Source organism: Adiantum capillus-veneris, chromosome 5, assembly GCF_014529385.1.
Source record: "Adiantum capillus-veneris isolate H3 chromosome 5, ASM1452938v2, whole genome shotgun sequence".
NCBI lineage: Eukaryota > Viridiplantae > Streptophyta > Polypodiopsida > Polypodiales > Pteridaceae > Adiantum > Adiantum capillus-veneris.
The window spans coordinates 123,922,219-123,994,307 of NC_140935.1; the positions used below are offsets into that span (position 1 = coordinate 123,922,219).

General features: G+C 40.6%; 1 long non-coding RNA gene across 1 annotated transcript; it reads left to right on the forward strand.

Annotated features, from left to right (window-relative positions):
- Window positions 1-20,283: 20,283 nt before the first annotated feature.
- On the forward strand, window positions 20,284-59,367 carry LOC147458038 (uncharacterized). The gene is made up of 2 exons (XR_015188015.1): window positions 20,284-20,727; window positions 59,048-59,367. It is a non-coding gene; the product is annotated as an uncharacterized LOC147458038 (long non-coding RNA).
- The last annotated feature ends 12,722 nt before the right edge of the window (window positions 59,368-72,089 follow it).

The following is a 72,089-nucleotide window of genomic DNA, read 5'->3' on the forward strand; positions in this document are numbered from 1 at the left end:
ACTTCGGGAGGGTCTTCAATGATTGGTTCAATTGGTGGCTCTCCTTTGTAGGGCTTAAGTAAGCTTACATGAAAGGCATTGTGTATAAGCCAATGGTTGGGCAACTTGAGTTGATAAGCCGTCTCATTGATAGGCTTCAAGATTTGGAAAGGACCATAGTATCTTTTTGCTAGTTTAGCATAATACTTTTGATGGCCCGTAGGATTTTTGCCCGTCGTTTGCCTTAATCGAGCCTTAGGAAACTTGAGTAAGACCCAATCATTTTCTTTGAACATTAAGGCTCTTCTGTGCTTATCAGCAACAGCTTTTTGCCTTTGTTGAGAGATGGCTATAGCCTCCCTAATCTTTTGAAAAGATTCTTGTAGGTCACGGCTATACTCATCGGCGGCGAAGATCTTCCCATGTACTTTTAGTAGCAAGGGACTTTTAGGTCTTCCCTCTATGATCTCGAAAGGTGCTTTCCCGGTAGAAGTATGTACAGTATTATTGTAGGCATACTCTACTAGCGGTAAATACTTTTCCCACTGTGAGCGTTGATCTACTTCGGTAACATAAGTTTTGAGTAGATCGAGTATCGTAAGATTGGCTATCTCACTTTGGCCATCCGTTTGTGGGTGATAGGCTGAAGAGAAATTCAATCTTGTTCCTAGATTTTCAAAGAGACCTTTCCAGAAATTACTGGTCATTCTAGGATCTCTATCTGACACGATGGATGTGGGTAATCCATGGTGCTTGAAAATCTGAGATATGAAGAGAGTTGCCATTTGGTGTGCCTTAATAGTCTTTTTGACAGGAATGAAATATGCTTGCTTGCTAAACCTGTCGACTATTGTCCATATTCCTGTATTCCCATGGATAGACTTGGGCAATCCAAAGATAAAATCCATGGATATAGTCTCCCATGGTGAATTTGGAATAGGCAATGGCTGGAGTAATCCAGGTTGCTTCCCTCTATCATACTTGGTCTTTTGGCATACTACACATTTTGAAACATACTCTTGTATGTCCACTTTCATGGTAGGCCAATAGAAATACGTCTCTACTCCTCGGAGAGTAGGTTGAATACCTCTATTCCGTGCATATGGAGGAGCATGGGATTCATACATAACCTTCTCACGAAGGGAATGAGTAACACATAGCCTATTGCCGTGGAGAAGATAACCATCCTGCAAGGTGAATGGTTCCTCTTTCTTCCCCAAAGCAAGGGCTGACAGTATGTCTCTAAAGTCAGGGTCAGTAGCATACTCATCTATCATAGAGGATAGATCATTGTGAGTAGCTATAGACACCGCATTAACTTTTGGTCGTCGTGAAAGTGCATCGGCAACTTGATTGTGCTTACCAGCTATGTGAGCAATATGGAAATTAAATTGCGAAAGAAAATTTGCCCACCTCATTTGTTTATCGAAAAGCTTGGTTTGCGTCATGAAATACTTGAGACTTTGGTGGTCGGTTCTTAGGATAAATGGAGTCCCCAATAGGTAGTGCTTCCATGTGTCTAGGGCATGTAGAATAGCTAAAAGCTCTTTCTCATAAATGCCCAAGACTCGTTCATCACCATTGAGCCTTCGGCTCTCATATGCTATGGCATGCCCTTCTTGAAGCAAAACCGCTCCAAGGCAATCACCACAAGCATCACATTGGACCTCAAATGGCTTTGAGAGATCCGGAAGCACGAGGACTGGTTGGGAAGTAAGCTTTTCTTTGAGTTTTTCAAAAGCATTTTGCTCCTTAGCATTCCATACAAACTTAACGTTCTTCTTGGTTAAGTCGTGTAGTGGTCCTGCTACTTGAGAGAATTTTGCTATGAAGCGTCTATAGTATGCACACATACCAATAAAGCTTCTTAGCTCATGTAGATTTCTTGGGTTAGGCCATGCTTTTATTACTTCTAACTTTGATGGATCCATTTGGATACCATCTTTAGAGATAATATGACCTAAGTATTGAATCTCTTGAAGGAAGAATTCGCTTTTCTTTTGGTTGAGATAAAGCTTGTTCTCCCTCAATGCTTGAAAAATCACTTGGAGATGCTGCTTATGTTCCTCCAAAGACTTGGAGTAGATGATGATATCATCAAAGAACACTCCAGTGAATTTTTGATATGGTCTAAAAATTTTCTGCATCAAACGATTGAACGTAGCTGGTGCATTAGTCAAGCCAAAAGGCATGACTAGATATTCATAAAGACCAAACGTTGTGCGAAACGCGGTCTTTAAGATATCTTCATCCACTATCCTTATTTGATGATAGCCACTCTTAAGGTCAATCATACTGAAGTAGGTAGAGCCTTGTAGCTTATCAAACAGATCTTCTACCCGGGGTACGGGAAATCTGTTTTTGATAGTGATATGGTTTAGTGCTCGATAGTCCACACACATATGGTATGTACCATCTTTCTTTTGCACTAAAAGGATTGGAGAACAAAAGGGAGAGGAACTAGGCCTCACCATCCCTTTGTCTACCAATTCCTGTACTTGCCTCATAATCTCCTCTTGTTGAGCTTGTGAGACTCAACAAGGAGGTTTGTTAGGCGATGAGCTTCCTGGAAGGAGCTCAATACGATGGTCATCATCCCCTCGTTTTGGAGGTAGGTCCATAGGGATATCATCGATGAACACATCTTGGAATCCTTTTAGAAAAGTAGACAAGTCTAACTCTTCTTGATTCCTATCATTTTCATTTGATGAAGCATTATTAGCTTTTAGAGACTCTTTGACATAAATAATGTATGCAGAAATTGAGCTCTTCATTGATTTATCAAAAGAAAGAGGATTTACAAGTGGAATAGTGCGACCACGCTCACTAGCATCTATATACATGTTCTTTCCCCTGTAAGTGAAGTAAATTCTCCTTTCAGGGAACTTCATGTTGGCAGCCATGCGATCAAACCATGGTGCCCCTAGGATAACATCCTGATGTTGGAGAGGAGAGATGAAGAAGTCTTCTTTGTCGACATAGCTTTGGACATGAAGCCTCAACTTCCCAATCAAGGGAGTAACGGAGGCTTGTTTTCCCTTGAAAGCGGCATCAGCGACTACTATATCTCCCATCTCAAAAGCTTGAATGCCCAACTTGGTGGCCAACTCTATTGATATGAAGTTAAGAGTAGATCCAGGGTCAAACAAGATGAAGGCATCATGCTCTCTTACCTTTCCCCAAGCATAGGAGAGTGATAATCCTTTGCAATGAGCATCCTCTTTTGGAGCTTCGATGGTGGAAGCTCTAGGAGTCTCATTGCGAGTATTCTTCTTGGGGCAAGAACGATAGCCATGTCCTTGCTCTCCACACTTGAAAAACTTATGGTCCTTGCGAAAAGCTTCAAGCTCTTCAGAAGAGAGTTTGTTTTTACCTTTGTAAACTCCCTTCTCCATGGACCGATTGTTGTTGTTGTTGTTGTTGTTGTTGTTGTTGGAAGTGCCTTGGGAATTATTTTGAGCATTGGATTTCCCCTTTGTATCATTTTTATCTTTGTTTTCCATGGGCTTGACATTACGTCTATCCCCTTGATGGAAATTGATGCGTGAAGCAACCATGGTGTGGTGGATTACTTCGGTAATAGTACCGGGCCGTTGAGAGTTGATGTATTCGGCCATCTCTTCAGGTAATCCTGCACAGAATTGCTGTCTTTGCTCGGCAAAGTCTATCTTTTGAAAGACGGTAGCTTTGAGATGTAAATCCCAAAACTTGTCTACATACTTGTTGATAGACTCATGAGAGAGAAGCTTCAAGCCGCGCCATTCGGTAAGAACTTTATCTTTAGTATCGCTTGGCAGATATTGCTTCATGATGGAAACTCGTAGAGTTTTCCATGTCTTTGGGGATTCTCCATTGCCACGAAGGCTAGCCCACCATTGACGAGCTGATTTTTGGAAGTGCATAGCTACATGACGTAGCTTGGAGGACTCTGTGAAGCCCTCGTCCCCAAAGGCCGCGTCAAATTGTTGGATGAACGCCAAGACTTTGTCGGTAGCACCAAAGGTGCCATCGTATGTGAGAAAAGAGATACTCTTTCCTCCCTCCTTGAACTTCTTTAGCTTTTGTGACCTTCGCCATGCTAGAAATGATTTGCGATGTCCTCCCCTCTTGTATTCTCTAGGAGAATAGCCATAACTTTCATCGGAAGAGGAGGAAGGTGAAGAAGAAGGAGAAGAGGGTGACCTCTTCCTAGCCCTTTTCTTCCTTTGTTTCCTCTCTTGCCTTTTAGAGTGATGAGGAGAAGGACTATGGGTTGCTCTTTTCCTTTTGGGAGGAGTAGGCGATCGTCTAGACCGCCTTCTTCGTGGAGCCACATCTTCAGAAGAACTTAGACTTTCATTGCTTTCTTTCTCTTTGGATTCCTCCTCTCGAATGGGAGAGAGTCTTCTTTTGGGGGTCTCTTCAAGAGGCCTCCTAAGCTCTCTCTCCTCTTGGAGAGGAACGGAAATTCCATAGGCACGAAGTTGTTGAGTAACTTCGGCTTGCAAGGTAGGGTTGCCCATAGCTTGTTGCAACCTAGTCACAAGGTAATTCACAAACATGGGAGCATCATCATTAGCACCTTCATGTGCAAAATCAAAGCTATCAATGTTCATTCTACTCTCTTGATTATTGTCAGCCATGTTAACAAAATTTTATGTATGTACTTAGTGTATGCTTTGGCAATTCAAAACCTTAGTTGCCACTCCTCTTAGCCTTTGAAAATTGGCTCTTAAGTATCTACACCCACGGCTCAAAGTGGTTAATTATAGAGAGTAGAGGAGTAGGTCTAACATAGCAGAGTTGCCAAGGGCTAGCTCCTTTCGGACTTCTTATGGCTCAATAATGGTAAAGCCGTAGGCAAGTCTAAAAAGACTCCATTATTAAGTCCAAAGCTCCCGAGGTGTGCACCATCCCCCACATAGTGGGCTTAACAAAACCGATATTAGATCCCAGTTCCACTTACCCTATTATAATTAACAACATCAACCATTGATAGGCTACTTAAGGACCTCTCTTCTTAAGCAAGAAAAGAGAAACCAAATGCTCTGATACCAATGTAATGGAATTAGCCTATTCAATCTTGAGAATAGCGGAAATTAATGAGAATACTTTCGAGAAATAACTTTGTGAGCATAGCAGGTAGACATAATTGAAAATAGCAACATAATCATAGCAATTAGTTAACTTGGCATGAACAATACTTTTGCAAGAGAGAGAGTTTAGAGAACATGACAACAGTTGAGGACCGGATTTATGTGGAGCCGGTCCCCCCTCCAATAGGCATTTGTATTATGATTTCTCCCATTAAGAGAGACTTGTTACAATACATTCTTTGTGTTCCTTATGTCCTAGGTGATGCAATGAAGATGGAAAGCTTCATGCATCACAATCATAGCATAACATGAACTTGAAGAAAGCTTTAATTGTCCCAAGCCTCAGTCCCAAGACCTCAAACACCTTCGAAGGTGGAGAGAGCTAGCAGGGAATGAGGGTAGGGAAGAGGAAGAAGAAACATTTCATAGGAGAAAGAACTAGTTCCTCACTTATCATACTCTTGTTGCTAGCATATATAATAGCATAGTAATGAAGAAGAAGGAGATGACAAGCTCAAGCATTGAAGCATGGCTCTTGGTTGGATTTGCACTCCATAGCCAAGAGTGTTGGTGTAGGCTCTCAACCTCTACTTGCTTGGAGAGGGAGCTCTTGCACTCTGCATAGCACACAATGAGAGTGATTGTGAGTGTGTGTGGGTGAGTATACCCCTCAAGCAAGCCCCTAGCTAGCTTGGGTCGACCCCCCCTTGTAGCTCATGCTTGAAGCTCATTGGACCCCTCCCGGCCTAGCCAATCACAAGCAGGAGTCATTACAAGCAACATGGGTAGCCTTGGGACAAGTGTCCCCCTTTCCCCTTTGAGAGAGAGGACTTGATAAATGCAAAATCAATTAGATAATTCAAGTAATTTATCATTGGACCCCTTTGAAGCTTAGCCAATAGGCTTCAAGCAACACATGAAGGTAACATGGGTAGGGGCCTGACATGTGTCCTTGCTGCCTCTTCAAGTTGGGGCTTCCCTTGTGTGTGTGAGTGGGTGTTCTCTCTCTAGCTCCTAGGAAAAGGGCTCGCCCCCCCTCTTGTAGGAATGCTTTTGACTTTAGGTGATCAAGCACCTTACTCACCAAGCATGACAAAGCACTTGAACTAGGGGGTGTTCCCACAAGCATCTCAGGCAAGCTTCTCAAGGCACCTCAAGTACCTTAATCATGCAGCAAGTCAAGCACCTCAAGCAGGGAGCCAGTCAAGCACCTCAAGCATCTTAATCAAGCACCTCAAGCATGACAAACACCTCAAGCACGACAAGCACCTCAAGCAGGACAAGCACCTCGAGCTTGGGACGGGTTCCCACCTCAAGCTCAGCCCTAGCTTACTTAAGGTCAAAAGGACTTTTACACACTTTTATTGGAGGTCTTTAATGAAGCTAACCCTAAGGTCTTATTCTCCATTGGTTAGCCTTGCTCTTTGATAGACCATCTCCCTTTTGGGCCCCTTTACCATTGGCCCCGTGTTGAGATAGATCTATAAGCACATATCTATATCTTAACACTTGTTCCCGTTTATTCTCCCACATTAAGTGATCAATTTAATATGAGAAAATCATTTGGGTTGGTTAGATATTAGATTTTATGACACAGCCCATGCACTGTATTCAAATCAAGTAACTATTTTTGTGCACACAACATATTTCCGAATTGCAGGTAACGACATCACCCTAGATCGGTATTATTTCTTTTGTATTAAGCCTTCAATTAATTCTGATTTTTATATTATGCAGGTGATATCCACAAGACAATTCACTTCTTCATTTCAGATGACAAGCAAGATGACACACATTTTGTTCAACACTGTTTTCTAAAACATGCGGAATGGCTAAAGCAATTTGGTCTAAACATAAGGCATCATTGGGTATGGTCTGATGGAGCAGCTTCACAATTCAAAGCAAGAAGACCATTCTATTTCCTTGCCAGGTATACCATGTTCTAACAAAAATTATCTGAAGGTGGTTTTAATATAGAGACCTATAATATTGGCATTAAAGTTGTGATAAAATGCTTGTCTAACATCAGTAATATTAAAATACGTGTTTTTTTTTTAATTTTATCGTGCCAAGAGTATATTAATCTTCTTCTATCCATTGAATAAATTGCAGATACAGTGTTTTTACGGGATGGAAAATGTCTTGGTACTTTTTTGGATCCGGCCATGGTAAGGGAGAACACGACGGTGCGGGAGCAGTGATAAAAAGGTCTTTAACTCTTTGGGCAGCCAAACTGCCCAAAGATAGACTGTGCCGCAGATGTTGTGGCATTATTGAGACGGACCTTGTCAGATGGTTCTACAGCCACCTATGCATCTCAGGCCCGTTATGTAAGCAAGATTTTTTGGGTGATTGAATTGGGAGATGTAGAAAGGGGAAAAAATTGGGATGTGAAGGCTGTAAAAAATACCCGCTCAATGCACTCTGTTTCTGCATATTCAGAGCATGATACAACTGCTTTGAGAACACGTTCACTGTCTTGTTTCTGTAGTGCATGTAAACAGGAAAAGTGGAGGAGATGTGTGAGCAAGTCACACGTCCATTTCTCGACATACCTTATTTTGGAGCCTACTGAAGAAGCGAAAGACGATGAGCACGAAATAAATGAGGATGCAGCGTATGAAGGACACTATGACACCCTCATTCAAGCTCTTATTGTTGGTGATAATTTTGTTGTTCCCACACCAAATGACAATGAAGAAAAAGTGGATTTCTATAAAGTGAAATGTACTGCAGCTATTCAGGAGTTTCATTTAGACGCTGAAGATGACTGGGGCAATATCATTGGGTGAGGAACCTATGCTATCAAAGGGTTTTACTATCCTATGATAAATGAGCAGACCCACGAGCTTTTGGACAAAAAGCCAGAGGTGATCATATATTCACATCTTGTTCGGGCAATCAAAATCCCCATGATACCCCATCCCAGCAACTCAAAACTATATACAATATCACTTGATGTCAGTGAGTCTATCTACAATAGTATGCCTTTTGAGCTGTAACCATCTTAAGAAATGCATAATGCATAATTTTGTGTAAATCTGCCTTTCACTGTAAAATGAATTGTCTCCCTCTCCCTCCCTCTCTCTCTCTCTCTCTCTCTCTCTCTCTCTCTCTCTCTCTCTCTCTCTCTCTCTCTCTCTCTCTCTCTCTCTCTCTCTCTGTCACTTCTCAGTATCATACCAGTCATTTTTCAGTATCATACCGGTATCATAGCAGTCAATTCCCAGTATCATACCGGTATGATACCGATATCATACCATTATTTTCTCAGTATCATACCAATATCATACATTCCCTCTCTCTCTCTCTCTCTCTCTCTCTCTCTCTCTCTCTCTCTCTCTCTCTCTCTCTCACTTCTCAGTATCATACCATTCACTTCTCAGTATCATACCGGTATCATACCAGTCACTCCTCAGTATGATACCGGTATTATACAAGTCCTCTCTCTCTCTCTCTCTCTCTCTCTCTCTCTCTCTCTCCACTGGACAGCAAATTAGCTAAATATCTTAATTTATGATTCAAATTCTAGGCAGAGCACCTATCTTTTGTCAATGACAAGCTTTATCAAAACTTAGCCTCAAATCAACATAAGAACAAGGGTAAATACTAGGTAAAAAATCACAACTTTAATGTAATTTCAGCAATGGCTCATTCAATAATACAAAGGTACCATCTTTTACAAAAGTGGAAAAGATTCTCTAGTATTAAACCAATTGACTAAGACATTATCAAAACCAAAAGCTAGAATTTAGCATTTCTCTGCACCAAGAGGACCAAATCCCTGCTATGGGGGCCAATCTAAGTTTTATGAAGGTGGATTACGCCAGCTAGCATTAAGTTACACTTATTGTAAACCAGAAAGGCCAAGCAATAAGCACATTAGGCTTTTGCTTTTCCTTCTTTAATATACACTAGTTTTGAAAAAAGTAGCAATCCAGTAAGGTTGAAAAAAAGGCCATACGACCAGTATATTGCCCATGGCTTGTAAGACACATTGATCAACTAGCCAGTCGCTTATGACAGCTGATTTTGAAATGCAAGCATTAACAATATTAAAAACCAATGATGAGGCAATTACCAAGAATAGGCGATAATGTTCATATAGTCAAAAAACAATTATAATAACCAAAAAAATCATTTAAACACAGCAATAGGTTATCCTAATTGACTACAAAGGTGAAATTCAGTGAAAAAAGAACCTGAGAAGCAGTAAATTTCTCTATGATATCCACACTTATGCCGAGAGAGTTGCACAATAGCAAGTAAGCACAACGACCCTCTCTCACACTCTTAGAATGAGTAATGCAAGGCTAAGTGAGGGAAACAAGGATCCCTCACCATTTTTATAGGTAGCACAATGTGAGAGGACTCCAGCGGGGCAACATCTTCAAGTGACCTTGATACTCGCACAACATTCAGCTGGTCAGCTACAGAATCCATGCCTAGGCTCAACATGCAAGTGCCAAGAGTATATAGAACTTGGTAGGATGGTCACAGGGCCTGCCATCCTATTGGCATAGGGGGGGAGTATATGTAGGCAGGGATGCATTTAGGAGGGTACATAGAGCCATGAAGGGATATGTCGATACTATGTAAATCACAATAGGGTACAAAGATTAAGATAAGTAATGAAAGTAAAGCAACGGACTCAAACTCGTTCGCAAATGAGGTTTACTTTCGTTACTTTATCATAGTCTTTGTAATAAATTTAGCGCAGAGAGAGTAATAGCAGAGAACGAGGGGCACTAATACCTTTTGGTGGTACTCCCTCTTAAATGAGCTGAGTTGGTGAGGGAGTTCCTACCATATGGACCCAAAGTAAGCTTTAATAGTTGTAAAGGTTGGTTCCCACCAAATAAAGTGGTAGTTTTGGGGGAAAGCCATAGGGTAGACCTAAACTAGGTTTTAGCAATTACCAAGCAAGGCAAGAGGAGAGGGAAATGGCAATCGGAGGGGGATGAGTTTCAAGGAGTGTCAATGATGTGCGTGTGCGTGTGCGTGTGCGTGTGTGTGTGTGTGTGTGTGTGTGTGTGTGTGTGTGTGTGTGTGTGTGTGTGTGTGTTTTGTTTTGATTTTTCTTTTGTGATTTTTTCTTCTTGTTGTTTTTGAAAAACCTTTTGAATTTTGTTTTTGTTTTTTTCATTTTCTATTTCTATAAAAAAAAACCTTTTTAAGGGGATTTTTCTTCTTGTATTTTTTTATACAAAAACAAAGAACAAAGAAAAAATAATAGAAAAATTGCACAAATTTGTAGCTAAAGCCAAAAAATCAAAAAAGTATACAAAAACTTGGAAAAATTAACCAAAAAAAAGGGGGAGGGAACAGAGATGTGGATGCTATGGAAATGGATTTGTTTTCTTGAAAATATGCAAACATTCCAAAATTTACAAATGGTTTCCTGAAACTCCAAAAAATACAAAAAAAAAGCCCAAATCGATCAAAAATTTATTGATTTATAGTGCATGCTCCAAATTGGCTGTCTGTATCAATATCTTTCTATTTTCATTATTTTTTATAGAAATAGCAATTTTAGATAATAAGCTAGCAAAAATAACCAATTTTTTTTCTAAAAATTATGCTGCCAATTTAGCTCAAAATGAAGCTCGCTCTTAGCAATGCAAATTAAACATTTCAATTAATCATTCACCAAAGTGCTAATCAAAATCAAACTATTTTGGAATGTTTTTATACCCAATTTGACCCAAGAATTAGTCTAATTAGTGGTCTAATTAGAAACAAATTTACACATCGATAAAAACACTACCAAATCAGCGTATTGATCATTCCATTCTGCAAATCAATTCATATACGCAAATCAATTTTCAAGTGTGTAGACATGCACGTTAAGCACAATCACTTAACAAGCTTCAACACACACAAACAATTCTAACAAAATTTTGAGCAAATGGAATGTTGAAACCCATGAACCATAAGCAAATCAATAATGGCATCAATAATTGCAAACATCTGATTGCTCTACATGAGTCCATTGGCACCCAAATTGCCGTACATTTTCACCCAAATGTATGCACATTGCCTACACATACGCACATACTAATGCACATTGCCTACACATAGGCATATACTAATGCACCTAAAATTGCACCGAATCTTGTGCACATTGCCAAATGTGTGTGCAATGCCTACACATACGCACATACTAATGCACCTAAAATTGCACCAATTCTTGTGCACTTAATCTTTAATCAGAATTTGCACATAAATCAAGAAATGAGTGGGCTAATGCACTCACAATTGCACCAAAAATCATGTTGATTTTTTATTCTGATCGACAGTTCCACTGGTGTATACATGTGTGTGTGTGTGTGTGTGTGTGTTCTTCTATATTAAACTAAATACATATAAACAAAAGACCATAATATTCAAAAGTCAAATGGCTTTAAATAACTGGACAAAGATTTGTACAAAAGCGACTCAGTCTTAAATTCATTTTTGTACAATATAAAAAGAATGAGTCATCATTCCAAAGATCTTATACAAAAAACTAATAAGCTATGGAGGTCCACCAGGCAAAGCCCCGGTTCTTCAATGCAAGATAGCAACTAAGCCAAAAAAATCCTAAGTAAAGATAGAATTTTCACTTGCATCCATAGAAACAAGACAATAGATTCGTTAGCCTTGAATATGTATTACGGGTATCAATGAACCAATCAATTGTTATCCATGTCCTACTTAAAAACTTTTTAACTTAAACCTACTATCCTTTCTAGAGTATCAAAAAGTACAAAGTATTTATGAAACAAGTAACCCGTCAAAGAGTGAGTATATAAACCCAAAGAAGTGTATTTCCACATGTTTTTTATAGTGCTCAAAAGGCCACCACCCCTTTTGATACAAGTGTCAAGTGTTACCCTTAATTTTGAAGTGTATTCATCATGATTAGCAGGCCACCACCCCTTCTCATCCAAGTGTCAGCAAGATCCCTTTTTTTTTTAATGTATTCAAAACATGATGTAACTTTTTGAATTACAACCAAATAAGTTATGCATCTTTCTTACAACAAAAAAGACTTTTTATTGTTATGTAGATTTGAAGGCCATCACCCCCTTTTGATTCAAGTGGTGTTAGCGGGTCACCACGATGGACGTCTGCAGCATAGCTATCTTCCACTAACATAATGTTGATACTCAAGGAAGTGACTCGGATGGGGACAGAGAGACTCTTTGCGATTTTCAATCTCAAGAAGTGAACCCAACAAGCAAACACGCCAACTCAACAAGCAAATCACCACTCAATGATCAGGGAAAATATGCATATGTCCTTTCTCACCGCTCTAGGTCATCACATCATTTTGGCACTCGAACAGACTCGAAAACATTAAGAGGAGGTCTATGACACCTAAGGGCACTATCCTACCAAGTCTGGCTGCAATCCGACAAGGTATCAAAATCATGATCCATCATGAAAAAGGTCCTGAAAACTGCAACAAAAATACTAGAAAGGTTTCTCTATGGTTTAAGAACACTCTTCTATGGTCAGATTATCAAAAAATAGTGATTTAAGCACTCAAATTTGATGATTAGGTTCACTAAACGCTTAGTTGCAAACCTCAACAAAATTGACATTGCTTACGCTTGATTGAAAGAACAAAGAGAGAGGAACATAATACAAGTTTCAAAATTGAAAACGGATTACCCATTCATTTGAAAAGTTGATTACAAGTTGGAGCAGCTTCGTAGCTTTAGTGTACATTTTCACAGCTCCTTTCTTCTCCCAAAGATAAGCCTCCTTTCCCATTGACCTTTATACCTAGGGCTTTCTAAATGGCTAGTGGCCAGTTCACATGGATCTTTACAAATATCATGACGGAATTACAACCCAAGGAGTCGACCTGCTACTCTGGAAACAAGATTTACACAGATTATCACTACACTAGCTCGGAAAAATAATAGAGTACAAATGTGGTGTCTGGCTACATGTCCGACCAGGTGGACGCCCGTTTGATCAATCCGCTAACATTCCCCCCTTCTTAGGTTGTATCGTCCCTTGACATGACCATGTACAACCTTGTCATTAGGGTTATCTTTAGCTTTGTCTTCAAGGTTGGTCTTTAGCATTGTATGATTTTTCGTTGATGACTCTCCCCCCTTACTTGAGTGATCCATATCCGCTGTGTTCTTGTTGAGGTGTGTCTTTTTCTTCAATTTTTGAGGCAATTTTACATCCTTTTGCTCATTCTTCTTTTTGTTGCCACTTTTGGCATTGAAAGGGAAGATTAAGGTGTTTTTTTTTGGCTTGTCTTGAGAATGGGCATTTGGGAGTCATCCAACGGAGCGGCTTTGACTAGGTTTGGCAGAGTGCTTTCAAGCGACTTGGACAGTGTCTTCGACGAGAGATTTGGGAGAGGTTTTGAAGCGATCTAGGAGCAACAAAAGAGGTAAGAAAAACCGACCAAAAGCTATGGATAACGGATCGCCAGCCATCCTTTTAGCGGCCTATGCATCGGCAAAGTTCTCAAGGGACCAGACAATTTGTTTGGCTTGAGTTTGTGAAGTCCAAAGCAAATGGAGGAGTTCGCTAGAGGACAATGGCAAAGGTCAATTGGACAAAGATGGTAGTAACAGTACTCAGTTAGCTACCTTGGTACCCGGGAGGTACGATCATAGTCATGATTGTGATTCGACGCTTTGTTTGGCTCGAGAGTTTGAAGCCAAAGGCAAAAGTAGGAACTCACAGATAGACAAAGTCAAAGGCAAGCTGGATAGAGATTACGGTAATAAAGATTTGACAGAGGAGATTGGCATGGCACTCGTGGCGGTGGCCATTGTGGCCTTGGCGTCAGATTTCTAGTCAAATGACAGGTGTCACTACTAGCTTCAACTAGAGAGAGGATCTTGCCTTGTATTATGGATATGTAAAGCCTAGAACAGTATGGTGTTATTGGGTCCTTTATAATGGTTGGATCTCATGGCACATATTGTGCATGAGATTATTTAATTTTATTTTTTCCAATCATTTTTTTTTTAAAAGTCTCCAATTTTCTAAATGTTATTTCTTGTAAATTTTGCGACCAAGGGATCATATGCTTTTTATAAGTAATTATGTCTTCATAAAGAAAAACCAAACCCATGAGATTTTTATAGAAAAAATGAACACATGCATAGTAATAAACATTTTTTGCTTTCTTAATTCTGAAAAATGGACTACAAAAGAGAACAAAGTATTCATGACTAAATATTTTAGGAAATTTTTTGAGAGGAGAAAAGGATGTAAATTGAGAAAGTAGAAAAGGATATAAATTGAGGTAGGTGGTGCATCGCAAGGAGAAACAAGACAAATTGGGCTGCTTGGAGGCAAGAGCAAGATGCTATGAAGTTAGCAATACAAGACAAGAGGTAGAGGCCTACATAAGAGACTTCACCTTTGGGCATACAATGCACAATCATTTTGAAAGTAGCTATAAGGTATCAACCAAGTCATGAGTCAGATGGAGCCCTCTGGCAAGATGTATCGGAGAAATCATCTTCCCCTAGACTGTGATCTATTACTTTTTAGATTGATTTATGTCATCAAAGAAATCTTTTTGGACACCCTTCTACATCCAAGAAAGCACAGAAGGATGTCCAAAAAACTGGATGTAGAAGGTTGTCCAGAAAGATAGAAATTTTTTTGGACACCCTTCTACATCTAAGAAAGCACAGAAGGATGTCCAAAAGGTTGGATGTAGAAGGGTGTCCAGAAAGATTTCTGTGATGACACAAAGTATGATGGATCATTAGAAGGGCCTTATAAAAGGACATAGTCCCTTTGATTTCAAATGCTCCGGATAAAAAGCCCTTTGTTGCTCCATAAATTTGTAAGCGACCTTAGATAAAAATAACTTATATTTTTAGATTCAAAGAAACAAAAGTCTAGATTTGTAAAAGCTAAAATTTAATGTAGATGGGTGTGGGTGACGTTGGTGGCAAGTAGTACACATGCAAAGTTATAGTTGATGGACTTTTGGCATTTGAACTTGAGAGAGAGAGAGATAGAGAGAGAACCGGATCCTTCTAGGAATTGAACTTGAGAGAGAGAGAGAGAGAGAGAGAGAGAGAGAGAACCGGACTTTTGGCATTTGAACTTGATGGAGAGAGAGAGAGATAGAGAGAGAACCGGATCCTTCTAGGAATTGAGAGAAATTTCTAAAGATTGAGTGTATCTTAACTTTTATAAGAAAATGTTAAAGTACAAAGCAGTTGTGTTCACAAGAAGTTTTGGACAAATTCTCACATTGTGACCTCAACATCATGAGCTTTTGTGAGGGAGGCACCGCATACCTAGCTAGGTATGCAGTGCCTCTCGAGCAGAAGCTCATAATGTTATTCATTGTATGAAAAACACTCGAAAAGACTCCATTTTCCTACATGAGAAATTTATAAATCTTCTTGTGGTTACTATGGCCAATTGAAAGCAACGTAGAAATCTATACTATATATGAAGCAGCTTAAAATTCTCAAGGAACGAGAGGGACTCCATGTGTCACTCTCTGCTTCATTTCAAAAAGCACCTTACAAAACATCTAATCTAAAATGCAAAAGTGAAGGGTAAGATTGTAAGAAATGAAAGCCCTTGATGTTAGAACTAACAAACCTTTTCAAATGTAAAGTCAAAAGACTTTCTATTCTACATAAAATAAATGCTAATTTGATTGCACATAACAAAAAAGGGATAACTTTAGTGGAGGTTTTGTTAGTTGATTCCAATTTACTTTTTGAAGATATAACAAAAAAGAAAGAGTTTTAGTGAATCTTTTATTATAGGAAATGTATTTTTTGAAGATATATTTGGCTTTATCTTTTCAAGGGGCTTTTTTCAACATCAATATTGAAATGTTTTAGAAAATTTTGGAAGTATGTATTTCTTTAAACAGCTTGATAAAAAGAAAAAAGCTCGCCTAATGTCGACTTGGGGTTGTCTCGCTTTGAGAACATGCATGACATACAAATGCAAGGGTCGTTATCTGCATTATTGATCGAGAGAAAGAGAGAGAGCGAGAGAGAGACCACCGCATTGCCTATGTATATGTGTGTGTGTGTGTGTGTGTGTGTGAGAGAGAGAGAGAGAGAGAGAGAGAGAGAGAGAGAGAGAAAGACCACCGCACTGCCTATGTGTGTGTGTGTAAGAGAGAGAGAGAGAGAGAGAGAGAGAGAGAGAGAGAGAGAGACCATCACATTGCCTGTGTGTACGTAAACATGCATATACATGAGGGAGAGAGAGAGAGAGAAAGATTTTACCGCTGAGCTCACGCATCCTTTAAATTTTTAAGATATTATTTTATGGCATTAGCGTATTTTTAAAAGGATAGCTGAAGTTTTTCACTCGTAGAAAATGGATTAACTGCCCGATAAAGATCAACCCTCACATTAGCACCCCAAATAGGTAGAGAGATTGCCGAGTTGATGGACCTTCTACCAATTCTTGGATATTTTGTTCTTTTTCTTTTGAAGAGTTAACTTGTGGGCCATTCTTAAAAATCTATAGAGAGAGAGAGAGAGAGAGAGAGAGAGAGGACAATTTTCTAGTGTCGTATTTAATGTCTTGAAATGCAGAGTCCAACAAATAATGCAGGAGGATAGAGGAAGAGAGAACAAAATGTTCGGGTGTAGGAGCAATCTAAAGAGACTTTAAAAGTTACAAAACAAGTCTTCAACAAAAGTGAATATCTATGGGAGAAGGAGGAGAGAGAGAGAGAGAGAGAGAGAGAGAGAGTGAAGATAAAGAAGAAGAAAATTTTTAATGCCATCAAAACAATCCCAAAAGATATATTTGACAAAATATATGAGAATAAAGTTATTTTTGTTTCATCTTCTCTCTCTCTCTCTCTCTCTCTCTCTCTCTCTCTCTCACACACACACACACACACACACACACACCTCTCGATAAAATGAGAGTTTAAAATGTTGTAGGAACATCCAATGAGATCTATCCGATGGTAGGTAGAGAGAGAGAGAGAGAGAGAGAGAGAGAGAGAGAGAGAGAGAGAGAGACCAATCATAGCCATCTATACTTTTCTTTTAAAAACATGAGAAAAATGACTTGTCTTCTCCTTTTTAAATGTCTACCTAGGATTATCACTTCAACTAGAGGGTTTTCGGGTGGGGGTGGAGGTGGGGGGGGACAGGGGACGAGGGGAGCATAGGAATTTTGAATCTTATATGTATTGTATTGGAACAATAGCAAGATGCCTCAAGACCTATGTGAAAAATCTTTCCTTCAAGGATATGTTTGTGTGTGTGCACGTGCGCTATGTGTACATATAGACATAATTGGAACAATATCAAGATGCCTCAAGACCTATGTGACAAATCTTGCTTTGAGCATATATATATATATATATATATATATATATATATATATATATATATTATACATACATCCACACACACACACACACACACATATATAGACGCACACACACAGACCCCCATATATACATGTGTGTTTGTGTGTGTGTGTATATATATACACACATAATACATACATATATTTATTTATTTATTTATATGTGTGTGTATGTATACATATATACATACATACATACATACATACATACATACATATATATATATATATATATATATATATATATATATATATATATATATATATATATATATGAGTCGTTTTTGTATCATACAATTTATCATATGCTTCAAATCTTTGAAATAATTTGAGACTTTTTTTATGATGTCATAATATTCTATAAGCTATTTAATGACATGAAAAGTTTCCTAAACTCTTGACTTCTTCACACATAACCCCCCCTCCTTGCATAGTGTTGACAAGAGAGATACTCGCAGCCTACTGTATCACTAAATAGCGGTGGACCCATGTGTGTCTCCCTTGACTAGGCAATCAGTTTAACATGAGAAAATCATTTAGGAGAATTAGATATTAGTTATTATGACAAGTATGGTGTTATTGGGTCATCTATAATGGTTGGGTCTATGGCACATACTATGCATGAGATTTTTTTATATATTTTTTTGCAAAAATATATATATAAAAAGTCTCCAATTTTCTAAATGTTATTTCTTGTAAAGTTTGGGACCGAGGGATCATATGCTTCTTACAAATAATTATGTCTTTATAAAGAAAAACAAAAATATAGTACCCTTGAGCTTTTTATAGAAAAAATGAGCACATGCATAGTAATAAACATTTTTTGCTTTCTCAATTCTGAAAAATGGACTACAATAGAGAATAAAGTATTCAAGACTAAATATTTTAGGAAATTTTTTGAGAGGAGAAAAGGATGTAAATTGAGAAAGTAGAAAAGGATATAAATTGAGGTAGGTGGTGCATCACAAGGAGCTGCTTGGAGGCAAGAGCAAGATGCTATGAAGTTAGCAATACAAGACAAGAGGTAGAGGCCTACATAAGAGACTTCACCTTTGGGCATACAATGAAAGCACAAAATCACACAATCAATTTGAAAGTAGCTATAAGGTATCAACCAAGTCATGAGTCAGATGGAGCTTTTTTGCAAGATGTATAGGAGAAATCATCTTCCCCTAGACTGCGATCTATTACTTTTTAGATTGATTTATGTCATCAAAGAAATCTTTTTGGACACCCTTCTACATCCAAGAAAGCACAGAAGGATGTCCAAAAAATTGGATATAGAAGGGTGTCCAGAAAGATAGGAATCTTTTTGGACACCCTTCTACATCCAAGAAAGCACAGAAGGATGTCCAAAAAGTTGGATGTAGAAGGGTGTCCAGAAAGATTTCTTTGATGACACAAAGTATGATGGATCATGAGAAGGGCCTTATAAAAGGACAGAGTCCCTTTGATTTCAAATGCTCCAGAGTAAAAGCCCTTTGTTGCTCCGAAAATTTGTAAGCGACCTTAGATAAAAATAACTTATATTTTTAAATTCAAAGAAACAAAAGTCTAGATTTGTAAAAGCTAAAATTTAATGTAGATTGGATGTCGGTGAAGTCGGTGGCAAGTAGTACATATGCAAAGTTATAGTTGATGGACTTTTGGCATTTGAACTTGAGAGAGAGAGAGAACCTGATCCTTGTAGCAATTGAGAGAACTTTCTAAAGATTGAGTGTCTCTTAGTTTTTACGAGCAAATGTTAAAGTACAGAGCAGTTGTGTTCACAAGAAGTTTTGGACAAATTCTCACAATAATTCCCACATTGTGAGCATACCTAACTAAGTACCGCATACCTAACTAGGTACGATTCGGGGCAAGGGAAAAGACTCCATTTTTCTACATGAGAAAAATTCTAAATCTATGGCCAATTGAAAGCAACGTAGAAATATTATTGATGAGGACTAGAAGTGCAAAGTAGGTCCCCAAAACGACTTTTTTTGGGTGAATTAAAAGGAATTTGAATAGATGCTCTTGAAGGTTTGAGGGAAAAGAGGGGTGGGGGGCACGTGGTGGAGAGAGAGAGAGAGAGAGAGGGAGAGAGAGAGAGAGAGAGAGAAGAAGAAGAGAATTTTGAGGTCGTGGGAAATATCCGACACGTGCGTGTGTGCTCGTTGTCAGAGGCAAGGGCGGTGACGCATAGAGAGAGAGAGAGAAGGAGATTTGCAAGTTGACAGTGGACATGGCTGGAAGGTGTCTCTCTTTGCATGTGTGTGTGTGTGGCGACGGACGTGAGTGAGGGTAGGCGTGTATGGTGGTGATAAAAGCATTGGGTGCTCAGCAGGCATAGCGAGCTCCAGTCCAAACAGGGACAGTGAATGTCGAGCCTGAGGCGGAGGCAGATACAGGAATAGTAGAGACGAATGAAAGGCTCTCGCTCTCTATCCCGTTGAGTGCGATCCGCACCATTGCCTCCATTCGTCTTAGCTCCCATTCTCTACGCTGCGAGACAGGTTGTTGGGGCACTGGCGAGGAGTGTCATCGACTTTGCACCTTATGCCCTCGTCAAGTGCGAGAGAGTGAGTACCACACACTACTTGAGTGCTTAGGTTTTGACCACATTAGGTCCTCTTTTCCCCATATATTCAGCCATGATCTCTCCCTACATACCTTCCTCTCCCAACCACGATGTGGACTCTCTATTGCGACTCTCATTTCAGCCATTTTTGAGCATCGAGAGTCACTTATGAACTCCACTCACACCACGTGACATGTTCATTTGGTCCCATAGGTCATATTTGACCTCCTAGGACGATAATAGAACTCTCTCTCTCTCTCTCTCTCTCTCTCTCTCTCTCTCTCTCTCTATGCAGGCGGTCACTGCTGAATGGAAGGAGAGTTGCATTGCCTCAGCAATGGCACTTGCGCTGTAGGTGTGTGAGGGGTTGTTGAGGGAGGACGTGGAGAAACTCGAGATAGTGCAGGTGAACCAGCAGGAGGAGCTGCAATGGTCGGAGCCGGCAAAGAGGGGAGGAGGTTGCTGGGATAGAAGCTCTCTCTCTCATGTCGATCACCCAATGGTATGCAGTTGAGCAGAGGCGGGAGATGGATGATGGCGAGCAGCCTTGGGGGGTGGGTAGGCGGGTGGGTGAGGGTGGTGGTAGAGATACAGGTGCGCATATCTTGAGGGGATGGCAGGACCCTACAGGAGTCATACTTGGCGTGCGAACGTGCTGGAGTTCAACGAGGAGGAGCAGCTGCAATGGTCGAGGAGGCAAACCAGCATCATGGGATCTGTGCAGAGCTGGGTGGTCTGCATCATAGCATGGGAACGGATGACCAGGTAGCTTTTTCATTTGCGCGATGCAGCCAAAACGGATATTCTTCCTTAATTAATTATTGAAACGCAAGATGCACCTAGTAGGACGCCCCAATTTTTTGAAGTGCAAAAATTGATGAGGACTAGAAGTGCAAAATATGTGACAAAGACGTGAAACCAAGAACACTGCGCATAACAAGCCAAAATATAGAACACATCATTACAGCTTATGCATGAATTTATTCTCAAAAACTTTCTCCATTTCGACCAGCAAACTAATGATTGTTGGCTTTCCCTTTTTATTTTTTTTGAACTCACAAATTGTGAGTGAAAATGTATTAAAAACCCAAAAGAATATTACATAGGGAGCCATGACATCAACCACCATCACCACCACACCCAACCACACGTACTAGATACATTGGCTGATAAAGGATGCCACCCTAGAGACCAATTACAAAACACAAGGGAACTTTGGCTGACTCAGGGTTGCCACCAAGGCGTTAGCCCTGTCCCCCCTTGACCACCAAGCGATTGTCCAGAATGTATAACACCGAACAAAAGAAAACCACTGGAACCATAATTTTTATTTCTTCTTCTTCTTTTGCTTAAGCAGACTAATTGTGTTAGTCACAGTGCCTGAAACATGAACAACATGGCTAATACGATCAAGCTTCTGATTCTAATCACCTCCAGTATTCGATCCAAATTGACTAGAATCCATCGTCGACACTCCTGCAGACTTGACAAGCAACTCTAGTTTATCATGTATCTTTGTCATCGAACAGATTGTGTCATTGTTTACCTCATTTAGCAGGTGGGCCAATTGGCGTGACTGGTTCCTCTTGCATCTCCATCAGTAGGTAACCTTTCTGTTCAACCACCTCCATGATAGACAGGTCTTGTTTTCGGCCTTATCTTCTGACCTAGGGACATCAATATCAGGCTTGACCTCCCTAGTAACGTGTCTCCAAGTTGTCCTGACCTTCGGATTCCGGGCACCATCTACCTCATGGAAATCCTTAGCATAATGACCAATCCTGTGGCATTTGTAGCAGGCGTTCAAAAACAAAGAGCACTAACTTTAGATTGTTGGCTTTCTAAAACAAGCCTATGTGAAGATGTGAGATATAAACTAGAGTGCTTCGTTAGCCACAGAGTCCGAGGGTAAGAGAAAACAAGAACCTCTTGAGCGCTGGGGTTTTTAATGGCTTTGAAGCCTGATAGAAAGTGTGCCACGTGGGTTAGTGAGAGGCCAGGGATGCGATTTTGGCTCCTACGCTAACGAAGTAAAATTGGAGTGCTTCGTTAGCCGCATTTATATTGAATTGAATTGAGTCCGAGGTGAGAGAAAACAAGAACCTAGAAGAGAAAAGTTTGGAGAGAGAGAGACACCACAAATCCTATTACCTTAAGGTGACATGGTCCTCTGTTTACAAAGCAACGATCTTGATGTCTCAATTTTGATATGTCTAAATATATCCTTAGCTTTTAAATTGTATTAATTCTTCGATTCAATCTTGCTCTATTTTATTCGTTTTTGTCATTTGTGCAAGTGTGGTTGTGTCATTTGAAGATTCAACAAGAGTAATATCCATAGAGAAGAAAGTAGAGAGAGAGAGAGAGAGAGAGAGAGAGAGAAAGTGTCAATTGTTGAAACGAACATGATGATGTTGGCTAAAGCTTTGTGAATGAGTTTTCCAGCATGATGCTTATCCGCCCCTATTGGTATATCTTGCAATCTCATCGTGGATTCTCCAACTGAGTGGGGGCACACATCAATGCAGCTCTGAAGCTGACTCTAAAGCTCATTAAGGGGCCCTGGGTGATCCAATTTATTGTCAGGGTCAAGGAGTAGACACGACCCTCTGCCACGTCCATCAATTGGCAAGGGGCTGGCAAGGAACTGCAAGGGAAGCGTGCATCATTTTAGTCGTGACACTGTATGTCAATCTAGAGCCGGCAAATCAACAAAGCACAAATTCATGTGAGTGTGATTTTCCGCCCAATTTTAAGGTGGGTGGAGGTAGTTGCAAGCTAATAATAGAACCAAATCAAGATGGCATAGCAATGCCGAGAAGCATACGATCTATATTAAACGACATAATCTATTCTGTCGTTTGAAAAACTCAACATCTTCCGTAGATCCACATGCCTTCAAGATGCATGCGTAGGTGATGGAGAAAGGCCGTCGGTTCGCATTTGCTGAAAACAGACTAGAGCTTTCTGGCCTTGGCTCTATGGGTCATATCTTTCAATCAGTGCATTTCCAATAGTCCACCCTTGGGACAGGAAGCTCCTTGAGCACTTTCAAGATGTAAGCATAGCCTTCAAGACGAAAGTACAGGTGACTGAATTTGGAGAGATACACTTGCTTGCATACGTTGAAAACAGCCTAGAGCTTTCTGGCCCCGCTCTTGTTGCACACATCGCACAATCAGTGCATTCCAAGAGGAAAGCGTCTCAAGCACTTTTTGTGTTTTTTCAAGCGCACCACATTTGGCATACATATCAACCAAGACATTGCCAAGCACGACATCCTTTTCAACAGCCTCTTGCCTAACAATATAATAGTGATTTTTTGTAGCCGCATGCCTTCAAGATGCATGTGTAGGTGATCGCATTTTAAGAGAGGCCCTCGCTTAAAATCTGCTGGATTTGTTTGGCCCTACTCTTGTTGCACGTCCCGGAATCAGACGCCATTCTGGATTGGAAGCTCCTCAAGCACTTTTGTGCTTTCTCAAATGCACCACATTTGGCATACATCCAAGTCAGTGCCAAGCACGATATCTTTTTACAACAGCCTCTGACTAACAATATAATTATGAATTTTTGTGCCCACATTAGCATCTTGCATAGAGCATCATGCCTTCAAGATGCATCAGTAGGTCATTGTATCTGGAGAGTGGGGCTCTCTTCGCATCCACTGAAACTAGGCTAGAGCTTTCTCCTATGGGGAAAATCCCAATCAGTGCATTCCAAGAGTCCACACTCCAGATAGGAGGCTGAACACAGCCTAGAGCTTTTTGGCCCTGCTCCTTTGGTGCATATTCCACGACTAATAGATTGCAAGAGATGCCATTCCTATCATTCAATGCATCTGACATGCAACATTTCAGGCAAAATGGTCATCAAGAACATGCTCAGGTTGTATTGCATATAAGACAAAAAAACCTTCCAGAGCTTCCTCTCCTGCTCTTTCTTGGCATATCCGTGAATAAAAGTACTCCAAGAGACTTTGTCTGGTGAGAAACCCTCACTTTTCATATGGTTAAAATAGCCGAGAGCTACCTTGCCACAACCATGTCGATCAACGTGCTCCAAAAGGCGACTGCTCGTAGAAAAAGCTCATCCAGAACTTTTTGTAGTTCCGTGAGGGCACCACATTCGGCATACATATTGATCAAATCACCTCTAAGCATGACATTCCCCTCGATCAAATGTGAATAGCAATTACATCATGAATTCTCAAACCCATGTGAAGGTCTTGCATAAGGTGACCAACTTTCAAGGTGCAAGCATGGGTGAATGCATTTGGAAAAACTTCCCTTTGCTTCTAGTCAAAACAGCCCACAACTTCCTTGCCACTCTTATGTTGGGAGTATCCTGATTGCAGTTGGGGAGGCGTCCTTGTGTTGCTTCCACAAAAAGTATCCAGCCATCGTATTCATCCAACTATTGTGGAGATTTGGCTTGGTACAAATCCTTCTTTTGAGCACACACTTTTAGTGCAGATAGAAAAGAAAAAATCCTCAATTTCTTGATGGGCATAATCTCGGGAATGGCATCACATTTGGCTTACGTATCGACCAAAGCACTGCCAAGGTCATGTTGCATCCAGCGAAAACGGTTGAGAGCTTCCTCTTTCCGGGCATATTCTCTACAAGAGCACTCCAAGAGACTTTGTATGGCGAGAGACCCTTAGTATGCATCTGGTTAAAACATCAGAGCTTCCTTGCCACAACCATACTGCACATATCCTGCTATCAATACACTCAAAGTGATTAAATTCTGGAGATTATGACCATAGAGAACTTTTCATCATTCTCCAATAGTCTCTGACTAGCAATCTCATTGAGAATTGTCTCAGTCCCAAGCACATTGAATAGTCTCTCCGATCTCGTCAAAAATGTTTCACCCATGTCAAAGCAAAATAGCCTTCAAGGTGCAAGCATGTGTGAATGCATTTGAACAAAAGAAATACTTTTCCTTCATATTTGGTTAACACATCCCATAGCTTCCTTACCTTAGCCATGTTTTTGACGACTCGTCATGCTCTTCATGTCTACGCTTGATTTGTGTTGCGAGTATTGCTTCTCCCCTGGAGTTATTAGTGGATTTTTCGCCTCTCTATGGATATTTTTTGGCACCACAATTGGCATACATATCAACCAACGTACACACTCACCACTATGATCCTAAATATGCGACTTTCATGAAGTGAAGCAACACAACTCACTGTTGACTTGGTGCACTTGCTTCTAGTTCACATGCATGAAGACCATGATGAGGACTCAAGCACTTTTTGTGCTTTTTGAAGTGCACCACATCTGGCATACATATCGACCAACACAATGCCAAGCACGACTTCTCTTTTCAAGAGCATCTTGCCCACATGCCTTCAAGATGCACACGCAGGTGATAGCGTATGGAGAAGCACCCTCACTTTGCACCTGTTGAAAACATCCAAAAGCTTCCTAGCCTGGCCCTTCTTGGGCATATCCTGCAATCAGTGTGTTCCAATAGACGACATCCCACATTTGGCATACATATCCAAGGCACTGCTAAGCACGACAATTTTTTGCAACAATCCATGACTAACAATATCAGAGTGAATTTTTAAGCCCATATCGCCATCTTGCGTATAGCCACATGCCTTCAAGATGCATGCATATGTGATTGCATCTGGAGAGATACCCTCGCTTTGCATCCGATGAGAACAGCCAAGAGCTTTCTGGCTCTTGCCTTGTGTTGCTTTGATCTAATAGCTTTCTTTTGGGACTTGAGTCTTTGTTTGCAAGAGTAAGTAGTAGGTCCCATGCATGGCTACTTCTCAAAATAACAGAATCATCATTATCATGAGTTGATGCGATGAAAATTATTTCGCCATATGTACGGAGCCATTGTCGATGGGAGAGGAAGGGAAAGACAATTTTTTGCAACAGCTCTTGACTAACAATATCAGAGTGAATTTTTAAGCTCATATCAGCATCTTGCGTAGAGCCACATGCCTTCAAGATGCACGTGAAGGTGATTGCATCTAGACAAAAGGCCCTCACTTTGCATCCACTAAAAACAGCCTAGAGCTTTCTTTCCCTGCTCATGTGTGCATACCCCGCAATCAGTTGATGCCGTTCCGAGCAGTAAACTCCTGAAGAACTTTTTGTGCTTGCTGAAGTGTCCCAAATTTTGCATACATATCGACCAAGGCAATGCCAAGCATGCCATCTCTTTTCAAGAGCATCTTGCATAGAGCCACATGCCTGCAAGATGCACACCCAAAGCTTCCTAGCCCAAACCTCGTTGAGCATATCCTACAATCAGTGCGTTCCAAAAGATGACATCTCGTACCACATTTGGCATACATATCGATCAAGACATTGCCAAGCAGGACAATTATTTGCAACAGACCCTGACTAACAATATCCGAATGAAGTTTCTAGCTTCTCAGCCTCACAGATTCGATAACCAATCCATAGATAGGGGCTTTCTTATGTGGATGAGCCAAGGGTAACTTTGGCCATGGCGTCTGCTGTCATCCGCACATACGCACATATGAGAGGAAGCCTGGATTCAGCCATAATAACTCTATGAAGAATCCAATTCCTTGAATGGACATTATGGCCTTGACTCTTGAGTCCTCATCCTGGTCTTCGCAGTGGCATGCATCATTAGAGGCGGGCGTGTGTGGCAGACAGCTCGGATCAATAAAGGGCGTGGATGTGATGGATTTTCGGAGAGGGAGAGAGAGAGAGAGAGAGAGAGAAGAACAAGAAGAAGAAGAGTATTTTAACATCGTAGAAAACTATCCCAAAAGGCGTATTTTCTGTCGAGCGAGAGAGAGAGAGAGAGAGAGAGAGAGAGAGAGAGAGAGAGAGCGAGCGGACTGCAAAGCCGCTATTTTTAACGAGGCCACGTGGACGAACCTCCAACCAAAATTTCAAAAGAGGCCGCTACGCAAACGAAGTAAACAAGTCTATGTGAAGAAGTGAGATAGGTGTACATTTGAAAAAAATATATCATTTTTATAATTACGAGATTGCCTTTGAGACGTCTTTCTTTCTTCAAGAACGGCCTACTCTTGGGAGGCAAGGCTTGGAAGAATCAAGCCACCTTAATTTGCACACAAGTTGTCCGCTTCTACTATGTGAGACAAGTTGGAAGGCTAGGAATTGTTATACCTTTGAAAAACACCACTCAACGGTTAGCTTCAAAGAGATTATTCAAGAAAGCAGAGAAGTGATCATCTTTGTCGAAAAACATAGGAACTCTCAAGAATGGAGTCAAGCAATCAAAGCCTTCTTGGGTATGGCATTGTCCACTCATTAAAGTATAACTACTAAGTAGCTCTCATTTTTTCAAGGATTGTGTCATGAATTGTGTATATGGTCCCTCAAGCCACCTCAAGCCACCCGAAGGGCTTGAGGATATTTGTACATTCCTTTTTGGGTTAATATAACTCTTTCATTCACAATTATGAATATAGCAAAAAAAACTCTTCTGTGTTTCTTATTTTGTAAATCACTTGCTTCGTTCAAAATTGTAATATGACTTTCTTTCCATTTTTATTTTTTTTAATGCCTACTCGACATACTGGTACATACTTTAAAAAACCCATTAACTGCAAGATGCTCCCCAATATTCCCCCTTTTCGGTTGTTCATTACTCTCGCAGGCTGAAGCATCAGCGTCCCCCCACCCCCCCTCCCCCGGGGGCAATCGTTCTCTCCTTCGCGTAGGCTAAGGTATCTACAGAAGCCACCTTTGCGCAAATGAGGCAGCCACAGAAGCGACACTTCCTCCCTTCGACTTGCATATCCCACATATCATGAGAGACAGAGAGACAGCTCGACAGCTCATGCCATATAACCAGCGGAAAATACACAAAGGGGCATGCAAATCTGTTCTGGAGAGAGAGAGAGAGAGAGAGAGAGAGAGAGAGAGAGAGCAAACTGCACTTGTTCGGCTCCCATGCAGCCAACTTTATTTTCCTATTTTCCTAAACTTTGCCCCCGGCATTTACCCAGATTCTCGCCTTCCCAACGATTTTCAAAAATCGTAGGGACATACTCGAGTCTTCACCTTGTTTTTGGCTTTTTAAAATAAGTCTTAATGGAGAAGAGACTTATACGTTTGAAATTTTATTAATTCCATTAGGAGTGGACAATAATTATATAAATAGATTATATAATATAATGGGTTGATTCGCAAACCCATTAATTAATTAGATGAGTAGATTCTTTTCGAATCTCTCAACTCAAAAGCAAAACCTTGTTTTCTTCATCTGCACGCCAGCGTCCCCTCACTACCATATCTACCTTCCTCTCTCTTCGCCTGCCATACCTGTCTCTCTACGCATTCGACCTCACATACTGCATATCATGCCTGCCACCATCTCCCTTATCTCCTTGGGACTCGACCTTCTCGAGCAGCCACGCGAAGTGAAGCTCTACCCACTCAAACCCACCCTCAGGATAATCCGCTTGTGAACTTGCAATAATGAGACGCTCTGTCCGTGCACGCCAAAGAGAGAGAGAGAGAGAGAGAGAGAGAGAGAGAGAGCATGTGTATGATGGCCCTCCTGTCCTATTCGCGTCAGCTGCTCGTCCTCCTACCATGTCTGCACCCTGCCAGCCCTACCCCCAGGTCAGTTTGCACCCTTCCCACCTTTCATGTGTCGCTGTCAGATTTGGGTTTTGCAAGGATACAAATTTCCTTTTCGTGAATTTGTAAAGAGGAAATTTTAAATAAAGAATAAATCCATCTCCAAAGCCTACCAACCGAAATTCTAGTTTTAGCAATTTCTATTGATAGACAATCAGTCTTCTCGCGAAAATGTTTAATGTCACAAGCAAAGACATCTGGGCAATTCATGAGAAAACAATGGGAATTTTTAAAATTTGAGGAGTATTTTGGGAATTTCCACAAATTAGAGGGGTATTTTGCTAATTTTTCCTTTATAAAATCAAGCTTTTTTTTTCATGCTATTTTTCTCCTTTTCCCCTTGCGATCAACCAATATTTTGGAAATTGAAAACAACACGACATTCAACCGGCACATTTTTCTCGAGCACTAGTACCCTCAAAAAAATTGTCGCTTCTCCTTTGAACACAGAGAAAATCTCTCTCTTTCCCTCTCCCTAGCACGTCAACGTGCCATGTCCATATGACAATCCCCCCCCCCTTTTTCACTTAGTTTAGCTTTCATCCAAACTTTTAGAAAAGCATATTCGCGGATACTTATGAAAAGAAATGAAACAAGGTGAAGAATCACTTGGGCCTGGCTTGCTAAGGAGATGTAATGTAAAAGTAGATGAGAGTTGCAAAAGAACATTTACATTATAGAAGAAAGATAATATTTATGTAACCTTCCTTTTCAATCAAAGAGGAGTTTGTCCACCATAAAAAAACCTCTATATATCAACGGTTCAAAAGATGCACATTTTCTCAAACTTCCCCTATGGCTTTTTGCAAGCTAAAAAAGCTTTATTGACTAAGAAGGCCATAGGGAAGTGGTAGAGAAAAACGTGCAATTCTTTCACCATCAAATGGTCACCCTCACATTAACTTTTCTAGATAACATTTCAAGTCATTTCATGCCTTACTATATTCATTTGAATATTTCATTATGAAAATGAGCATGTGTATGTTTACACGTGCAGATCTCTCTCTCTCTCTAATCTCTCTCCATTAAAGTGTTTGAGAAATATCATTTTTTCAAATATATAAAATTCCTTTTCTAAGAGAAATTTTTTAAAAATTAGATTTATTTTTCGGGTTTTTATATTATTTTTCTCTATTTTGAGACAAAAATTCTCATTTTCCCCTTATAATTCTTTCACCATCAAATGGTCACCTTACATTAACTTTTCTAGGTGACATTTCAAGTCATTTCATGCCTTACTATATTCATTTGAATTATTTACGAAAATGAACATGTGTGTGTGTGCACGTGCATCTCTCTCTCTCTCTCTCTCTCTCTCTCTCTCCATTAAAGTGTTCGAGAAATGTCATTTTTTCAGACATATAAAACTCCTTTTCTTGAATTTACTAAGAGGAAATTTTTTTAAATTAGATTTATTTTTCAGGTTTTAATATCATTTTTTTCTATTTTGGGGCAAAAATTCTCCTTTTCCCCTTACTCTCAATTGAAATTTTTGAAATCGAAAACGGCACGATATTAAGCTGAGACACATTTTTCATGAAAACAAGGTCCATTAACATGTCAAATGTGTTCTAATAATCATTTATTAGAGTAAAAAATGATGCCTTCTTGAGGCCATCGTGAAGTCTTCACCTTGTTATTACATTGACTTCTCTAAGCTTTCATCACTTCACACCATGCTAACTTATTTAATCTCTATAATAAAGTTTGGTAGCATTGCTAGACCAAGATAGACCAAAATCAAGAATCTCTCTCTCTCTCTCTCTCTCTCTCTCTCTCTATATATATTATATATATATATATATATATATAATATATATATTATATATATATATATAGCCCAATAGAAGTAGAGTACTCCTAAATTTATTGAACAAGGGTTAGCACCTCATGAAAAATAATGTCTATGAGAAACTTCCAAGTTTGGTATCAAATAATGCTTTGTGGTATCTTACATATATTTATGTTTGTTAAAATCTATCAAGAGATTGTGTCATGCATCATTTTAAAAAAACTCAATAATAGGAAGAGAGTATTGATAGTGTTTCACTTGGAAAAGAAGATAGCCCTACAAGAATAGAGGCAATGTTTCTTTGGCCACATCAATGCGTAGATCACATACAAGTACATATTGAAAAGCCAAAATCTTTCAAATGTTCCCAGAGAAATCCTCCCCAACATACATTTGTTTAGTTAATGAATGGTTCCTTCGTTAAATGAATTACCTTGACAATTTGTTTTATTGTTCAAAAATACATAAATAACCTTTATTATTTTGTTTTATTATTATTATTTATCAGATAAGCATTGACACATACATATTATATAGTAGAAAGACAAAAAGTTTGAAATGTTCACAAACACGTCTCTCAATGTTAAACATGAAAGTAAATTCCAATGAGATTATCATCATGATTTTTCACTTTCAATCAAAAAGTTTAAGCTACAAATGCGGATATGCAAGCACTTGTCCCCGCCACGTAGTGGTCTTGTCTCACATCACACCAAACTAACCCTATTATAGATGGCACCCTACTCCTCGACAAATTGATGTGTGTATGATTTTTGTTGTGTGATTGATTTTGTGAATGTGGTTTGAAGTATCTGTGAACACATTTTTTCTTAATTGTCTTAACCATGTGTGTATTGTAAGACATAATGTGTCAACTATGTGGCGTTTGTAGACTAAATGTAAATTGTGTGTGAACTCTCTCTGAGAAAGATCTACCTAATGCGTAACACGATGGTAGAGCAATTACCTCTCAAATGGAGATGGTGGACTCAAGCGTAGCTCAAGCTCATCAAGCCATCATCTCCAAACTTCACCCCACAAAAAACAAGGTGAAAATTAACTATGGTCTAGTAAGGCTATTGATGGGTATTCCATATTATGAGGCTTCTTTGTGAGAGAGAAAAATAGAAAGCGACACTAGTAATTTAAAGCATGGGGTATCACAATAAAATATTATGTTATTTGGAAAGAAGTGTAACAATGAACTAATTAAATTACAATATATTCCAAAGCATAAATAAAGTATATCCGGTTAACCATAAATCAAGCATCAGTGTACAAACTGTCACAAAAGTGTAGATTTATGAGCATTAGCTTGTATTAAATCTTAAACTTTTGACACCAAGCTAATGCTTAGCCATGGCAGCTTGAAACAACAAAACCTTATCAGCACAACATTGTGATACTTACAATAGCATTTATCTCATCATAATTTAGAAAGCAACAATGACAAATTGAATCCTAAGCTCTAGCATATATTTAAACCTGGTTAGAAAAGAACACTCGAGGCTTGCCAAAGTTGTGTGATTAATCCATGTGTAGCACGAAGAATAGATTGTAGAGTTGTCACGGCACCTATCATTCTTGTCCTTCTTGGTTTTGCAACAACATTGTACGAGAGCTATTAGGAGCTATCTCGTGAAAAATGAGGCTGAAGTCAAAGTCCTCATCCAAAAAATGGGATGTCCAGAAGAATTTGTGGAAGAGATATTGAGGTGTTGAGAGACTTGTTGGCTGCTCGTCCCTCTTCGCATGCACAATAGAGGGTCACATTTTTTGTTTGATATGACCCTCTTTGGATCACAAAAGAGGGTTCGATCGTAGTTCAAACTCTGCATCCTTAGCACAAATATAGTCTTCTTGTCAATAACAAAGACTATGCACAAGATTCATTCTCTAGACGACCAATCCAACATGTGTTATGCAGATGCCAATTGGTGGTTTCTTGAGAGATTTAATCATGGCTATTGTGCATGCACTCATGCATGCAACCACTTGTAAATCACTTGCAATGTCCTCTATTGAAGCATTTGTGTGCGCGCATGTGCATGCGCATGTGTGTGTGTATGTGTGTGTGCACACGCATGCGTGGGTGATTCTGCATCCTTGTGATGTAAAGAATTGAGGTACAAGACCATTACTTGAAAATCAACAACCTTTTGTGAGGATGCTACTACGTCAAGACTCTGAAGGAGGAGGAGTGCATCTTCCCTAAAAGAATTTGTGCTGAAATCTCGTAGCTTTTTGTTTGAAAACTCAAGACTGACCACCTTACGATGCTTCTTCCATGTCTCTCCATCTAAGCCAAGGATGCCATCCCCAAGTAAATCATACATTGCATGGAACACTCTCTCTCTCTCTCTGCCATCACCAGCTTTCAACAAAAAAGATTAAATTTCGAGTAAAATCTGAAGCAGTATTTGACTGGAACACAGTATGCCGAAAGAAAGAGGCTCAAATGCATGCACAAGGGAAAAGGAGGAGATCAAAGAAGAAAGCAGGGAGGAGTACCTTGGGATAGCTGGGGAATACAGACACAAAAAAAAGGAAGAGGAAGAAGAAAGAAGAGAGGAGTACCTTGGGATAGTTGTAGAAGTTTCCCTTGAGGATGTGCTCCACATTGCGAGGATTTACAGTGAAGAATAAGGTTCTGGAAGAGATGAGGGAGAGCATGACGGTACGGTGGAAATCATTGAAGAAGGAGAGGAGCCAATCATGCAGACGGTTTAAGTTGAGCAAAGGCCATGTCTTGGGATCAGGGCTATAACGCTGCCCAAATCTATGCAAGGTGACCCATATCACAACCACGCTCGCTACCCATTCTCTATATATATAATTATTATTATATTTTTAATGTTTTTTGAAGCTCCCTCTCAGCTACCCAACTCGTGGCACCCAGCATTTGAAGGAGGAGGTACCGATTTATTGAAATTGCTTGCTTGAGTGGAATCTTCGTGGATTCCATGTAGGAGAAAATGTGGTGAAACTCTTTTTTGAGGTCTACGCTTCCTATGCATATCCCTCTTGAATAACAAGTCTTGAACTCTCCTCGTGCTATAGATCTTTAAGGTCTCTTGGGATAGTTTCCTACGATGTGAAAAATCCTCTTCTTCTTCTTCTCTCTATACATCTCTATCAATGAGGCAATAGGTGGAAGGTAGCACCTAGGGCTATGATGGATTGTTGGCACCCACAACAAGAGTGTGCTAGCTTCACCACAGAGGACGACATGGTGCATCTACTCTCATGATCTTTACATCTTTCTCTCTCACAATCTCAAGGTCTCTCTCTCCCACTTTCTTGTCAACAAAGGCACGCATCCCACAATTGGCAACGCTTATGCCGCTCTACAAACTTGAGGAAGGTTAAACAAAGAGCTATTGTCGTTGCTCTGCAAAATAGGGGAAGGCGGGGATGAGCGGCACAAAGAGGACCCCCACACCAGAGGGGATCGTTTTCAATGACTCTCATCAAGAGTGAAAGAAATGGATCCCCAAAGCCATTTGTGCCTCACAACCACATGTTGAAAGAAAGAAACTTAAGCCTTTAAAGGGAGAGAGAGTGAAAGGGATATAGTTCTCAAAAGATGTGCACCATAAGATTTGACTAATAAATAAGATGTTCAATCGATTGGGATAGTAAATTTTTTTGATGATATGGAGCCCATGCTCTTAAATAAAAGAACTATTTTACAAACTAAAATAACAAAAACAAGGTGAAGGATCACGAAGGCCCGCCAATGAAGTGAAGGTTGTGGATGTTATGGAAAGGAGTCTTGTATAATAAATGTTTGTAGCTCATATTAGGGCATCCTCTCTGCATCAATTTGTATGCCAAATACGATGTCCTAACAAAAGCACAAAGGGTTCTTGATGAGCTTTCAATCCAAAATGTGGTCTTTGAGTTGCACTAATCGTAGGATAAGCCCAACATGGTTATGGCAAGGAAGCTCTCGGTTGTTTGAACCAAATATGAAGGGAGGGGCTTTTCCAAATGCAATCACCTATGCTTGCACCTTGGTCTTACACAATCCCTTCACATGGGGGTGAGAAATCACAATGAAAGTGCTAGTCAAGAACAATTAGAGAAAGATGATGTGCTTGGCAATGCTTTGGTCAATGTGTATGCCACATACGGTGCCCTAATGGAAGCACAAAAAGTTATTGCTGAGCTTTTCATGAAAAATATTGTCTCTTCAAGCACAGTAATTACATGATGTGCCCAACATGGATGTCATAAGGAAGAGCCTCTAAGTTGTTTTAATAGATGCAAAGTGAGGGTTTCTTCCACCTCGTCTGCAATTAATTTTCCTATTGTGCTCAATGATTGTAGTCTCTTTGGACTATTTGAATTGTTCTCAAAATGTCTTTGATAGCATGAGGGAAAAATATGGAATTATAGAACCCTACAGCTGCATGGTTGACCTAACTCATTTGGCTCAACGCAACTGCAATTGATGAAGCACTCTAGTGCAAATACATGAGTTTATGTGAAAAGATCAACTCAAACTTTGCATGTGTGCCCCACCTTTAAGGGTTGGAAGAGGCAAAAGCACATCTTCCCAAACTAGAATTCTTTCTATGGTATGCTACTTTCATACCACCTCCTGTCTTTAGATTCACTGGGTCAAATCCTTTGCAGTCTTGCAGGATATAAAACCCATCAAGGGGAGAGTTCACTCCAGCAACCTCGAGTATTAAGCTTCATGATTGATTCTCACCAGCATTGAAAAACAAGGTGGACAATCATGAAAACACTCTAAAACAAGAAAAACTTGCATGGACTAGTAGCACAACTCAACTACAGAGCTTGTACAAGGACTATGTTCAACTCATGACAATGCAAACATTATGATCTCATCCTCTCCAAAATTTAAAATTTATGAGTCTAGAATTGTGATCCCATTCTCATTTGCCCAGTGCAATTTTTCAAAGTCACTCATGGGACAAATATATAGGCACAAAGCTAGCTTTATACAAGCTCACTAGAGCAATTAATGAGTTATCCATCTGACACCCCTTGTACTACCAAAAACACATAAATTTAATAGCAGACCTTATCAAAGGTGGCAGGTACCATTTGTCCATCATTACATGTGTTGCACAAAGCCACTTAAGACTCAATGCAAGATTACTTGGGACAAACAACACACATAGTTTGAAAGGCTCAGATGCAATTGAGGCTTATAGGTACCATAATTCTATCAATACGTGCTCACAACAAAGACATTTATGCGAGCATGACTCATCTACAATATGCTGACCTATGAGAACTATTTTGACTATAATTAGATATTGCCTACATGGAAGGACTTCATGCCCTACAGAATGGATATGGTAAAGTGCACAGGTATATAAATAGCAAAACAATTTGGCTAAGTTTTGCTTCAAAAGCAGGCTATATTGCACAATAGTTGTATGTTGAATTCTGTTTACGGGCTCCATCTTAGGTCATTCGAATTGTGAACTAGTGAAGGTCTACTATCAAAAATCCACTAAGAAGGTATATAGAGAGACGATTTAAAAATGGCGTTCAACCAATTCTCTCCAGCTCTGCTACTACCATAGCAAAAACCTGCACAACATTAATGAAAGTATAAGTTCAACATTCAAAGTTTTTTTGGCTTTGTCGTGTCATTTCTAAGTATGCTTCCATCATAATCACCCATTTCAACCCTTATACATGTATAAACCTTAGGTCCTTTATTGAAAATTGTCCCTTCAAAATAGGATCCATCATCTCCATAAGCTATTCCCTACGTGTGAGTCAAGAAGTGCCTAACAAATATTGTTGCATTAGAAACATATTTCAAGTACAAGTGCGCAGACTACATTGGGAGGATGTAAAAAGCAAACATGCGAAGTTCTCGTAGTATATGGACTGAAAATTGATTTGCATAAACCCTCCCTTTGTGCCGAAAGGCAATGCCAACAAACCACCGTCCAAAGACAAGGTAAACTCAACAAATACCTAGATATGTAGTGTATACACACACAAGACTACTTCTATAACAAGATGTGACATACAATAAATTTTAAAAAAAACCAGCATATCTAATTAATACTTGATACATAGCTGAACAAGTTGAAACTAAGAATTGACTTGGGAGTTTCTTTCCATAACTTAAATACTCGATACACAGCTCAACGATTTGAAACTTTCCATCCATAACTTAAATACCTCAAATAGGTGTACCAAAGTGTCTCCTTAAAGGGAATCTAAAGAGATACCTTGGAAAGTTTTTTGAATGGAAAAGCTAATAAAAAGAAAAGGGAAAGTTGGCAAATTCAAGGAAAGCAATTTTGTATGTTTGGAAAAATGATTTTCTCGTACTCTGCTCAAGCGGTGTGTGTTAGTTGCGGAATGTCCACGCACGGAGAGACGCCACTCTCTCTCTCTCTCTCTCTCTCTCTCTCTCTCTCTCCGCCCCCCCTCCCTCCACAGAGTATGCACGAGTCTAGTGAGCCCAGTAATCTTTGTCTGCTAGACTTGTAAGTGCTGCCTCGCGACACCGTATGGGAATGTGTGCAGGGCAGGGCAGGGCTCTCTCTCTCTCTCTCTCTCTCTCTCTCTCTCTCTCTCTCTCTCTCTCTCTCTCTCTCTCCAAGGGCTACGTTGGGGAAACTGCTTTGGAGCAAGCCATTCAAGAGCAATGGGAAGCAGTTGAAGGTCGATCTTGGGACCTTTGATCAAATGAAGTGCAACACGAACTACTAGGTTGTCGACAGATGTATGAAGAGTGAAGACGGAATTGCAAGCATGGTGACAGAAAGCGAGGTGCAGAGGCGTATGCAGGAAACTCTCGAAAACGTAATGAAAAGTTCAGTCGTGCCAAGGAGGGAGTGCAAAGTGAGGGAGTCAGAGAGAGCATGGAGGAGGAAGAGAATAGCGTGGAGATCTGTGTATGTGTGTGTGTGTGTGTCTGGACTGGGGATAATACACTGGCATGCAAGAACGAGGCAAGGCATGGGCGGGCTCTATGCTGTGCAATGACCTTTCCTATCAAGCGAGCTCCTTCCAACTATGAGCACCAGCTGCTGTGCAGGGAAGCTAATTCGGCCAGGGAAGCAGCAGAATGCTCTCTCTCTCTCTCTCTCTCTCTCTCTCTCTCTCTCTCTCTCTCTCTCTCTCTCTCTCTCTCTCTCGTAGAGCACCAGCCAACAAAAGGCACACTGAGCTTCAACGTCGCTCTTCAAACGTCCATTCCATAGACTTTTCACGCATGCACAAGGGCCAACTTCAGTCACCATGAACTCTCCTGCCGCACGGTCGTCATTGAATGCACCATGAGGTAGCATTTTCCTTCCATAAATTAATCTACATCAAGGTCGTCCACGTGGACGGCCCATGGCAAAGAACGCCTAACACGACCCAACACTAAGGCCTTTTTTCAGCAGGCCAAAAAGGTGAAAGAGGACGAAAAAGATTGTGTGTGACCAAATTTTCAATGGTCCTCTTTAAAGAAAGAGGTACAAAATTGTCAATACCTTTCACAAAAACCTAAAAAATATATTAAAACACAAGCAGATTGTACATATGTCCTCCATCTGATCGACTTGCATCCACGGTCCAAAATTTGCACAAAAAATCCACCCACCCCACTATGGCCTTGTGCAGGCCAAAAAGAGATTGTAAGGACGTACTCATGTGAAAAATCAAAATTTTCATTTGTTTAAATTGTTGGTTGATGGGTCTCTTCGTTTCAAATCCTTTTTCAAATCCTTACATAATTTGATCATTATTATTTTTTTAAATGCCAACATGAACGCACAAAAATTCTTTTTGCCAAACAGACATAAATTAATTTTAAAAATCCTAAACAAGAGATCATGTAAAGAGTTAATATTGGTGGTGGGTAAAAGGCAAAACTAGAAGGACTGCCACCCGGTCGAGTGTTTCTAGATTTTTCTAGGGTCTAATGTAACCACTTGCCCCTCAAGGCTAGGCACGAGCTTGAAGCTATTTGTATACATCTTGGTGTCATGCTTCTTGAACATAGGTTGGAAATTGAAAATGGCCGCTTGAGGGATTTGATATTTGGCAAGAATTAGTGTAAACATACATATATACGGGTCTACATGTATTTTATTAATAGGAATCTTTGCGGATTCGATGGTCTTGGCTTTTCAAACTTGGACCACTTAAGGCTCCAACAGGTTCCCACGTTCGTCGTCACGCAAGACGCTTGCACCTTGAGATCCACCAATCTGCGTTGGCAGATGGCCCCACTTTCCTGCACGCGATCGTCATGCTGCCCCTCCACACACCATCTCTACCAAAGCGCCCCCCCCCCCCCCCCCCCCCCCCCCCCCCCTCTCTTGCCTCTGGTCGAGTGCTTAATGCCCATCTCTCAGCTTTGCTCGAGTGTTTAACGTTGGGCGATGGAGAGAGAGAGAGAGAGAGAGAGAGAGACTCTATGCCCTCCCCTGCGACGCCTACAACTGCTCCTTGCATGCACCCCGCAAGGCCCTGTCGCCTAGGTTCCGCTGCCCTTCCTCTTTCCCTCGTTCTGTGGCTCGGCCTCCGTCGTTCGCGTCCCTTCTCGGCTGAGACTGCAAGCGAGCACGCACTCCATACCACTATGCCGCCTGGATAAGAAGAATCGTTTTGCTCTCTCATGTCTCTTTTGACACACGGCACCTCTCTCTCTCTCTGTCCCCACGTGCCTTGCCCAGAATTTTCTCCATCAAAATGAAATTCAGCATTTGTCGAGATTCTTCTTAATTAGAGCAGCTTGCAAAATCGTGGGGACATACTGGTTGAATGAATAGTGTCTCTCCTCTTAAGTTGAGGATTGAAATCCCCTTGAAGACTATCTGAATAGATGTAAGGCTTGGGAGGATATGGTGTGTGAGAGTGGGGAGTGAGTCTCTACTCAAGGCAGCTTAACAGCAACAAAAAATGCAATAAATAAAATTTTTGTTTTAGGAACAAACTATATTTACTTGTAGATCTTTTGTTAGTCCGGTATCTTTTCTGGTTCATCCAACTGCCCATGTTTCTTTATACTCCATGTTCTTTTGTTGTTTGGAATGCATGTGCTTTTTTTTTTTGGGGTGGCAAGATGGTTCATAGTCCTGGTAAGTGTATAAATGGCCCAGAACTTGGATAAAATCAAGGTGCACACAGGACCTCCCTCACACCTCAGATACCTTTTGCCCGCACACATGTGAGATACAACTAAGTGGGACACCTAGGTTTTATCTACACAAACTTAAACATGTCTCTATCTGGGTCTAGTATTTAAAATAGTTTAGCATCGTCCAATTCTTTTGGAGGTGACAACGCTATGAGGTTCGTGTGGCACTCATTTGTATCACTCGGAGCCCTACCCAATGACTCACTGCTAAAAGAAAACCATTTTCTCTACCCTAAACAATCAAGATTTATGTAAAATTTCAAGTTGATTGTTGCATTTACAACTACTAGTGTGGCCAACGGCCTTCGGCCTCTCTCTCTCTCTCTCTCTCTCTCTCTCTCTCTCTCTCTCCCCAGAGCTGAATCCCCCGCCCCCCCCCCAATTATATATGTATAGATGATGCCCAAATTTTGACCTTTAAAATTAATGTGGAATGAAAATTTAGTGAGGATTTTTCCATTGTCAACCAATACATTTACAATACAAAATGAATGTAAGTACTGCAAACGAGTGTTGATTGCTTGCGGGTTTTTTGGAGTGCAAAGGAGACTCATTTGTGCCCAAATAGGGCGGTTAAAAGGACAATGAAGAAAGAGGTGGGGAAGGTCTTCTACTACTCTTTTGCATCTGGGGCAGAGACAGTTGCCTTTGCCTGCTTTGCGAGCTTTCTCCCCGGTCCAGATCCCTTTGAAGAGAATAATCCACAGCAAGGCCGTCTTCCGAGGGGTGGAGGGATTGGTCCACAACTTCGCAAACTTAAAAGACCATTGCTTGGGCTGGAGGGTGACCTTCCATCTCCGGTTAATGACCTCATGGGGAGAGGGGTTGGGAGCAGGCATGAGAGGAGGGGGGCGGTTCAGCCCAGCTCCATTGTGCCAACACAAACCTATGAGAGAGAAGGAGCCAAAATCCTGTAGGAGCCAGCATTGATGAGAAGGAATTGCTCGATACGTTTCCTGAGGTAGGAGATTTCCCAAGGAGCGAGGGAGAATTGAATGGAGAGATCCAAGTCTGAGAGCCAGCTTTTTTGAGCCGGTTGTTAAGGCTCTAGGAGCCCCCCTCACTTGGCAACAAGTTCTATTAGGCGACAGGAATAAACTCCACACCTTAGCTTGGAACCATGTTAGAGCCGAGTTCATGTGGCTGATTTGGAGGCAGCGAAATGGCTATTTGTTTGAAGGAGCTTTTCAGATTTCTTCGTTGAGAGTATTTTTTGATGATGTTCATCTTCAGGCTCAGAGGATCTCGAAAAAAGAATGCAGGATCTACCGGCTGAAGGCAAAAATGTTAGAAAGCATCGCCCAACATTACGACTGGCTCACACTTGATGAAGGTAGGAGGGAGTGGATCAATGAGATCGCCTTCGACCTGGAAGAAGCTGAAGAGGACCTAGAGAGGTCTAAGGAGTTGCTTGAAGCCATCCAGGTTGAGATTGAAATCCTCCCTGAGTGAGTGAATGTTGGGATTATCTTTGTAAGACTATTCAACTTAGATTGTACATTTAACTCTTTGCGACCTTACACTAACCCTATCCGCAGGTCTTTTGTAATCTTCTTTGCTTTCTTAATATAATTCACCTCACGCTTTTTTGGCAAAAAGGAGACTCATTTAATGCAAAATAAAGCTACATTGCAATCTATTTGCCGTTCAATTTTCCTAATATTGTTGACAAGAGAAGACCACCAGGATGGGTTGCAAACTTTATGCATTTTCATGATTTTTGTACCCTATAATTATTTTTAAGTGTTGTAGTCTCCTACGATTCTTTAGTTTCAAAAAGGGTTCTCTAGGTTTTTTTTTTGGCTTTTTAAAAGAAACCCTTAGTGTTGTGTTGGGTTAGGGAGAATTTCATTGTTTTCAGTGCATGTATGATGGACACTTACCTTTCATTTCACATCCTAACATGACTTTACTTTGCATTCTACTGTTCTAGAATGATAAAGTGAAGCTTCACCTTGCATAATTTTAATAAATTTTACACACACACATACATACATATATATATATATATATTATATAATATATATATACATTCTATTATTGTTTTAGAATGCTAAAGTGAAACTTCACTTTGCATAATTCTAATAAATTCTATACGCACACATATATTAATTAGTTCTATTTTTTCATCTTTCATTTCACAACTTCACATGGCTTTACATTTTTTGGATTTTATAGATTTGATTTCGATTAGTGTTAACATTCAAAAAAGTCTCTTTTATTAAGCGGCCGCTGATCGAGTTTTCTCCTCACAAAAAAGAAAACCGAAAATACTAGCAAAATTTGAGATTTGTAAAAAAATTTAACGACTTTCTCACATATTTCATCGGTTTTTCTTTCGTTTACCACGGTTTGCAGCTAGTTAGTCTCGATTTTCAATCAACTCAAGACTAAGTTGAGGCAATCCTTTCCCAAACATTGATACCAATTTAATTCAACCCAAAAATTTTATCACTTTCTTATTGTTGGAAAGCCGTCGTGACTCTTTCACTTTTTTTTTTTGGAAAAAGGAGTAAATTTAATTAACAAGAAAAAATGACAAATCATTATCCTCAAGGTAGGATTGAGGACAAGCCCTCATAGGTACACAAAGTTACATCTCATGAATGAGGCTGAACATGGTAAGCCTAGCGACAAAATAGGTTGACAAGCACAAATCTTTCCATCTCTGCCAAGGAGAGAGTTTCTGAATGTCATGTTGAAAATGTTGGCTGACACTCTTCATCTCTTGAATACATGATTTTGAGATACATTTAATCTCATACAAGAAGGGTTGAGGTGACACCATAGAGTTGACCTTAGGGTCTCTGTTTTTGCAAACCCATAGTTTTTCCTCTTTTTTGTATACACTTTTTTGGCTTTCTAAAAGAAGCTTTAGAGTTGAGTTGGTTTAGGCATACTTTCAATGTTTTCAGTCATGATTGAGACTTACATTAAATGTTATTTCAATTTTAAAATAGTAAATGAATCTTTTTATTTCGCTTTCATTTCATATCCTAACATGTCTTGACTTTTCTTGCATTCTTTTGTTTTAGAATGTTAAAGTGAAACTTCACTTGCATAATATCTAGTAAATCTTATGGATACACACACATACACACACACATACACATACACACACACACATAATTCACAACCTCACATGGCTTGACTTTTTTTACATTCTATAAATTAATTCTAGTCAATATTAAGAAAAGTCTCTTTTATTAAGCGGTCGTCGGCTGAGTTTCCTTCCTACACAAAGAAGCGAACCAAAAATACTAGCATAAATTTAAAATTTGTAAAATTTTTGAACTATTTTCTCATATATTTCACCAGTTTTTCTTCCCTTTACCATGGTTTGCAACCAGCTAGTCTCCATTTCCAACCGGCTCAAGGCTAAGCTGAGGCAATCCTTTCCTGAATACTGAAGACTCAACTTAATGATTTTATCACGTTCTAATTATTTTAGAAAGCCACCATGATTCTTTCACTTGTTTTTCCCCCAAATCTCATAATTTATGAGTGGATTATATTGAGCATATCATAAAATTTACAAAACAGCCTCAAGCTCAAGTCAAACCTTGAGATGCTTTTGACTTGAGGTGCTGAAGATTACAAAAATGGATGTCTGCCGCCTCTCATCGAAGTTTATCATAATCGGTGAACTATAGTTCTTTCTCCCACGTTCACAAGATGGCATGGGTATCCCTACACCAGTCTTTCGAGTCTTACTTGCTTTTGAGCATATATATCATATTGATTTAGTTCACGATGTTTTCTTAACAAGCCACCACCCACCTAAGGCTACTACAGAGTGCACAATCGTGCCCCCAAAAAGCAGCTCCAATGCGAGTATTGTGAACTCTACTCGTATGTTCCCTACCTTGATGGGAACCTCACAGTCCTTCCTCATCTGTCCAATGCCTCGTCGACGGGCATCGACCGCCTCACATCAAAAAGTGAGATTCCCTTGTTTTATTGATTTTACCCTAGCCGGTACCCCCTACTAGGGTGGATTAGCCAGTTTAGTCAAGCTGTATGATGGGCTATTTTAAGGAAATTCAAATCTTCTCATTTCCATCTCTTTTTCTTTTTCTTTTTGGCAAAACTCACAATGGTGAGTAAATTATATTGACAACCACAAAAAATTACATATTCTTGTCATGCTTGTGTCAAGCCATGACAACTCTTAGAGGTCACTAATACAACGGCTAAACGGGGAGCCACCCTGCGAACAATGCACGATGCTTACCTATGAGAGTAACCCGTTCCATTCATCAAAGTTCTCAAGTTTTTCAAAGGCCAAGATCCCCTCCCCCCGCTTTCTTGTATTATCTATTGTTTCCATGGTTATGTCGAATAAATGACCGTTCCTAGCCTTCTAGACCTATTTGAAGTAGCAGAATCTAACAATTTGTGTTGCAATAAGCAGCTCTTGGCTATTATGAACCTTCCCTCCCAAGAACAGATTGTTCTTATAGAAGCCTATCTTCCAGGTCCTTTGCACCCATTTGCATAATTTATCTGCAAGATGGTTCCTGCATTGCCATTCCTGCATTGCGAGCATCTATCCGGGCCAAAAGAGCCTTAACTGTAGTCGGAAAATCTCCCCACAACACCTTCCACAAAAATACCTTCATATTGAGTGGCCACTGTGGACACTAGATGTTCTCGGTGACTTCCTCCCATCTTGACTTTGGCCACTGTGGACATTAGATGTTCTCGGTGACTTCCTCCCATCTTGACTTTGGCCACTTCATGCCCCAATGTTTGTTCAATGAAAAGAACCAGTCTTCTCATTCCAATCTCTTACGGATTACTTGATGTTCCATGATTTTGAATCCAAATTATGTCAAAAGAAAAGATAGTTGAACTAAAACTATTCAAGTACAAAATATCTACCTCATAAAGCATGCAAATAATGAAAAAGATACAATGGATTTTATTCAATCCTTGTCCTAGTTTTGCGATGAGTCTTTTTACCTGCTCCTCTACCCTAACAAATGTCCACTGTTAGTAAGCATGTTAATTCTTGCACTTGAGAGGATGGCACCTCACCTTTTTCCCAGCATTTAACGAGACAATCTACTGTTGTACCTTTTGATTGCACTCCATGATACATCTATACTACTAGTAAAGAGACACCACCTCTAGCGATGGCATGGCCCCTCTTTTCCTCACTTGCCCCCACCCCACCTCCCTCCCTGCCTTCCAAGATCCCGGCCCACATCAAAGCATGTGAGAGAGGAACCATGCAAGATGGTTGGCAAAGCAACAGTACAATGGCTTAGGTCGTGTAGGTTCCGTAGATATGCGGTGGTATAGGGGGCAGAGGTATGGTGTCCGATCATGGCACTAGGAGGTGGTGATCTCTCTCTCTCTCTCTCTCTCTCTCTCTCTCTCTCTCTCTCTCTCTCTCTCTCTCTCTCTCTCTCACACACACACACACACACACACACACACACACACACACACACACACACACACACACACAACCATTGCCACCCAAACCACGGGGAGGCCGCTCTGCCTATCATAATTGATCTTCCTACCAATCCTTGTACATTGACCCCTCTCAACTGCATTCACTTTAGACAACACATAACCTACCTCCTCCTCTCATCCAAGCCAGATGTCACCGTGCTAGCCCTTGAAACAATCTTTCACCTATGAGGTACACTGGATGTTGATGGTTGGATGTTGGTTAAAGGTGTTGGCCCCAGATGGTATGATCCGATGCAACACCTAGCATGTAAGAACCTACAGAGAAACCTACAAAATTTAGAGAAATTAGTGTAAGAACCTCAAAGGTAAAAAATTTACCTTCAATATTTCTCATGCTTAGGTTTTCTATGTTTTGGGAAAAAAAAGTTTTTTTTCAGCATTGGAGTAGACCAAGGGTAGTGTTTGCTTAGGTGGGGGTAGAGGCACAATAGTAGTGCTGGACTTGGAGATGATGCACTCTATCTTCATGACTTGTGACGACATCCAGAAGTGGAAGCTCCTCAAGCACTTTTTGTGCTTTATGAAGTGCACCACGTTTGGCATATGTGTCGACCAAGGCAGTGCGAAAAGTATATGTTTGCCTCTAGAGGGACACCCTGGCTTTGCATTCACCAAAAACAACCTAAGGCTTCTTAGTACTGCCCAAGCTGGGCATACCCTGCAATTAGTGCATTCCAAGGGACAACCTCCAGGACACATGAAGCTCCTCAAGCACTTTTTTTGCTTTATGACGTGCACCACATTTGGCATACATGTTGACCAAGGCAGTGCCACGCACGACGTTTTCTTTCAACAACCATTGACTAACAATATCATCGTTAACTATTTTGGCCATATCAATATCTGGGGCACCACCCACAATTAGTGCATTCCAAGGGACGACTTACCCGATAGGATTGCAAGTGTATGTGATTGCATTTGCAGAGACGTCCTCACTCTCGATCCATTGAAAGCAGTCGAGAGCTTCCTCACCCTGACCCTTTCTTTCAAGATGCAAGCATATGCGATTGCATTTGGAGAGACACCTTGGATTTGCATCCGCCAAAAAAACAACTCAAAGATTTTTGGCCCTGCTATGTTGGACATCTCGATTCCTCTCTCTCTCTCTCTCTCTCTCTCTCTCTCTCTCTCTCTCTCTCTCTCTCTCTCTCTCTCTCTCTCTCTCTCTCTCTCTCTCTGTGCACTACCTTGGTCGACACGTATACAAGATGTGGTGTGCCTTGCTATGATAGCCCGCATCACTGCACACCCTCCATGTATCGCCCATGCGGCCAACCTTGGAGCTAAGCTTTAGTAGCAGTCGTAGTGTCGCTCCAGGCGCATGCAAATGAACGCATGTTTTGTGTGTCATCAAGAGCACCTACTCTCTTAAACCATGGTCTTCATCCATGCGGCAAGTCCGCCTCCTCTCTCTCTCTATAATATATATATATATATATATATATATATATATATATATATATATATATATATATATATATATATATATATATATATATATATATATATATATGCATGTGCTCTTTTCGCCTGTGTCGCAAGGGTTGCACGAGACACTGTCCGATGAAGCTCCTTGCGACACGTGGCCGAGGGGAAGGACTAGAAGTCCTCCTCACTTTATCTATAGTATAAAACGAGGATACATAGGCACAGGGTGCGAAGGTGTGCATGCCATATATGGCTAGGACAATTAAGTTTCCTTTGCATGGAGATTTGAGAGAGGTAATGAGGCTTCATCTTTCATTGAACATTGACACAGAGATGCATTTGCATTGCAAGAGGTGGGTAGATCCTCCACGTGGGGGGGGGGGGGGGGGGGTGGGGGGGGGGGGGGGGGGGGGGGGGGGGGGGGAGAGAGAGAGAGAGAGAGAGAGAGAGAGAGAGAGGCATGATGCAGGGGGTGGGTGCACTATCGAAGGAGTTGGTATAGCTCAGAGAGGCAAAGGATTGCTGCAAGCAGAGTGCATATAAACACTCGCTCGCTGTAATATTTGAGTGTGCCTGCAAGTGAAGGTGAAGCGTTTCGCTCTGCGCACATCTCAAGATAGCAACGGGGCCCGCATTCTGATATCTCGAGGCCTCTTGGACTCCCGGCTAAAAGCTCACACCCACCCGCTGCTCAAGGCATTGCTCGATAATCAAGATAGATCAGGGCTCTCAATATGCAAGCTATAGGCCATTGTGATCATCACCATGTGGCTGCTATTGTGGCCGTCTCCACCCTCGTTATAAGGGGAGCCAACTAGCATGCAAGAGACAGCTTGGCGCTGCATTCTTTCCTATGGCCATCTCTATGCATGCTCGCTAGTAACTCTTTCACTGCCAAGAGGACAAGGCAATGCTATGGCAAGTCCATTCATCATGGGTGTATGGAGAAGTAGCCACATGGATGAAAGTCTTGCATTTTTCATATAATATATAAATATAATATTTTTTAATTTATCCAATTCACATAGTTGATCTCAATATTCACAGATCATACAAAATTCTTGATTTACTGTGTTTTTCAACACATTTTTGATTTTTTATTTCTATCTTAACAACCATTTTTGGTCGAGGAAAAAGCTTCTTTTTGCTTGATGTGTAGTCAAACCTCAAGGCTCAAGGACACTCCTCCATGTCCCCTCGCCTATTGCCCTTAAAATGAGATGTTGAGTTTCACCTTTCTCTATCTCGTTATGTCGTGTACCTACATGAGTACTCTGCAGGTCCAAAACTGAGGGATGTGTTTGTTTGTTGCCACTCTGTCTCTCGCCTTCCATAGTGTTTTTAATAGTTAAAATTGAATGTGCAAGTTGAGGTAAAAAATCCTTCTCTCAACTACTCTTAGAAAACACATTCTTGGGATAGTTTCCTACCCGTTAAAGCACACATTGCAAGCATTAGAAATTTACCCGTTATGATTTCTAGGCAAATAGAGCTTGTAGTATGCAATTTGTCTAGTTCCAAGGCCTGATTTTGATGATGGTAGTTGATAGCTACTGCAAAAGTAGTCCACATATATGAAGTGTCATCGAAGCATTGCACGTGATAGGAGCGTATTCATCAATAGAACAATTTGAAATAGGGATGCAAAAAATGGAACTCATGCTATGATAGCACACATTTTGCGCGCGCGCGCGCGAGAGAGGGAGAGAGAGAGGAGCTGGAAGCTTCCTTGTGCAAGTTTCATCAGGTAGTAGTTGAGAGCATTTTCTTGTAGGCTATAAATGATTTCCAAGATCCCGAGTGTAGCATTTAATGGTCTAGTAACTTGTGTATAGCGGAAAATAACATGAACATAGTGAGCATTTCATTAGAATAGATTCCTAATGAGAATAACAAGAGTGCTTGGGTGGAGACCGTAGGACTCCACTATTAAGACCATAGCTCTCGACCGTGATGCCCCGTTAATTGCACAAAGGCAAGCGCACTGCAAGGTTCAAAAATCCTTATTCTACTTAGTCACATGCAATTAATAATACCAACCATTTATAGCTAGCTCTAGGACCTCCCTTCTTGAGCAAGAAAAGAGAAGCCTTGTGTTCTGATACCAATGAAACATTTAATGGTCTAGTAACTTGTGTGTAGCGGAAAATAGCATGAACATAGTGAGCATTTCATTAGAATAGATTCCTAATGAGAATAACAAGAGTGCTTGGATGGAGAGACCAACAAAAAGTATAACACCTAGTTAGATAGCATGAACAATACTTCAAAAGAGAGAGAAATTAAGCAATTGACAATAGTTGAGGGCTGGATCTCTATGGAGCCGGTCCCCCCTCCAAAAGGCTTTGTATTATGGTTTCTCCCATCAAGAGAGACATTTTACAATAAGATTCTTTGTGTTCCTTCAATACTAGCTAGTGCAATGAAGATGGAAACTTCAAGCACTAAGCAGAACACTTTTCAAACACGCCATCAATTCCCTCACGGTCTCAAACCCAAGACCTCACACACCTTCAAAGATGGTGAGAGCTAGCGGGGTATGAGAGTAGATTGAGAGAAAGAAGGAGTAGTCTTACAAGAAAGATGTACATCTCCTCACATAATCACTCATATTAGCATAGCTTAGCTTAGTAATTAGCATGGTAGAGGAGATGAGCATGCATTGAAGCTTGGCTCTTGGTTGGATTTGCATCACAAAGCCAAGAGTTGTTGGTGTAGGCCTCCCTTCTCACAAGCTTGGAGTAAGTGATAAGCTTTTCATTAAAACTTGAGAAGAGAGATAGAGTCTTCTTACTCTACACATGAGCTTGTGTGAGTGTGTGTGGATAATTCCCATTGAAAAATCAGCCCCCTCTCTCTCTTGGTCGACCCCTCTTGCTATTTGCTCTTGCTAGCATCTCATTGGACCTCCCCAAGATTAGCCAATAGGATTTCAGGAGCATAAGTGATAGCCTTCTGACATGTGTCCCCCTTTCCCCTTTTGTGAGAGCTTTATATGATTAATTAGTTCAACTAAAATCTCATTGGACCCCTTTGCCTCCTGGCCAATAGGAATCAGGCAAGCCATTCGGCTGTTGAATGCTCATTGGACCCCTTGGGAGACTGTCCAATAGTCTTCAAGAGAGCTTAATTCTTATTGGTTCTTTTATTAAGGGGTTTTAAATTAATTAAACTAGGTTTACTTTAGCCTAATTTTCCTTGGTCCACCTCCATGGCCATCCAATAGGATTTGATTACACCTTGTGGGCATCTGGCTTAGGGAGCTGACATGTGTCCCTCTTTTCCCTTGTGTACAAATGAAGCTTGTGAGTGTGTGTGGGTGTTTCTCTCTCATCCCCTACTTCTTGGGCTCGCCCCCTCATATGTAGGGACTTGTGAAGACTTTTGTACACACACACACACAAAGCATCCAAATTTCCTAAGCTTTGACCTTTGGACACAACCTTTAAATTTTGGAACCTTAGGATTTTGGAAGTCTTAATGGGCTAGAACTTAGGGTCTTTTAAGCCTATTGTTGCACATTGCTCTTTTGCAGATGCCCCCCCCCCCCCCCCTTTGGATCTCTATTTTCCCTCCTTTAGATCCCTGCTGTGGCTGGTCTGCCAGCTTAACCAACATTCTAGCTTTTTCTCCCTTGGCACTTCCCCATAATAAATTATCAGTTTAACATGAGAAAATCATTTAGGAGAATTAGATATTAGTTATTATGACACCGAGGGGCTAATTTTGTCGCAGGGCGTTCACTATGCTGAGGGGCTAGAAAGAGGGGAAAACATGGCACGTTGTTGTCACCATATCGTTCTAGAGATACATTGCGAACTCTAGTTGGTGTGAGCACAAGGCTGCGGAGCTGCACCTCATAGTGTTTTCCACTTGCAAACCAAGTTGGACATGCACCCTTCTATTGCTTTGAGGCGTCCACCCCAGGAGCTTGTGTGTTTCTTCACAGGAGGGTTATCCACCTGCCGAGTTCTCTCTCTCTCTCTCTCTCTCTCTCTCTCTCTCTCTCTCTCTCTCTCTCTCTCTCTCTCTCTGGGTTGTAGATGACCTGCACAACACTTATAAGTCTTACTGCCCTGCGCTGAAAATGAAGGCGAAAACCCCTGGAGATGGCGTTGCAATGGACACCCTAGAGCCGGAATTCATGTAGTGTCTGTGGGAGCTGAGAGAGAGAGAGAGAGAGAGAGAGAGAGAGAGAGAGAGAGAGAGAGAGAGAGAGAGAGAGAGAGAGAGAGAGAGAGAAGCAAAGGAGAGGGTTCGGAGGCGTGCAAAGTGGAGGCACTAGACAGGGCTAAGGTTTAATAAGTAATCCAAGGCTTGTTCTTCACAGTCCCGCACTTCAAGGAGCTTTTGAGTGGGATTTTATGAGTGCACAAGGTAGTTGTTAGTGAGTAGGTGGCGGGATCCAAAATTCCATTGATGTGCGGGTATAAGCCAAGGCAACCACTTAGATGTGATGGCGTGGCAAGTGGGGTGTTCGAGTAGACGGTGAATGTGTTGCACGTGGAGGCTCACTTCGGCCGCCTCTCTCTCTCTCTCTCTCTCTCTCTCTCTCTCTCTCTCTCTCTCTCTCTCTCTCTCTCTCTCTCTCTCTTTGCGGAGCCTGTTTCTCCCTCTCTGAGCGCGTTGAGCGTCGTGGGCTACACTGGCCTGCGGTTGGCCGGATAAAGGAGGACTCAACACATGACAGGGAGGGGGATGCGGAATCCCTCCCCCCATTATACTTAGTATAGATTATAAAAGGGCGAGGAATACCCCCTCCCTTCGGCCGACACGTGATGGAATGAGTTTCACCGGCATGTATGCACCTACAACTCTGGTGAGACAGGGATTTGAGCCCCTGCGAGAGAGAGAGAGAGAGAGAGAGAGAGAGAGAGAGAGAGAGAGAGAGAGAGAGAGAGAGAGAGAGCCACACTAGTATGATTAGAATTTGGACATGAAAAACTTAGATGTGTAAGCCGATTGGTAGAGTGAGTGTGTCTGTTGCATGGCTTGATTTTTGTCGGGTGGCATCCTCTTAGTTTTTTGGTATTTTGCTTACCTTCATGATTACATTTGGACATGGAAAAACTTAAATGTGCTAAGAGCATGTCCACACGCAGGGGTGGCACCCCCGCCGGCTCTGTCCAACCCCCGCAATCTACGCTCCTTGAGTGTGTAGAGGGTTCGCACGTTGGGCAGTAGGCCGCCACGTGGAAGTTGTTGACTCTGCTCACTGGCCGGCTCCAGCTGGCCGGCTCTAGTCAACCAGCTCCAGCCAGTAGCGTGCCAATAGCACTTGTTGACTCTGCTGACCGGCTCCAGCCAGCTATGGCCCACGCGCTCAAATCAATGCGTCCCCGATCAACCATGCTAAAGAGTGCCAACTTTGTCGCTTTCGACAGAGTGTAACAAAGCACCGTTGTGTTCAACTGCATGCAAACTAGTAGCACTTGGCTTTTCATTACCATCCCTCCAAGGAATAGGTCGTTCTTGAAGAACCCTGTTTTCCAAATCTTTTGTATCCATTTACACGTCTTCCCCCTTAGGCCCCTTAAAGTTGGGCAGTCCTTGAAAAGGTCAGAGATGTGAAAGTTAAATTTTTGGATGACATTAATGCAAGGTTGTTTTTTGCTAAGCATTTTATTTATATTTGGATGTTTTCCGAATGTGTTTATTGCGGGTGGGCACTAGGTAATTTTCTTGAATAAAGGTTTTTCTTGAAATTCAAATCTTCTCATTTCCATCTCTTTTTCTTTTTCTTTTTGGCCAAACTCACAATGGTGAGTAAATTATATTGACAACCACAAAACATTACATATTCTTGCCATGCTCGTGTCTAGCAATGACAACTCTTAGAGGTCACTAATACAACGGCTAAAAGGGGAGCCACCCTGCAAACAACGCACGGTGCTTATCTATGAGAGTAATGTGTTCCATTCATCAAAGTTCTCAAGTTTTTCGAAGGCCAAGATCCCCCCCCCCCCCCCCCCCCCCCCCCCCCCCCCCGCGCGCTTTCTTGTATTATCTCTTGTTTCCATGGTTATGTCGAATAAACGACCATTCCTAACCTTCTAAACCTGTTGAAGTAGCAAAATCTAACAATTTGTGTTGCAATAAGCAGCTCCTAGATTTTATGTACCTTCCTTCCTAAGAACAGATTGTTCTTATAAAAGCGTATCTTCCACGTCCTTTGCACCCATTTGCATATCTTACTCGCAAGGCGATTGATGCAGGGCATTCCTTGGAAAAGTGGAAAAGGTCTTTGTTAGCCATTTTGCATTGATAGCATCTATCTAGACCAATTCCCCTAGCAAAAGCCTTTACCCCAATCCGCAAAGCTCCCCATAGACCTTCCAGAGAAATACCTTCATATTGAGTGGCCATTGTGGGCACTAGATGTTCTTGGTGACTTGCTCCCATCTTGACATTGGGCACTTCATGCCCCACTGTTCGTTCAATGGAGAGAAGAAATCTTCTCATTTCAATCTCTTAAGGATCACTTGATATTCCATGATTTGGAATCCAAATTATGTCAAAAGATAGTTGAACTAAAACTCTTTAAGTACGTAATGTCTACCTCATTAAGCATGCAAATAATAAAAAAGATACAATGGATTTTATTCAAGCCTTGTCCTAGTTTTGGGATGAGTCTTCGTACTGGCTCCTCTACCCTAACAAATGTTTAATGTTAGTAAAGCATGTTCATTCTTGCACTTGAGAGGTCCCATGGATGGCACCTCACCTTTTTTTCCCAGCTTTGAACAAGACAATCTATTGTCATACCTTTTGATTGCTTTCCATGATACATCTATACTATTATAAGAGGGGGAGGATCCCCTTGCCTCGGGACACGTGATGAAAGGAGCTTCATTCGTCCTGTGTGCACCTACCACTTCGACGAGACAAGGATATGAGTGCCCGCACGAGAGAGAGAGAGAGAGAGAGAGAGAGAGAGAGAGACGATCGAAGACCGTTGGCCACAATAGGTTTGCCAAAGTGTCTCATTAAGGGGAATCTACAAAGATTCCTTGGCCTTAGCAGAAAAGGAAAAGGAAAAGGAAAGCGCACACTTTGCATTTTTAACAAAAAGCTTTTAAAAAAATGCTCATATGAGCTTGAATGAAAGGTTTTTAATCTTTCGAGACTAAAGAGGTTTTTAATCTGTTGAGATGTTTACTCTGGTGTTTTGGGAATTTTGGAAAATTTGAAGGGCATTTTGGGAATTTTTGACAAAATATGAGAGATATTTTGGGAATTTTTGAAATGTGAGGGATACTTTGGGAATTTCCAATCTTTATTCCTTTTGGACAATTGAGATCCGTTTTTGCACACTTAGCATGTAATTTGTTGCAAATTAGATCCGTTTTTGTGCGCTTAGCATGTAATTTGTTGCAAATTACCTCGCAAAAAAGGTTAAGCCTAGATTTAGCATCTTGTATTGATAGACAATCAGTCTTCTTACGAAAAGCTTTTTTTTATGTGGAGAAATTTAATCTCATAACAAGGGGTATTTTGGGAATTTTGGAAAATTTGAAAGGCATTTTGGAAATTTATGTTGGGAATCTTAGCATGGGAAAAGAGAGATATTTTGTAGAGGGGGCACCTGGAGGAGAGAGACAGAGAGAGAGAAGGGAGAGAGAGAGAGAGAGAGAGAGAGAGAGAGAGAGAGAGAGAGAGAGCAAGCATCGTGACATCTATCATGCAGTGAGGGCGATCGAGGGTTTGGAAAAGGGAAGGATGGCTGTCAACTATGTTCGTGAAGGCAGACGCTAGCGGAGAGAGAGAGAGATCTCGTGAGCAGAAGCAAGAAGCATGGGGTTGTAGATCAGGCTGCCAGAAGGAACTAGGGTGGCTCTCTCTCTCTCTCTCTCTCTCTCTCTCTCTCTCTCCCCCCCACACACACACACACACACACACACACACACGTTATCTCGTTTGCTTGTTTGCATGATCAAATCCGTCCGAGATGTGGTCTCTCTCCCTCTCTCTTTGCGTCTCTCTATCTCTATCTCTCTCATTCGTTTGTTTGCAGGTCAGGTAGGAGGATCTGTTTGCGATTCGAGGGTGGTGGAAGAATGTGGTGATGAGCTATGAAGGTTAGGAGTTGAACCAAGGAAGCCTGGAGAGGGCAAAGTCCTCCTGAAAAGAAAGGGTTGTACCCGCACACGGGGCAATGGTGAAAGGGATGAGTGTGCAAGAACAAGTGTCTTAGGAGAGTGCGCCGTGGGAATGCAATGTACGAGAAAGAGTAGAGACCGCATCTTCTAAGATTCGCCTTTATAAGTGTGGGTAGAGCCAGTAGGACTTTTTCACAAATGCATTAATTAGTTTGGGGAGGGGGAAGAAAGGAAAAGGGAAGGGTGGGAAAAAAAAAAGGAAAGGGGGGGGGGGTTGCATCCTTTTTTTTAATGCCTCAAAGGGAGTTCAAGGACCAACGTAGACATATAACCTAATGGTTTATGTTGAGTTTCATACTATGTAGGCGATGAGTTCAAGTGCTATTCATTAATATTGGTTTTAAGTGGTGACGTGCATGGACATGCTAATTGGAGATGCTAAAAGATCTTGGGTAGATTCTATCTAATGAAAAACAAAAGTGGAGCAAGTATGTTTAAAATTTAGACATGAAAAACTTAGATGTGTTAAATCTAAGTGTGTGTGTATGTTGTATAGCTTGCTTTTTGTTGACATGTATCCTCTTAGTTTTATGGTATTTTGTGGACGTTTATGATTGATATGTTTAACATTTGGACATGGAAACAACTTAAATGTGCTAAGTCTAGTGGTAGATTGTGTGTGTGTGTGTGCGCGTATGCACACATGTGCATGTATGGCTTTTTCACAGGACCTAAGTTTACTTTGGAAATTGACATGTCCTAAGTGTCGAGCTATGCATAGAGGCCTACCATCACACCCAAGTTGTTCCCACCTAAAACAACGATTGTAGATTGGTTAATAGCTTTAGGATAATAGCTTTAATTAAAAGGTATTCCTAATGGCATCAAAAAAATTAAAAAGTACTCCTAATTCAAAGATTCCCTTCAAAAAAAAAAATGATACGTTAATTTATAGCACGTAATGACAGGCAATGACGAAACACATAGATTTGCAACAATATTATTTAACAAGCATGAATATAACATTGAGAGAGAGAGAGAGAGAGAGAGAGAGAGAGAGAGAGAGAGAAGAGAAAACGCTAAAAATAACTTAGAAGAAAACTTTTTTTAAAAAAATGAAAGAGAAGAGAAACACCTATTTATATGGACACAAAAAGTCATTGACTTTCCATCTTTTGACATTCCACCTTTTTCCGTCTTTTCATTTCCAAAATTCACCCTTTATTTATGCACTTAATATGTTTTGAAAGAATTTTTATCTTTTCATTTCCAAAACTCACCCTTTATTTATGCACTTAATATGTTTTGAAAGAATTTTTATTTTTCTGAGATTGAGGAGACCTATTTGCAAAGAAAGAACATTACTGAAAATAACTCGAGAAATTCTTTCTGGACATATGAAGAAATTTCCATGTAGAGGGGTGCAGATGAGAGCAAAGGTGTTGACTGTAAATTTAGAAACAAGGTCAGGGCTGTTCTTCTTTCTTTTAACCCCACCAAAAGCACTAGGTGAAAACACAAATAATACCACTCACTGAACTCACAATATATAGTAAGTAATCTCTCCTTTGATATATTACAGTTGGATATATTACAAGCAAATTCAAATAAGATTTTATGAGGCTTGAGCCTTGATAAAAAGAATAGTGGCTTTGTTATGCTTGTGCAAATCATCTACCAAACCCTAGCTCGTGCTCGCTTTGGGGCAACCCCAACGGTCGCACTACGGGTTGAGGGCCCCTTCGTTGGGTTGTTTGAAGGCTCCAAGGTGGACCTGCATTGGGCTCAGAGGGATTAGCAGACTGTGGGCCTATTGGGGGGGGATTGGCCTTGCCTACGAACAGGAGAGTTCATGGGATGGGACTCTCAGCTGCCCGCACCCTCCTTGGTAGTGTATGGTATTCTGAGAAGGCTTATTTTTGCGCAAAGGGCTTGGTTGTTGTCCTTCTTCCTACGGAGTTGAAGACGCTCGCCAAGTGGCTTTTGCTGGCTCAATGGATCGGGTGCGGTTGTTGCAGATCGGGTGCGGTGGGTTCGGCATGGTGCTGAGGATTGTTAGGACATGGTGGGCATGGCTCGTCATGGTGGTGAGGATTGTTAGGACATGGTGGGCATGGCTTGTCATGGATTGTTAGGACATGGTGGGCATGGCTCGTCATGGTGGGTTCGGCATGGTGCTGAGGATTGTTCGGTATGGTGGACATGGTGGGCATGGCTGGTCATGGTGGTGGAAGTCAAAGGCGGTTTCTCCTGGTGCTAGGCTCTCTTAGACAGCTTGTTGGTGATCGATTTTGGGCGGGACGTGGTCCTGTGATGGGTGGCCTCCAGTTTCACAGCTTGCTATAACTCTTCGACGTGGCGTGATGGGGACTCGGGGCCCCGCCCTGCTTTCGATTTGAGGTCTTGCTTGGTTTGAGGGCAATGTTTAGCGTTGTTGTAATGTGGGTTTGAGGGCTCCCTATAAAAGCCCTCGGGACTCTATGGTTATGGTTTGATTATGTGGAGGCATGGCTCGGTGTGAACATGGTGGTTGATGTTTTTTTTATAAAAAAATTAATCTATCTACACTCACAATTGTGAGTTCTGCTTTATTAAAAAAAAGGATTATATGAGACTTGGTTTAACGAAGGTTTCCTTTAGATCTACTCTTTTTTTTTTTTTGCAAAACTCACAATCGTGAGTGGATAGTATTAAGAACATCAAAAATACACACCAACCTCGAGCTTGGACCGAGCCTTGAGGATCAAAGGATTACAAGTTTTTTGCTTGACAGAGAGATCACAACTACTCCTAGGCTTTACTTATTACAAGATGTCATGTATTGTTCTAAACTAGTTCTCTGAGGCTTGTTTGCCTCTGATCATGTGGATCGTCACTCTACTCTCTGGTATGATTTCACAAAGGCTTATCACAGCCAGTTCCCCCTCAAACATGTGGCGGTTCCTTGCTTGCCAAATATGGTGAAAGGCAGTACCTGATTATTTGAGTGCAGACAAGAAGAGTAGGACTTCCCAACCTGTTACTACCAAAGAACAAATATTCTTGAAGAACTTAATTTTCCATGTCCTTTGAATTCACTTGCATATTTTCCCAGCCATGCCACTGATTGCCTGGCATCCCATGAAAAGGTGGGCTAGGTCTTCACTAGTTATTCTACAGCTCGAGCAACGATCGGATGCGATTCCTCTTTCTTGTATCTTCACGCTTGTCTCGGTAGAGCACCCCACATCACTTTCCACAGAATTATCTTCATATATTGAGGCCACCTTGGCTTCCAGATGTTCTCCATGACTCCCTCCCATCGTTTTTTCGTCCAATGCTTCTTCCATAATTTGTTGAGGAGGCTACATGATTAGCCTCGTGCATTAATGCATTTAGATCTACTCTTATCAATGCCTCCTTTTTCTCCTATTGTGTGTCATCCACCATTTTATCCATACTACTAAATAAATTGGCTTACTACTAAAAAAAATAAGAGGTATTCCTAAGAAAATGCTAAAGGAAAAATGAAAAAGTAGAGAGACACCTATTTATATGGACACAGAAGGTCTTTTGACTTTTCATCTTCATTTGTCTTTTGATTTTTCACCTTAGTTATCTTTTGACTTTCCACCTTCTTTTGTCTTTTCATTTCCTAAACTCACCCTTCACTTATGCAATTAATTTTTTAAGACAAATAATTTATTGCCAATTGTGTAATTTTTGAGAGATGCAAATTGCAAATGTGAGAGCAAATTGGAGGAAGATATTACAATGTCACATACTATTTCTGGCTATAACAACATGCTTTTTAATTGAAATTAAATAGCCCATGTTAGCATTTTTCTCTCTCTAGATTTTCAAAACGCTGTGATGTATGCTCATTTGTAGCAAATCACACTTTTTGGTGCGAGCGTAAAGAGTGTTCTCAAAGCTAGTTTTCTGGATGATCCCCCACCTCACCCCACAAACTCACAATTGTGAGTGGATTTACTAGCTTTTCCAAAATAAATGTACAACACAACCTCAATCTCGTGTCAAGCCTTAAAGGATTTCGTATTACATTGACAATCTATTGGGCCTCACCACGAGGCGAAACCCTACCCTGTATTCCATTAGAATGGCGTTAATGGCCTTGTCCCACTCATCCAAGACCTTCTTTTTACCAATGGATACAATCAATTCCCTGTACGATCTCCATGAAACTGACAGTAGAGAGACTATTCTCAAAAATTCGAATGTTCTTGGCCTTTCATATTTGTTTGAAGTAGCAGAATCTAACAATTTGCATGCAAACTAGTAGCACTTGGCTTTTCATCACAGTCCCTCCAAGGAATAGGTCGTTCTTGAAAAACCCTGTTTTGCAAGTCTTTTGTACCCATTTACACGTTTTCCCCATTAGGCCCCCTTAAAGTTGGGCACTCCTTGAAAAGGTGAGAGAGGTGAAAGCTAAATTTTTGGATGATATTAATGCAAGGTTGTTTTTTACCGAGCATTTTATTTATATTTGGATGTTTTTCGCATGTGTTTATTGCAGGTGGCCATTAATTTACTTGAAAAAGGGTTTTGCGAAGAAACATATATGAAGATGAGGATGAGGGGAGTAGGTGACACATGGCAATTGCATTTCTTTTTCACATGATCTTTGAGATGGATGGGAGAATGCTAGATTTTGGTGACAAGTTCTATGGTTTCTTGAAGAGTCTTTGAGTTTGATGTGAGGGCTTGGTGTGTGGAGTGGATTGTGGACGGGATGGTGGGTAAGCTTTACTATGGCATATCCTTCCTAGTGAGAGACTAGTATGTGACCCGCACGATGCTGCGGCCAAGAAGAAGATGCTACAATCTTGGTAAATATCCTCTCCCCCCCCCCCCCCCCCCTCGGCCCCGAGGTGACATCCAAGTAGTCTCTATGTATGAGTGCTTCATTGTGAAGCTCATGAGATCAAAAATATTTTTGAGTGGTATAATGGTTTTCCATCGTCTATCGTATTTCCTTCAATCATTCAATCATTTGTAATGTAAATTCAACTTCTTATGACAATGAAAAGTGCAAAGACAATTGAACCACAACTAAAGTATGTGACCCAAAGAGTGGTGCATGGCAAAAAATAGTATCATCAATGCCATTGAATCTCTTAAATCTATAGCGGAACTTTAGTTTTACTCACTCATTTATGCATACAAAGGGAGCTACAAAAGCATTTGTAATGGTTACAATTTTCAAAAGCATCTGTAACACAAATATAAAAATCTAGAAAAAAAGGCAACGCCTAATTTTGACATTCTCAATGTCTATTTTGAAAACAAATAACTCCAAATCCGATGCCAATGGACCTGCAAATAACAAAATATGTAATGCATACTAACATTGTATATTCCATGCAAAATATCAAAAACTATTAGAGAACGAATGAAACAGGCAGTGGCATACCATTATCATACAAAGGATGCCTTGGTGTAGTCGTAGTTGGTGGCAGATAATAACTGTAACAATAGCCAAATTCCCTATACCTATCATACATTGTCCACCCTTCTTGCAAATGAGATTCCACAAACTCTATCATCCACTACTCATTTGATTCTTCCACAAGGTCTACATCATATACGCCTTGTGTATGCACATCATAATGTTCAATGGACTGCTCCATGATTTCCAATGCAAAGCGTTCCATAGGAGAAACTTTGCTGCTTACAAACGTGAGACAAACTTCAACCATATACATATCATCATTGCACCCAAAGAATTACTAAAAATAATATAACATGCATTACCGTTGTCTGAAGTCGTCTACAATGGTCATGACAATCTCATGGGGTTTGAAAGGCGCTACCTAATTATTTGGGACTGTAGAAAGCATACCAATTCTATAAAAGTAAGAAAATTTTTACCGTAAACCCAAAGACAAATTTTACAAAGAGATTCAAACAGGACAAAAAATAACCTAAAATCTGTCGAGCTTCTGAGTACGTCATCTCAACCTTGAAGCTCACCCTACCAAAGAGTGCCATATCCTAAGAATGCAAACACAAATATAGTACTTGAAGCCTCTTTTTTAATGAGCTTACATTTTTCAACCCACAAATGTAGTATGTCACATTGTTTTGATGCAAAGATCATCTAAACCAAAACCTAAAATATTAGGCTAAGTAAACTCTACACCTTTATGTCATGCACACAAAGCAACACGAGCATAAAGCCAAACAAAAAAACATGGTCACTACATTACTTTACCAACACAGTTCAACGCAGTGTATGCTTTAGTACATCACACAAAAGTAAATGCTTGAATTATTCGTAGTAGCCAAGAATGAAGGCACTTATATGGTACGGGCATTAGAAGCTCGAGCCATTTTTGTTATAAGCGCATTCATTCGGTTCAAGTGAACTTTAAGAATTGTCACCTCTCCTTCAAGAGCACGAACTTGCCCCTTAAGTGCATCAATCTGGATTTGGCATTCCCTACCAGTCAAGTATGAGTTCGTTACCTATTCAAATTGTTGTTGCTCTAGGCGTACCAGCATGCCAGACTGGTTCTGCTCAATGCGAGTCATTCCATCATCAAAACTCTGTGTACATAAATGCACCTCATTCCGAAGTTCTACAAATTGTTGGCCATTGGTTTGTTGAGTCACATCCAAAAGAGCCTCTAAGTGCCTTTCAAATTCCAACTGCCTACACTCAGCATGAGCAAAGAACTCCCGCATTGCTACCAAGAGTTTCTCAATCCCATCATGTACCACTGGATCAGCAGAAGAAGATCCAACAGTGTGAGCACTTCTCTTTGCTGCTCGAACATTGGAAATCCTTGGAGGAGTGGCCTTAATTCCATTGGGATGGAGAAACTTCAATCCTTTTTAACCCCTATATATGGGACCGTCCTATGTAAAATATATCCATCTGGCCTTAGAAAACTTCTACGGATGGTCCTTAATCTAGGGATGGATTAAGGACCGTTTTACCATCCCAAGGCTAATTATCTCCTAAAAAAACAATAAAAGGTGTGAAAAAAGCAAGATTTTTTTCACACAACACAATCAAAGCACACAACTCTAACACTTTGTACGCACCAGTTATTCTAGCCACGTATGGCAATGCTAAGTGTGCAAGTTGTCTAGGCAAGTAAACTTGGTAGATAAGCTCAGAGAATCTGGAACTTTGAAGGTATTCCCAATCATAGGAAATGGAGTATCCTTCGTACGTCGCAAACCACTGAACATCATCTCGCTCCTTGGAGGAGACACACTCCTTCTTAACTAAGTACACACCATACTCAATGTTGGATGAGTATGCCAAAATATGCAACATGAAAGCATCGATTGATGGAAGTTTCCTATCATTCACAACACATTAGAATGGATCAAAACCATCCATCTTACTTTATAGTTAGCCAATTCTTACTTTCATGTGCACACACCTCATCTTGTAGTGTTTGCGAATGGTCTGACAATTTTTTCGTGTGACAAAGGTGCACACCAAAAATGTGGCTCTGCCAAAGGAACAAAGAAGACTTCAAGGTTTGAAAATGAATACAATAAGCATCACACAATGACTTAATGGACAAAAACATACCAGGATAAGTATCATTTTCTATGTTTATATCAAAGGATACCTCAGAGATGTACTTGTATTGATCCATGACCTATACAACAAAGTGGAAACCCAAAAAAAAGGCAATGAGAAGATGGGGTGGAACACTCACTTGACAGAGTATGATATGCCATGGAGAGAAAAGATAAAGTAATTCACAATATAGGAATTGAACACAAAATAGACAGCAATGAGGAGAAGCAATGGAGCCTTCACATGGCATTGTTCAATATCTCTTTGTATACAATTTTTGTTGTCAATACATTTCTGCCATTTGCATCAAAGGTCCCCAAGAAAATCTTCACTCCAGTAGCTGGATGCGTACATGAGAGTGCAACGTATAATTGTCCATGAGTGAAGACTGGAGTCATCAAGTAAAGACCCACCAATGAGATGCTTTGGCCCTGTGACTTATTTATTGTCATGCAAAAAGCCAACCTGACTGGAAATTGTCACCACCTAAGAAGAAATGGCAAATCTGTACTAGAGTACACAAAACATATTCGAGGGATAAAAACCCTGGTCCCAACATGCGTACCTGTGATAACTTCTGCCTCTAAGACCCTTCCTTGAAATCCCTTGCACACCAATGATGTCCCATTGCATAGACCCCGACTTACATCAAGGTTTTGTAGCAAAATTATGGGTGCATTCATCTTTAACTCCAAGCAATGTGTTGGGAATCCACCACCCAAGGTGAGACTATTCAAAAACTCCACGGAGTATAAGGATGCATGTTGCATGGAGTTTCCCATCACAGAGTCAGCACTAAAGTATGTCTCAACATTACCTTTCATTGCGTATAGGGCCTTAGCATTGAGACTATCAACCTCAGAGTTTTTTGGAGCAAGGATGGCGTGCTCTTTGAAGTACTCAGCATGATCCACATCTCTATCCATTTCTGAATAGATGCAACCTATCAACCCATCCACTAAAGATGAAGAAAGCACCATGTGATGGGGGATCACTATTCTATCTTCAGCATCGCTTACCAAAGTCCCATTTCCTATATCTATAAGCCATTGTTTGTAGGAAACATTTGCAACATCACCATCTCCCACACGCATGTTACATGTCAATCTAAGAGTCTTTACATATGGCCATAAGTGTGATCGACAGAGCGTAGCATCAACAATGTCAGCACATGTTCCTTTGAACACCACTGTCAAGATTTGTCTAAAATCTCCCCCAAGAAGTATCATCTTGCTACCAAATGGCCTCTTTGAACACATGATGTCTTGCAAAGACCTTCCAAATCTTCAAAGGCATATCGATGCGTCATGGGAGCCTCTTCTCACACAATGAGCTTACATAGTCTAAGCAATTCAGCAAGCTGATCTTGAGCAGGGATGTTGCTTGTGCTACAATTGTTTAACTCCAAGGGTATCTTGAATCTAGAGTGAGCGGTGCATCCATTTTGTAATAGCAATGCTACAATCCCTGAAGATGTCGTGGCCAATGCAACATCTCCTTGGCCACACAATTGTGACACAATTATACAAATATGTTTTTCCAGTCCTGGAGGCCCATCTAGGAAGAAAATTGCTCCACCATCAAAAGTCAATGCATGCAGAATTATCTCAAAAGCAATTCTGTGATCTTCATTCAAACTCTACTTCATTGCACATGATGCGGAAAGCTCTTTCATGGCATCAAAGAATTGCTCGTGGAAAATCAATGTATTATCATGAGGCGGCAAAAAGCGCTCATCAGGCATTGGAATTCCAGGATATTCGGATAAACTTCATCCAAAGTACTTAGAATGTTTTGCAAATCTCATAATGCATACCCTTCAACAACCTCTACACATTCATCCAAGGACTCATGTCTCCTCTCCAATCTGTGTCGATAGTCATCAAGACAAAGACTGGTGAAATCTCGCCCATAAGTGATCAGGGGAGGAAGGATCACAAAACATTAGGATTGTCACAAACAGATGCCTCAACTGCAAGCCTGTATGTGTACTGGAAGCTTCCTCCATGCAAGCAAACCATTCCCCATCATACTCAAGGATACCTCTTACAATGCATGCTTCCTTGAAGGTGGAGAACAATACACCATTTAAAGAACACAAATCCTCAAATGATCTACATCCTTTATAAACAGTCAAAAGCAGATGAACATAATATCGTTCACCTGCAGAGGGCTGCACAAAATACATTCGACCAATGGTGTCTCCTTGTCCATTTTTTGGACCTCAAAATCCACACCCACTTCTAAGGAGAATCAGCGTACAAAGTATCATTTGCATCAGATTATTTGAGTTATAGGTGAACCACTTTGTTAGGATGGTCTTCTTCGCGCCCTCCCTTTGCAAGACATTGTTAAGGTTGTCATTATCTCGAAATGTCACAGTTTGACCAGCCGGAACATGCACACTCAATCTCTGTACAACTGGTGCATCACTTTGTAAAGGAAAATAAAAAATCCTCCAGCAATCCTCAGGTCTAGACACATAGCGACCATCCATATACATATCTATCTCATCAACATTCTTCCTTTCACGAGCTTGCACCGACGTATGAAATCTTATAGTTGCCATATCATGCCCCTTGTAGATGTACTTGTTAATTAGGAAAATTACTCAAAAAATTATAGGATAATTTTCTTAGCTTAATGACTATCGAATGCAGCTCTGATAGTTACCTCAACCTAATCTAAGCTTAATTAATATATTTTCCATTAATTCATGGTTAATTTGGCTAATTTCAGTCCTAATATGATAGGATAATTAATTAGCTTAACATTACCAAGCTTAATTATGACAATTAGCAGAAAATAATTAATTAAGAGAGGGTTTATGAGTATACATAGGCCTAATCTTTGATTTATTAACAAAATAGCCTAATCTGACCTTGCTAATTAAGAAGGATTAGACTAATTACCATTTAGGTTAATCAACTAGAGCTTAATCTAACCTTGCTAATTAAGAAGGATTAGACTAATTACTATTTAGGTTAATCAACTAGAGATTAATCTCTAATGATTTCTGCGTAGTGTTCTCTCTAGATGAGAGAGAGAGTATCAAGGCTCTGAGTCTAAGAAATTATGAAGAGAAGGGGGTCCTTTTATAGCTTTTTTGGGCACCGGGCACCTTCTGGAAGGTTTCTACACTCCAAGCAGCCCCCCAGCTTGCAATTTGCACCATCTGCTACTATCTCTATCCTTGGTAGGTTCCCCCAGCTTCCACACAGCCCCCATACCTTCTAGAATTTACTTTGGTTGATTTTTGCAGATTCTAATGATGACAATTGGAATTACCAGCTAATTCTAGAACCTTAGTGTAAAAAGTCCTTGTTAATGATTATTACTGAAACCATCCAATTTTCATTACTAATTGAATTCCTATTGTAATCTTCCAGGGTCTGTAACTTTTCTAGTTTTTATCGGATTCAGATTCTGAAAATTACTAAACATAGTAAAGCTCTGCTTATGATTCCAAAAATACCAAGATTAGCCATGTTTGAATCCTTCAATAGTGGTTTTCCATTTAATTTTACAAGCTTTGTACAATTTTTAAGGTTTCGGAAACTGGAAACCTTACAATCACCCCAACTTAAGGAATTGAGATGTCCTCATCTCAACCCAAATTGGGAAAATCTTTGCGAAGTGATACTTCATCCTCCCAGGTGGCGTCTTCGGTGGGTAGTCCTTCCATTTGACCAAATATTCTCTGATTACCCTGTTTCTCAGACTCCTTTCCCTAGTGTCGAGAATACAATCTGGTTGGAGTTCAAGAATTCCTTGCTTCTGCATCACAATCTGTTCGTCATCTAGAGTGTGATTTGGATTTGGGATGTAGGGTTTTAAAAGACTGATATGGAATACATTATGGACCTTGAGATGCTTAGGCAATTTTAGTTTATAAGCTTGATCACTGATTACTTTAATCACTTCATAAGGTCCACAATATCTGGGGCTTAGTTTTTTGTATTTTCCCAAGGATAGAGTGCTTCTTTTTTGCGGAACCCTTAGGAATACTTTATCTCCGTGTTTGAAAACCCGATCAGACCATTTTTTATCAGAATACTGTTTTTGGTGGTCCTTGGCTGCCTGAATGTCTTGTCTTATGGCTTTGGTTTGGGCATCCATCTCCTCCAACATTTGTTTTGAAGCTTCTACTCTTGTAGTAGGGTCAAAAAACTTTAGGGGTGATATACATTCATGCCCATAAAGAGCATTAAATGGTGACATCCCAATCCTTTGATGAAAGGAAGATAACTTGATTCACTCTTTCTGTCTGGCCGTCTGTCTGAGGGTGATAGGATGTACTGAAACATAGCTGAGTTCCTAAGGATTCAAATAAAGCTTTCCAAAATTTTGAAGTGAATTTTGCATCTCTATTCTCTTAGGAAGCCCGTGTAATCTGAAGATCGCTTTGATAAAGAGATGGCTTATGTCTGATGCATTGTAAGTTGTTTTTACAGGCATCAAGTGAGAGACTTTAGTCAGCATATCCACTACCCCCATAATGGAGTCATAACCCCCTTGAACAGTGGGAAGGCCTGTTACAAAGTACATGCTAATGAGTTCCCACTTCATTTGAGGAATTTCCAGAGGTTGAAGTTTCCCTGGCATCATTACTCGTTCAGCCTTAATCCTTTGACAGGATAGGCATTGTCTGATGTAGTGAATTATATCCCCTTTCATTCCTGGCCAGAAATAACTTTTCCTTATGGCATTAAGGGTCTTTGCATAACCAAGATGGCCGGCAACTGGGAGTTGTGTCCTTCATTAAGGATTAACTCCTTTAATGTGGAATTTTTAGGAATGTAAAGCCGATACTTATAATAAAGAAGCACATTTTCAAGTGAATAATCCTTGATTCTGTCTTTCTCTTTTTCCTTTAGGTTCTGTTGTTTGATAACCTGTAGAAGTTCTTGATAATCCTTATCTTCTAGTGAAGCTTCCTTAACCTTGTTTAGGATTGGATTGTCAACTTGGAAATAGCCCCAAGAACTAAGAGCGTCAGCAACCACATTCTCTTTCCCTGGTTTATATTTTATTTCAAAGTCATATTCCTGTAGGAGTTCTATCCATCTTCTCTGCCTCATGTTGAGTGTCGCTTGTGAGAAAATCCACTTTAAACTCTGATGATCGGTGATTAACTGGAACTTCCCTCCTAGAAGATAGTGCCTCCAAAGTTTTAGGGCATGGATGACAACTAGGATTTCTAGATCATGAGTTGGATAATTTAGCTCCTGGATTCTTAATTTTTGCAAAGTAAAGGCGACTGGTCTGCCTTCTTGGTTTAAGACTCCTCCTATAGCAAGACCGCTGGCATCTGTTACTACTTCAAACTCTTGAGTGAAGTTAGGAAGTTTGAGTACAGGAGCTGATGTGAGCTTTTGTTTTAATTTGAAGAAACAATCCTCCTGTTCCTTTCCCCATGTAAGTTTGGCTGTCTTTTTAAGTAGCTGTGTCAGGGGTGCGGCTATAACTGCATAATCTTTGACGAAGATTCTATACCATCCTTTAATGCCCAAAATCCTCGAATCTCACTGACCGTTTTGGCTTGTGGCCAGTCTATTATATCTTTAATCTTTGCGGGGTCTACTGAAATTCCTTCAGGGTTTATTATAAAACCAAGATAACTAACTTTTGGCGTGGAAAACACACTTTACTCATCTTGGCATATAACTGATGTTGGCGTAGAAGATGAAGTACTTTACGTACATGGTCTTCATGCTCTTTTTCATCCTTAGAATATACCAGGATATTATAAAAAAACACCAACACAAAATCATCGAGATATTCTCTGAATATATCCTGCATGAGACGGTTAAAAGTAGCTGGAGCATTCGTAAGACCAAAAGGCATCACTATGAACTCAGAATGCCCATACCAGGTGTTGAAAGCAGTTTTGTAAATATATGCCTCCTTAATCTGGATTTGATGGTAACCTGATATGAGATCAATTTTTGTGAATACCTTGGCTCCATGTAACCTATCAAGCAATTCATCGATGCGAGGAATGGGGTACTTATTCTTTACTGATACCTGGTTAAGCCCCCTATAATCAATGCAGAGACGTAAAGATCCATTCTTCTTCTTTTGGAATAGAATAGGCAATCCCCAAGGTGAAATGCTTGGTCTTATGAATCCCTGTTCAATAAGTTGACGAAGCTGTTCTTTTAATTCAATAGCTTCAGGGAGGGACATTTTGTAGGGTCTTTTTGAAATTGGTTCACTACCTGGGAAGGTTTCGATTTCGTGGTCTATATCCCTGGGAGGAGGTAAATTCGAAAGATCTTCTGGAAATATATCCAAAAATTCTTTAAGCCATTTTGGAGTTGTGTTGTCCCTTGAATCATCTACCTTATTAAGTTTTACTACAAAGATATGTTTCCCTTTACGTAGCCCCTTCAAAAGTCGACTAGCCTTGACTAAATGAGCTTTAGGTTTCCCATTTAATCCTTGTACTAATGTTTCTTCACCTAAGTGATTTTTGAAGATTAAGTTCCCTTGAGCACAGTGAATTTGGACTTGATTTTTTATTAACCAATCCATTCCTAGAATACCATCATAGATTCCTACTGGTAGAGTTCGAAAGTAGGATGAAGTCAGGGTTCCCCCTAGTTCAAACTTAACTTTCCCATATGTAAATTGAGATATAACCTCTTTCCCATTGGTTAGTTCTACTACTAATTTCTTGGTGGGATATTGGTTCAATTTAAGTTTCCTTAAACATTTAGGGGAGAGAAAAGAGTGTGTGTTGCCACAATCTATAAGTAGTTCAAATTTTTCACCTTCTCTGTTTGCAGTGGTTTGGATGACAGCATACTGTTGCCGAGCTCCAAGGTTATCAATAGCGGAAAAAAGAGTAGCTCTTTCATCTTCCTCATCCAGCAAGGTAGGCTCTCCTACTGCAGCATAAGATTTGGCTCCTCTACCTCTTCCTTTGCCTCTACCTCGTCCTCTATTGCCTCTACCTCTTTGATTATTTCCTTGTCCTATCTGAGTCTGAGGAGTGGTTCCGATAGCAACTTGAGTATTTTGCCCCTCGTGACATTGACTCCTGTAGTGTCCCATTCTATTGCATCCATAGCATCTGATGTCCGGAAAGGTCTGTTCTATAGTGGTTGATAGCCGACAGTGCCCTGCGTTGACCTCCTTGATTATAATTCCCCCTTGCTCTTCCTCTAAAGTTATTGTAGTTGTAATAGTTCTTGGCAGGGGGATTTCCTTCAGCTGCAAGTGGTTTAGCTCGTAGAAGAGCATCTTGAATAGAGGTGGGTCTCATAGCTTCCAAGCGGTTACTCAAGGGTTGTTTAGACCCTGACAGAAATGGGCAATCTATTGTTCCATAGTCATTGGTGGTGCGTAACGTTGTAAAGACAAATATTTGGTGTAATACTCTTCCAAAGTAAGCCCTAACTGTTTGAGGGCGAAGAACTCATTCATTTTGATAGCTTGGTGAGCTGGAGGAAGATATCTTTCTTTCACTGCCTGCTTCATTCTTTCCCAAGAGAGACTAATGGAAGGATTATCTCTACAGTATTGTTTCCACCAGAGTTTGGCATCTCCGGTGAGTCGAAACATTCCTAGCATTGCCTGATTTTTTGAAGCAGTTCCTGCTGCCAAGAAATAATCATCCATGGCGTCGAGCCATGCTTCGGCATCACGTTCTAAGTTGGTTCCTTCTCCCTTGAATGTTGGGAGTTGAACTTGTTTTAACAGCAGTTTCTTTTCCTGGGTGGGAGTATAGATACTTTTGCATTTCCCTGAGTTTGTAATTAATGAAATTTCTTTTGTGAGTACACTACTTTTGTTTTGTCATGCAAGTTCTCTAATCTATATACTTTTAAAACAGTGAAAACTGAAATCTGACAATCATCATCACCATCTCAATTAAACTACACAATCATGTCATAAAACCATGGTATATACAAAGATTGATACAACGCTAACTCATACTATGTACAAGATGGACTCATACTATATACAAGATGGACTCATACTATGTACAATGTGTGATTCCCTAAATCAACATCCTCTTTACCACTGGTGGGTTTGACAGGGGATCAAAAAAGATGACGTCTTTTGGTCCCCTAAACTTTGGGCCTACCCTCATGGGCCTGATCCTACCTGGGTATATTACTGTGGCTACCTAATCATAGACCCACTGATTCTGTGACACTTCTACCCCATCTACAACAATGGTCTGATCTGGATCTTCAGTCCCACTGAAGAAGAAAACTTCGATGGTCCGAAGTGTTTCTGCCCACTTGAGTCTTTTTAAATTGAGTGTCAACCCTTCTAACTGTCCTGCATCAATCACGGAAATTCTGCCAAACTGTGACCAACTGATTCCCCATGTAAGAGGAGGGGAAAACATTAAATCTAACAACTGCATGATGCTCTTGCGAAGTGCAAAGTTGTTGGAGCTGCAAGCAGCCTTGAACATGATGTTGAAAATCACAAACTTTTGGTAAGCTTGGCGGATATTTTCCTGTATTGAGTAGGGAAATTCTCATTTCACAATATACCATAATTAAAAATGCAATACAACTTGTGCCTATTTCTCAACTTTTACCCTCCTAAGGTCAGGACCTTATTAAACCATGCTCTGATACCACTTGTAAGGTCCCCAATCCCGTTGACAACGAAGACGGGATGGTACCAATGACAGATCTCTAGGCCTACTAAAGTTAGAGTCCTTAAACAAGGATAATTCCACCCTTACCATTGACAATGGTTTAGGTTTATAGCCCTAGTCCTGTCTCGCAATGGAACGGGACCATATAAAAAAAAATTCCGGCCCTATATCTTCCTCCTTCACATTAAGGTTTCCTTAGCCAATGCTTTTTCCCCCCTAGCATATGTGAGGGCACAGCCGTTTGTGGATTTCTCTTCCAAGTGAAGAAGTTTCTAGACGTTTTAGTGCGCGGGAATGGATAGTTACCTGACTAATCAGGTCCACCCGTCCATGATTGACAACCTTAGTCAATCCCCACTTACCACCCTGCACTGATACATGATTTCAGTATTATTTAATTACTACCACATTCTTTACACAATTAAAACAATGATTCTTTTTTTAAAAAAAAACTTTCACACTGCATTTCATTCAGACAACCTTTGAAAACAGTATTGAAGTCATTCTTTCAGAAAGCAAACACCCTTAGACTTAAGACAAGGTATTGTCATTCTGAAGTATCTCTGACCAGTACTAACTTGTCTCAAGACCACCTATACAGGGGTGAAAAACGGCACCCATTCCTTATTTATAAAAACTGGCGTGGAAAAAAAAACATCACCCAAAGTCCGGGTGCCCATACGCCAAAACCAGTTTCCCATAAAACCGGGCAGTTCCTCTAGGATATACTTAAAAGTACTATCCATAAACATAAACAAGCACAGGGTAAAGACTCCACACGTGCCGAGGTAACCGACTCTTCCATGATGGTATCTCCATCATTACTCATTACCTGGAGTAAAATATTTCTAAGGAATCAGAGGTGTCTTGAGACAAGCTGTCTTAAGGATGGTCAAACATTTCTTTCCTAGGTCAATCAATCATAACCCAATCATTTCTTTCCTAATTACAATCATTGCTCGTTGGTTTCGTGGAAGTTACCTTCCATTTACAACCAGTTTATCCTTCCTAACCTTACGTATGCAATGCTTAACTTAAAATGAACTTTAAAATCTATTAGTGAACATAATAGAAATCCATCTGGGACTGCTCGTCCATGTGTTGTGGAGCAGGTGCCCGTAGACTCTCCTCTGTTGGCCTATGGGCTAGGCCCTGCTTCATGGTCATTCGTTGCTTTGTTTCGCTTGTTACTAACATCCTCTTCTTCAGTCAGAGGATTTCCCCTAGTTCTCTTGGGAGCCATGTTGGCAGCCTTATAAAAAGACTTAATCCATTAGAAGCTTAATTGAATAGTCTTCTTTTTCCTTGTTTACCCAAAAATAAGGATTTTTGGAATAAATAGGTATCTTTAATAGTCGATTTGATGAGATATTTCTTCTATAACTTATT